Here is a 72089-nt window from a genome sequence, read left to right as displayed (position 1 = left end):
CTCAGACTGAAAACCTTCTGAAGTAGGATTCAGTCTGGATGCTCTAATGCCCTGTCCACACATTAGATTACGAAAAATGTAATTAGGGTGCATACTTGTCCTGCTCAAGAGGGTATTCCTAAAGCAGGTTTTGCGAAAGATACCAGTGTTAATGATGGAATCCTGTAACTTCTCAATAAATAATTCCAGGAACTCAATACGGGTCCTGGAAAAATTCATAGTGAATTTCAAACACTCACTCAGGCCATTCATAAGATCAAAGAGATGATTTAATTCAACTGTAGTTCCATTCCAAAGAAGGAACACATCATCAACAAAACGTCGATAGAACACCACGTTGCTCCGAAATTCCTTCAACTTAAACAAAGCAACATTATCCCATTGTTCGAGAAACATATTGGAGTAGCTATTCGCACAAGAAGTGACCATAGCTATGCCATGTTTCTGAACATAAATCTCTCCATGAAAAGTAAAGAGATTGTTCTCTAGAATAATTTCCAAAAAATAACAAATGAGTTCAATCTGATTGACCTGGTACCCACTATTGACCTCAAGGTATTCATGAACATATCTCAAGCCCAAATCATTTGGAATCCTCGTAAAGAGAGATTGAATATCCATGGTGGCAAAAACTAAATTCTCAATCTCATGTAAACCTTGTATGCACTCATAGAAGTCTAGGAGAAATTGCTTTGAATCCCTAAGCACAACCTTATTCATGTTAATAATCGGTCTGAGATGTTTCTCTACATAGATTGATAGAGGTTCTGTAATCCACCCACCACCTGACACAATAGGTCTCATGGGTGGGTTATACATGTGTTTATGGACCTTAGGGAGTCCTTGTACTATGGGTAACAGAGGATCAGATATCCTCAGATAATTAAAGGTATCCTCTGATATTAGATTCCCAATAAATATATCCAAAACGGAGTTCAGGATATTTAAAATAATCTTGTGAACATCTTCTGTTGTAATTTTACTATAATAATTGACATCACTCAACATCCCTTCCATGGCTTCAAAATAATGTGTACTGTCCATCACAACCACTAAACCTCCTTTATCAGCAGGTCTCACAATAATCTGCACATTGTTCTGTAAACTTCTCAATGCGTTCCTCTCATTAAAAGTAAGGTTGTACTTCATCCCACCTCTGGGAGTACCTACACGATCATCATAATACTTATAAATATCATCCTCCATCAATTTCATGTATGCCTCAACCAAAGGATGATTCATGGGGGCAAAAGTACTGAGTTTTTTGAAACAAGGACAACTAATATTAGTACCTTGAACACTTTCATCTGTTATAGTGTTACCATAATGATACCGCAGCATAATGTTCCTGCAAAAGACCTTTAAATCCAAAATAGTATCAGTTAATTTACTATTTCATGATGGAATAAAAGTCAAACCCTTGCATAAAACACTGATCTCATAAGGGTTTAAGACATATGATGATATATTCAAAATTAACGACTCGGTACCTTCCCCCACATTTTCTTCAGGGTTTGATTTTGACTGTACTCCCCTGAGAATTTCCTCTTCTGACGTCCCCTGCTCAAGGATCTTGTCTGTCTCCCAGTCCTGTCTACCCTGACGGGTAGAGGAAAAGGGAGGTCACCCAAGGGACCAGTAAAATTACATGTATTTATACTAGGGTTATTCACAGTGCGCTTATCCTTTGGTCGGACGACCAAATCTCTATTATTGGTATTCAAAGTATTATTTATAACTACATTCGGATAAAGGTTCTGTCTCATGGGATTAGACAAAGCAGTCAAATTATTATTAACAAACAATGCATCATAGGTTCATAGGTTCATAGGTTCATACTAGGCTATCTGCCCTAGGGCATTTATAAGCCTAGCCAGAGTGTGTTTGGCTTTCGCCACCCATTTTAAATTAATTTTGCTATGCCCGTTTTCGAGGTTAGTATACTGTGCCTCTGTCTAACAGTGACACAAAAGTGATACCCGGGGTAAACCTACGATCTCCCATCCACTCATCAAGATTCCTCTTGAAGAGAGTCAATGAGGGACTCTGCCTAACCTGGACTGGGATTTTATTCCAGAGTGAAGGGAGCCTCTGGGTTATGAATCTGTCCCTCCAACATGTCCTATTTATTTCAGTGCTGAGGTTCAAGTCTCTCGAGCACGTAGCTCGATGGGATTTGGATTTTCTGAGGTGCAGCATGTCCATTAATTCAGGGTTGGACATGGCTTTATACGTCAGGCACAGATCGCCTCTGAGCAGGTGGTATACCACTGAGTAGAGCTGGAGTTTCTTTAACCAGGCAGCATATGGCATCTGTTTGAGCCCTTTGATCCTCTTGGTGAGGTACTTTTGGGGTCTTTCCAGTTGCTGCAGGTGTCTGGTAAGGTACATCCCAAAAGGGGTATTGTACTCAATTATGGGCCTGATGAGGGATGAGTAAAGAGGCACGATGACCTCCCCTGATCTAGATGTGAATCCCTTCATGATTAGGTGGGCTATATAAAATGCTTTTCTAACCACTTTGGCCACGTGGTTGTCAAATGAGAGATTGCTATCAACTTCGGTCCCCAGGTCCCTAATTACTTCTTCTGTACTTAATGGATTACCACCTATGTGGTGATTTGTGGGCACTTTGTTTTTGCGAAAGGGGATGACTATACACTTTTTGGCATTTAGCTTGAGGCCATGGCTCTGGCACCAGTGGTCTGTTTCTATGAGGCCCTTTTGGAGGATTCTTGTGTCAGCTGGAAAGTCGATTATGGTGCCCAGTTTGCAGTCATCTGCGAACTTGGTCAGCCACAGTCCTTCCATGTTGGCCTGTACCTCAGAGAAATATATACCGAACAAGAGAGGTCCCAGAACTGAGCCTTGTGGGACGCCACTTGTAACTGGTTTGGAGACTGACATAGCTCCAGAAAATCTAACCACGTGGGTTCTGTCCTTGAGCCAGTTTGCAACCCATCTAGTGACATAGGGGTTTATATTTAAGCTGGTGAGCTTATCTATAATGCCCGAGTGGGGTATTGTATCGAAGGCTTTTGCGAGGTCCATGTAGGCTGTGTGGACCATCTTCCCCTCGTCAATGGCCTTGGTGACTGTTTCAAAGAAATTGACCAGGTTTAAAAGGCAGGATCTGCCCTTAACATAAAAGCCGAACTGCATAGGATCCAGTGTCTGTAAATCCCCAATATCTTTATTTATGAGGTCCATGATGATCCTTTCCATAGCTTTGCAAACCAAGCTAGTCAGGCTTATGGGGCGATAGTTTCCAGGATCTGTTGAAGCACCACCTTTGTGGAGAGGGACCACTGTTGCTGTACGCCACTCTTTGGGTACATATCCTGTAGTAAGGCTGAGATTGAACAGTAGTTTTATGTTTGGGTTTAGCTCTTCTTGGAGTTCATGTAGGATGCAGCCCGGGACACCGTCTGGTCCCATTGATGCTGTGTTTTTTGCTTTGGAGAGGGCGGCTCTTACCTGAGCATCTGAGATGTCGCGGGCACCACTCTGCTGGGATAGATATTTGCACTTTTGGTGGGGAGGGGAGTTTGCGCTGAACCTGTCAGCTAGGATGTTGGCAATGTCTGTGGGTTCGGTGTATTTTTTGTCATTTTGGAGTAATTCTGAGCATATCTGGGAATTCCCACCCAGGTTCCTAACATAACTAAAGAAAGCCTTGTGATTATCCTTAGTGTCCTGTGCAATTTTTCTCTCGAAGCTGGCCTTAGACGATTTTATGAATGCCCGTAGTTTTTTGCTAATACTGATGAGAGATGCCTTCCCTTTTTGGGATTTTGCTCTGTCATGTAGTAGCTTCCTCTTTCTATTGTATAGTTTGTTTATGGCTGGGGTCCAACAGACAGGATGTCTGCCTTTGGAGGATTGGGTCTTGGTTTTATTTGGGATTGCATGATCCATGCATTCCTGAAGGTGTTCATAGAATGCGTTTATAAAGGATTCTGCGGTCTGGGCCATATTTTCCACAGGCCCGGGGGCTTTAAAGGATTCCACCTCAGTTTTGAGGAGTGTGAAATTTGCTTTAGAGAAGTTTTTCACTGTGGTTTTCTGGCAAGGGGTGGGGTCAGGATGTGAATATCCAGTGAGATTAGTTTATGGTCTGATCTTACCAGTGAGGGATACACTTCTGGTCTGGAGCATAGAGTCCCCATGTTGGTGATGATCAGGTCCAGTATGTTTTCCCCTCTTGTGGGAGTGGTAACAAGTTGTTCCATAGCATTTGAGTTAATAAATTCTAGGAACCTTTGGGATAGGGTGTTGAAGCTAGAGTAATGCTCCCAGTCTATGTTTGGGTAGTTGAAGTCGCCCAATATAATGGTGTTTGGAGAGACCTTCATATTTTCCAGTGTTCTCAGGAAGGCCGAGTGGGGTTCCTGTGTTTGGGAGGGTGGTCTGTAACAGGCTATAAACTGGAAGGCAGTTTTACCCACTGTTAGTTGCACATGGATAGTCTCTGATGCTTCATGCTGTGCCACCAACCTGGAAGTGTGGGTATCTTTGATGAATATTGATACTCCCCCTCCTTTTGTGGTTCGGTTCCAAGTTTTGGGGCCGAAAAGCATGGTATGAGGTATAACCTGGTAATGCTGGGGTGCTCTCGGGAGCCTTGAACCAGGTTTCTGTTACTGCACAGGTATCGATGTTCTCCATGCTAAGGAGAGTTTTGAGTGCGTGCATCTTGAGGTTTAGACTTCTGGCATTGAGTAGCATTACTCTTAGTTTCTTATCCCTTGTGATACCTATGGAGGTGGGTTTGTCTTTTGAGCTTTGCCTAAAAAAGGCACTATGAGGGTAGCAAGAGCCTTTGCCAATATCTGAAAGCCCAGGGGTGACAGGTGCAAGCCGTCCCTAGCGAAGCATCGTGGCTTGTCGCGCATGTCATCCCAGGCTGACAGGCATTGGCTCCCCTTTGAATGACACCAATACTTAAGCCAATTTTTGAAATTGATCATCTTGTCTTCATATTGTGGCATCATTCTTGGTGAGGGTAAGATGCTACTCAAGGTCAGGGTCATACCGGCCTGGGCTACATGCTCAGAGAGCTCCTCTATGTCTCTTTTCATGTAGTCCAGGGATGTACGTCTCAGGTCATTCACACCAGCATGGACAATGAATGAGTCATATTTGTACTTGCCTTGGAGTGACCTGAGTGCTTGTGTTATGTGGCGGATCCTAGCACCCGACATGCAGCTCACCATGACCTTCTCCTTGTTCAGCCTGGTGAGCAGGACGTCAGTGTGCCTGACAATAGAGTCGCCTATTACAAGTGTATTAGGTGTGTTGTTTAGCCTTAAGGGTTGTGACTGTTCGGCACACTGGCTTTGTGAGCTATGTGTTGCACATGTTTTGTTTTGGGGTAGCGGTTGCTTGGGTGTCTGCTTTGGAGGTCTCTGCTGCTTAGGCAGATTTTTATTTAGAGCCTCCGAGTATGTTTTTGTGTGTTTATCTGTTTGGTTTTCTGTCATGGTAGGTCTATGTGAGACTGGAATTGTAGTGAGTGTGGTTTCCTTCTCCTCCTGACTGGTTACGCCAGTACTGAGTTGAGAGAGCTTAGCCTCCAGTTTGGCTTTATGGTTGCATCTCTCACATGTGTTGGAATTTGTTGGGAGGAGGAGAGGGTTGTCTGTGTACATGAGGCAGTTGTAACATTGCCTCAAGATTCCCAGATTCACCAGCTGGACTGGAGAGGAGATTGACAACTGACCTTTGGACATGCTAGAATAGTATTGGGAATTCCTTTATAATTGAAAAAAAGGGCCAATGGGGAACAAGGTACTCAAGGGGAGTTTGTGCGCAAGTTCCAGGTAACTTAAATGCAATGTGTTACAGGTAACTTAAATGCAAAATGACAAACAGTAACTTTCTTTCAAGTGAAACAAGGAAATAAGTACAGTAAGCAATGCAGATATCACTAGGGATCCACAGAAGCGCTGAAAAGCCGCGTTTTAGGTGGAATTAGCATTTCAGGGAAATAACAAGCAAACAAACAACAAGCATACAAACAAAGCTAGATTCAGCAGGCCTGGATCTAGTCTATGCTACAACAAACAAGGTGTACCAATTTCAGTAAGAAACAGTTCAAATATGCAGGCAATATAAGCCTTTGACCAGAAATTCCCAGCTCAGAAGGGCAGAGTTCAGCCTCTCCTCCCACAAGAGTGCAGACCATGAACCTTCTTAATGTAAAATAACTGGCCTGAAGCCCAAGTGCTTAAACCAGAACTAATACACTTTTAGAATAACAGACACTGAGCCCTCAATCAGCAGTTCACAACTTAGAAGGATGTAAGCTACCTGTTCTGCCACCACAGTGCAGGCCACAAACCTTCCTAATGTAAAACAACTGGTCTGAAGCCCAAGTGCTTAATCCAAAAGACTTAGAATGATAGCTACACTTTAATCAAGTTACTACCAAGCAGTAATAAATACAATTGGATACTTTAAAGAATGCCTGGATTAGTGCTCAAGTTATACAAACAAAGCTAGATTCAGCAGGCCTGGATCTAGTCTATGCTACAGCAAACAAGGTGTACCAATTTCAGTAAGAAGCAGTTCAAATATGCAGGCACTATAAGCATTTAACCAGAAATTCCCAGCTCAGAAGGGCAGAGTCCAGCCTCTCCTCCCACAAGAGTGCAGATCACGAGCCCTCTTAATGTAAAATAACTGGCCTGAAGCCCAAGTGCTTAAACCAGAATTAATACACTATTAGAATAACAGACACTGAGCCCTCAATCAGCAGTTCACAACTTAGAAGGATGTAAGCTACCTGTTCTGCCACTACAGTGCAGACCACAAACCTTCTTAATGTAAATCAACTGGTCTGAAGCCCAAGTGCTTAAACTAAAAGGCTTAGAATGAGTTACACCAAGCAGTAATAAATACAATTGAGTACTTTGAAGATGACGCAAAAGCAAAATAAAGTAGGAAGAAACACAAATACAGTAAAAGCAGATAACATTTTTTTTTTTGAGTGAGCAAATGAGATGGGCCCAGGAGTTACAGGACAGAAACAAGTGCAAATGCAGGCCTTCAAATTAGAAAGTTAAGAGAGATGGAAGACCGCACAAACGTCCAATAACTACAAATTCTTGGCCAGAACCACTCCCTATGTGGTAGACAGGTTACCTAATGCTTACCACTCCCACTGATAAGCTAGAATGCTTCCCTCCAACACAGAAAGGCTTGGGGGGCTCAGAAGCTTACAAACAGTCCTGGATACAGCAAATCTGTATCTGGAGCACTAATTACAGGAAAGGTAGGAAACAGGCTTATAATTTTTTTTTTCAGAAAAGTAGCAAAAACAGTAGTAAAAAACAAATCATTCATTACATCATTGGCTTGCTCATCTGAGCAGGGTCCAGATACAATATTAACAACATCACCTTCAACTGAAACTATAGCGTCCATGTCACTGGAATCTGCCATAGATCCATTGTTACCCCTGTCAATAGAAGGCATATTGTTAACATTTTTGGCAGTTTTTTTAGCAGTCAACAAATTCTCACTGACAATCGGTATATCTTCACCAGCTGTATGAACTCTACAGTTCGCACTATTATCAGACAACTGTCCTGCTCGTGGCCGTAAGAAGACATGACCCATTCTAAAATCATTGCAGTCCCTCAATATTTTAGTCTTTTTCTGCTGTAATAGTTTCCGTTCAAAAACCACTACACCATCAAGCACACTTTCAAGTAACGGATTCAAAGTCTCTCTGGAATATTTCTTGAACAAAATATCTTGTTTCTGTCTGAGGTCTTCTCTTAATTTATCCTCCTCAAGACTAAAAAAGTCATTCAGTAATGAATGTCATTTATTTAGCTGAGTGTGTCCAATGTAAGTCTTTTTACGTTGGTAAGAAAAATAGGTCACTACAAGAGAGGATGAGGGAACACGTATACAGAATTCCAATACGATCTGAACATAATGCTTTATCGAAACATGTTGCAGAGTTTGGTGAGACGCACAGCTTTGTTTTTAGGGTTATTGAGATTATAACACCCACAATTAGAGCAGGCGATATCCGTAATCATACGGAATATAGGGAGACAAATTGGATGATCATTTTGAGAGCTGATAGGGGCAGTGGCCTCCAATGAACAGGCTTCTCTGAAGCCCTTGTTGAAAAAAACATAGGATCCATAAATAGTATCGAGTTGGTATATTCACATTTTTAAAAACATAACATTATATTTTTTATGACAATCTTATTTATTATTGTTTTATATTTTATATTTGTCATATGTCTTTCAGAGTTGTGTGTTTTTAAGGATTTTCCTTGAGTTAATTGATGTTGTAACATGATTGTAGGACTTGGATTTAAATCCTTATATATAAGACATATTGCATGTGGTTGTGTTCATGGCCTGTGGAAGCTCTTATGTGAAAGCCCTTACCACGATTTTGTTTGTCCATAATAAAACGTTTTTTATGATACAGGACTCAGTAACTTTTGTTGCCTTGGTCGCTCCTTTGTTATTTTTATACCTGATATATTTTATTTTGTTTGTGAGCAATGGAGTGTTTGCCTGGTGGATTATTCTATATTTCTTGATTTTATTCTGTTTTTGTGTTTTAATCTGAGGGGACATGGCTACAGATTCTTCAGTGACTGTGGAATTGGACTACAACCCGGCTAGAAGTAGCAGGTCTGAGACTGTTCTTTCTGAACATTTCACTAAATATTTGGAGAAGGATAGAAGTTTGCTATGGCAATTGGATATGAATGACGCCAACGATGACGTTACCAATGTGACCCAGGAGTTTGAACAACTACAGCAGAACATGGAGGAGATAGAATGGGACTTTTTGAAATTGAAGAGGCTACAACTACAACGGCAACACTTTGAATATTGCTTGGAGAAGAAAATTGTTCCTCGAGGTCTCCGAGTGTTGAATATGCCTACTCAAGGTTCACATTATCCCTAGCTTCTGACCAGATGGCAACAATTAAATCTTGAGGTAAGCGCTAAATACATGCAGTTACTGAATGACTTTTTTAGTCCTGAGGAGGATAAATTAAGAGAAGACCTCAGACAGAAACAAGATATTTTGTTCAAGAAATATTCCAGAGAGACTTTGAATCCGTTACTTGAAAGTGTGCTTGATGGTGTAGCGGTTTTTGAATGGAAACTACTACAGCAGAAAAAGACTAAAATATTGAGGGACTGCAATGATTTTAGAATGGGTCATGTCTTCTTATGGCCTCAAGCAGGACAGTTGTCTGATAATAGTGCGAACTGTAGAGTTCATACAGCTGGTGAAGATATACCGATTGTCAGTGAGAATTTGTTGACTGCTAAAAAAACTGCCAAAAATGTTAACAATATGCCTTCTATTGACAGGGGTATCAATGGCTCTATGGCAGATTCCAGTGACATGGACACTATAGTTTCAGTTGAAGGTGATGTTGTTAATATTGTATCTGGACCCTGATCGGATGAGCAAGCCAATGATGTAATGAATGATGCATTGTTTGTTAATAATAATTTGACTACTTTGTCTAATCCCACGAGACAGAACCTTTATCCGAATGTAGTTATAAATAATACTCTGAATACCAATAATAGAGATTTGGTCGTCTGACCAAAGGATAAGCGCACTATGAATAACCCTAGTATAAATACATGTAATTTTAGTTGTCCCTTGGGGGACCTCCCTTTTTCTCTACCCGTCAGGGTAGACAGGACTGGGAGATGGACAAGATCCATGAGCAGGGGACATCAGAAGAGGAAGTTCTCAGGGGAGTACAGTCAAAATCAAACACTGAAGAAAATGTGGGGGAAAGTACCGAGTCGTTAATTTTGAATATATCATCATATGTCTTAAACCCTTATGAGATCAGTGTTTTATGCAAGGGTTTGACTTTTATTCCATCATGTAATAGTAAATTAACTGATACTATTTTGGATTTAAAGGTCTTTTGCAGGAATATTATGCTGCGGTATCATTATGGTAACACTATAACAGATGAAAGTGTTCAAGGATCTAATATTAGTTGTCCTTTTTTCAAAAAACTCAGTACGTTTGCCCCCATGAATCATCCTTTGGTTGAGGCATACATGAAATTGATGGAGGATGATATTTATAAGTATTATGATGATCGTGTAGGTACTCCCAGAGGTGGGATGAAGTACAACCTTACTTTTAATGAGAGTAATGCATTGAGAAGTTTACAGAACAATGTGCAGATTATTGTGAGACCTGCTGATAAAGGAGGTCTAGTGGTTGTGATGGACAGTACACATTATTTTGAAGCCATGGAAGGGATGTTGAGTGATGTCAATTATTATAGTAAAATTACAACAGAAGATGTTCACAAGATTATTTTAAATATCCAGAACTCCGTTTTGGATATATTTATTGGGAATCTAATATCGGAGGATACCTTTAATTATCTGAGGATATCTGATCCTCTGTTACCCATAGTACAAGGACTCCCTAAGGTCCATAAACACATGTATAACCCACCCATGAGACCTATTGTGTCAGGTGGTGGGTGGATTACAGAACCTCTATCAATCTATGTAGAGAAACATCTCAGCCCAATTATTAACATGAATAAGGTTGTGCTTAGGGATTCAAAGCAATTTCTCCTAGACTTCTATGAGTGCATACAAGGTTTACATGAGATTGAGAATTTAGTTTTTGTCACCATGGATATTCAATCTCTCTTTACGAGGATTCCAAATGATTTGGGCTTGAGATATGTTCATGAATATCTTGAGGTCAATAGTGGGTACCAGGTCAATCAGATTGAACTCATTTGTTATTTTTTGGAAATTATTCTAGAGAACAATCTCTTTACTTTTCATGGAGAGATTTATGTTCAGAAACATGGCATAGCTATGGGCACTTCTTGTGCGAATAGCTACGCCAACATGTTTCTAGCACACTGGGAAAATATTGTTTTGTTTAAGTTGAAGGAATTTCGGACCAACGTGGTGTTCTATCGACGTTTTGTTGATGAATTGTTCCTTCTTTGGAATGAAACTACAGTTGAATTAAATCATCTCTTTGACTTATGAATGGCCTGAGTGAGTGTTTGAAATTCACTATGAATTTTTCCAGGACCCGTATTGAGTTCCTGGAATTATTTATTGAGAAGTTACAGGATTCCATCATTAACACTGGTATCTTTCGCAAAACCTGCTTTAGGAATACCCTCTTGAGCAGGACAAGTATGCACCCTAATTACATTTTTCGTAATCTAATGCGTGGAGAGGGCATTAGAGCATCCAGACTGAATCCTACTTCAGAAGGTTTTCAGTCTGAGATTAGATCCCTGGAGCAGAGATTGTTAGTGAGTGGATACAGTAAGTGGGAGATCTCCAAGAGTTGGTCTGATCTAGAGTTCCTTAGGGAGGTCATAGCAGCCCCATATTATGGTCCTGCCACTGAGGGGACGGTGAATATACCTAAAAATTTGTTTGGTGAGAGGGGACTTGTGAAGATTCCCCTATTTTTTACACAAGATCATAGACTATTAACTGAGCTCTTTAGGCAGCATTGGTCCATTTTGCAGGTAGATTCAGCGATTGGTGATATAGTTGGTGATAAACCTTTGTTCCTTTATAGGAATAGGAAGAACTTGAAGAGATTATTATGTCATAGTAGAGATTTTAAGACCAATTTTATGAGAGTAGGAGTCACTCGGCCATGTGGCAGTTGCAATTTTTGTGGCTTGATTAATATTGCTGAGTCCTTCTGTCATCCCGATTTTTGTAGAGAATTCACCTTTCATGTGGATGCCAATTTCAGGACCATGAATGTCGTTTATTTAGCTGAGTGTGTCCAATGTAAGTCTTTTTATGTTGGTAAGACAAATAGGTCACTACGAGAGAGGATGAGGAAACACGTATACAGCATTCGAATACGATCTGAACATAATGATTTATCGAAACATGTTGCAGAGTTTGGTGAGACACACAGCTTTGTTTTTAGGGTTATTGAGATTATAACACCCACAATTAGAGCAGGCGATATCCGTAATCATACGGAATATAGGGAGACAAATTGGATGATCATTTTGAGAGCTGATAGGGGCAGTGGCCTCAATGAATGGGCTTCTTTGAAGCCCTTGTTGAAAAAACGTAGGATCCATAAATAGTATCGAGTTGGTATATTCACATTTTTAAAAACATAACATTATATTTTTATAACAATCTTATTTATTTATTATGGTTTTATATTTTATATTTGTCATATGTCTTTCAGAGTAGTGTGTTTTTAAGGATTTTCCTTGAGTTAATTGATGTTGTAACACGATTGGAGGACTTGGATTTAAATCCTTATATATAAGACATATTGCACATGGTTGTGTTCATGGTCTGAGGAAGCTCTTATGCGAAAGTGCTTACCACGATTTCATTTGTCCATAATAAAAGTTTTTTTATGATACAGGATCCAGATTTCAGTAGATGTTTTACCCACAAACAGAGAAGTTACGTGCACAATTAAATAATTATTATACATATTATGCATAGGTTGCAAAGATACAGTAAATTAATAGATAAGTGCAAGTAATACAGCATAAGTAAAATGTATTTTTTTTTTTTTTTTTTTTTTTATTTATTTTTTTTTTTGTTTTTACAGATATGCACTGTAATGTATATGTGTAGGAGCAGTAAAACATAAGGGTTAAAATCAAGGAAAGGTAAGAATTTAGGGAGAGAAAAAAGAAAAGGAAACTTGGAGGATAAGTAGATGGAAGTCAGTGGAGGGGAAGAGAGGAAATATAGTAGAGTTGTGGGTTAGGTGGGGGCAAGACATGGACAGGTCTTGGTGTTAAGAAGGTGGATATATGTGTGTGTGTGTGTGTGTGTGTGTGTATATATATATATATATATATATATATATATATATATATATATATACATGAATGTGTGTGTAGTATGTGTGCGTGTGTTTGTATGTGTGTATTATACATTTTTGCTGTGATTATTATTTTTACTCCTGCCTTATATCTGTACTTCAGTATGATACACTCATTTATGAGCATTGCTTTTCCACATCACAAATTTGTGGAGAATGACTTTCATTGTTACATCAATAACTAAAGATTTTACCCTTTGAAGGACTTGTCTTTATTTTGACACTGTGTGCACCACCATCCTGTGCCTCATCCTGACAATTCTAGTGTACCTTTATCTGCCTTCTCATACGTAAGACAATCCAGAATGTATTTATGAAATATTGCATTTGATTCTCAAAGCCAGTTTCACTGCAGATGTCTCTCACAAATTTATCTCTAAATGCTTCTTCCAAACTCATACCAAATTTATAGTTCATAGCATACTGTTCATTTCAGTGACATACTCTGGCATTGATTCATAAGGCCTTTGGAGCTACTGATTAAAATAATATAAGTTTCGGATAAAAATGACTCTAACATTTTCATGATTCTGGTTATAGGTTTAGCAATAGCCTTTGCTGCTGATACAGCCTTTAGATTAATGCTGTTAGCGGTTAGCAATGTTACCATATGATTCCATACTCAGTTCGATGTATATACACAGCTCATGACTACAGTATTGGTTTACATTTCTTGTAGCTTACCAAACAAAGCGTCAACATTCTCCTTGGCACTTTCCTGCTTTTTATTCTATATACATTAAAAAACTCATTTGGTGGCCAAGAACAGAGCTAGAAACCATTTTATTTCCAGGCAGAATATGGACTGAACACTACACATGTACAGCCAGTTTACACTGGATGTGCACACTTGTTTTCATGGAGTTACATGTACTCTTCTGTACATTACACATTTAAAGTCTGTTCTAATTATAAAGGTCCATAAAGAAATGTGTTACATCTTCAGAAATTGGATCGATCAGGAAAAGAGCAAAATAAAAAAATACATTTTTCTTTCCACCATTTTAATGTTGCATCGTGCATTTTTCATGGAAAGAAAATAGTAATTGCATGTATTAGGATCTCGTGCATTTTAATGCTACCTTCTTCTGGCTCATTTTGTTTTTATGCATGTATCACTAACAAACAGCAGAGAGCAACTTTTGATGGGGAAACAAGACTGAGAAAAAGTCCAATAATGCTGAAAAACATACAGTAAAAACTAAAAATTAGATTAGTAATTAGGCTGAGAATCTGAAATCCTCCACCAGCAGAGTACTATGAAAATGACAAAAATCTCCAGAAAAAAATGGCTTCCAGTGAATTATGACCTTACAAATCCATCCCATCAAATCAGCTCAAATGTACATAATTTGTAAAAGTTTTTTTTTTTTTGGGGGGGGGTGGCAGGACCACCACACTCTTCATGCAGTATACTTTACCTTTCTACCCAGCTTATCTGATATACCTTAAGGTAAGAAAATAAAGAAGTATTTTCAAGATTCAAGCCTGTTTGTCAGAATGTGCTGGTAGGATTGCCATTCACCAAAATGCAACATGATTTATTAAACTGATGTCAAATAACAGTTACACTGCAGTGCATTACAGACAACTCAGATGCTCTGCAAATATGCATATGAGATGCCCACATGTAAGTGAAGTTGTACTTAATCATGAACACGTAATCCTGCACCACTAAGAGGTTTCCAATTGGCAGTGTAACACAGGTAAATTCATATACTAACCTGTCAAGCAATGATATGCAAGTACAATACATGTTTGCCAATGGCTGCACTGCCTTAGGAGGACAGCTTGTTTGCAGATTAAAGTCACATGATTGATTGCCATGCAAGGAAGTGTCTAGGAGAATTTTGATGGGTTGTTTGCTAAGCAACATGGAATGCAAGCCAATAGCGAAGTCACACTATGCTAACTTTGAACTTTAGCCAATGAGCTTTGAATGACATTCAGAGCTGAGCTAGTCTCTAGCCTGGGTATGTAATTGCAGCCCAGAACAGAAAGGAAACATGATATTCACCAGATTAAAGCAAACATTAGTATAATTACACCAGTAGCAGTTGCATATGCACACATATTTACTGGTGCATAGCTCACTATTACGAAGGATGTGCATATAACACAAATCCCACCCAGATAATGAGTAGCATTGCTGCATGTTGTGATTAATTTAATGTGTTCATTTGTGTAACGTCTATACTCTGTCCATTATGCACAGTGATCAAGCACCTAAAGTTTATATTTAAACATGCTGATGACTGCATTCCATCAATCATATGAATGTTTGTCTAACATCTCATATAAACATGCAGACACATTCACATATTTGTTGAGATAGGATGATTATACCTTTTTCTGACCTGCAAATCTAAAACACTTCTTATTACTGAAAATTCTGCTGGAAAACAATAGCAGTGTAATGATAGGGTGACCCCTAGTATAGTGTCACTGGATCAATGGAGCAATGCCTAAATGGGTCAATTTAACTGATGGTGACAGATGTTTAACACAATCATCTGACAAAATGAAACTGAGTAACAAATTATACAAGTAGATGCAGGTTTTACATAGAAAACCTGTATGCTGTTAATGTGATATTCATAAAATGCTGCAAGCAAAAGGGCTGAATGCACAATACAGCACACAGACCTTCAAACATTAGGACAAGGGTGTGTACAATTGGGACAAAAATGTGTTTTCAAACCATGACCTCCCAATAAAGTGCTTGTATAGGAGAAACCATGTGTAAATGCCTGTGTTCTTTTGGATTCATCTTCCTGATCGTTTTAAATGTATAGTTCTCTACCAGAGTATTTTAAACTATATTTTAAAGTGTATTTATTGATTAATAAATCAGTTTATTGTTTGACAAAGCAAAATGGTTTCAATGTATTTTAAAGTTGTATTCTTCTTTTAAGCACCTTTATTAAATTTTCACATTTTGAAGTATGACATAGCTACACATTGGTTCAAAGAAAAGAAAACAAAGCATAGTAACATTTTTTTCAAAAATTTCCATGCATTACAAATATGCTTGATTTTTAACAATTACCATTCATTTTAATATTCCATCATTTTTTTGCATTCTCTAAAACTTCACACCTCCTCCTGAATGTTACTATACATGTTTTGTTCCCACATAGTTCCATTTATTTCTCTTATTTGCTCCTTCCATTTCTAAAGATCCTAAGCCCAATTCTTTTATCTCCTTTATAATATTCAGTACTTCAGGTAACGTTGGCTTACATTTTGATTTTGATTTTCTATTAATTATTTTTATGGCAGCCAATTACAATACATTTAGCAGGGCCTTACTATGTCTGGGTAATATAGATCTTTTGTCCCAGCTCAGAAGAATAATTTCCTTAGTTATAGCCATTTGCTCTCCTAACATTTCTGATGAAATACTCTGGGAATTTTTTAAAATCTGTAGACTCATTATAGTCCAAATAATATGTTCCTAATTGCCTCTCTGCGTCCCATCATTCCGCTGGCATTTGCTTTAGGTATATAGATGTCTTTGCAAACACTTCCAAGCCAAAATCCTAAACCTTCTGAACTTTTTTTGTCTACTTGGCACTAGACAGATGTCATTACAATGTTCCTTTAAAAGTGCATTTTCACTGTCATTTCTCAGTCTTTTATAACCTTCTCTGATTGAGTCTTATAGTTGTCATGCATTATTTTATATGTTGTGCTAATTATCCCTGTTTTAAGACCAGCTTATGTTCTAGATTCAAATAAAAATTCTTCCAGTGTAGGTCTTTTACTAAGTACTCCCCAAACCCATTGCCTCTACCTCTACTCCAATACCAATCCTTGGTTGGGAAGGTAGTCGCAAACATGCAGTTCAAACTTCTGCTTGCATTATCCCACTCTGTTACCTTTATCTCTTTAGTTGTTTGCTCTCAATACATTGATTCCTTCATAAATCTTCTCCACTAAATTCCAGCCAACTCATATCTATTTTATATATCTCTACTTGTAGTTTAAATTTGAAATCTTGACCATTTTGCAGCAAGAAGTAATACAACATTTATCAATCAATAATTAAAATGTCTTATTTCAAAACAATTGAAACACAGACATACCACTTGGACTGTTGTGTTTGTAATCCGCCAGTGTTTACATTCATCATTTACATCTGATTGTTATAAAAATAATGGCTACAGGAATGTATTTCAGCTTTGTTTTCCAAAAACAGACAGTAGCCAGTTTAGCTACAGTGAGTACAACAACTTTACACAAATGCATGCCAGTCATGCAAACCCAGACTGATTGCTTCAAATGAACAGATGAAAAGAACATAACATAAGTCCGTTAACTGCCAGCTCATCAACCCCATCTAGCAGTTGGCCTGGGGACACACAAAGCCTTAGTCTTTCAGCTCCTGGTTTCTCATTATAGCACTTCTTCTATTGTTATACACAAATACTGACTTTGGAGAACTTAGAAAAATATGAAATAAATATTTGAGCTCCTGACTGCAGCTATCAGTGCTCCTTTCTTTCTCTGTACGTTTTACAAGGACTAATGATATGACTTCTGAATCTAGCATCATACATGCGATGCAACAGGTATTTTATGAAGTGAAAGTCCAGTGAAAAAATGTGAAATCAATTCATTTTGCACTGACTTTAATTTTTATGACCTTTTTCCCTTTACTCTGTGGTTGTGTTGTCTGAGACTTAAGCCAACGTATCAGAATTCTTGGCTGTTGGAAGATGGTGGGGCAAGGTGGGGCAGTGAACAAATCAATGGCAATTAATGAGATTCACTGTGCTAACACTCTCATCAAAGGAACCAAGGAAGATGAAAATATATTGGGGCTGCTGCTCAGGTTATTAATAAATCCAACAGTGCTGTACACTTGCAACCAAAGCAGAAGACATATTTCACTTCGTCGCTGCAGGCTTTGAGCCCAGAGCAACTGCCTGAACTTTCCCTATAATAATCCACCACTTGTGAATCCTTACCCATTTTGCTTGTATGCTTTATTAATAAACCAGTGGTCTTATGATGATGGATGTCTTGAATAATAACTGTAACTGCAAGGCTGGAAGTTCATATTTAGAAGGCTTGTTTTTTTTTTCCCTCAGGTACTGTGATGTGAATGGCATAGATCTCCTGCATAGGGATGTTTGCCCTCACTGAAAACTTTGTTGAAGTTTGTTCAAACTAATGGTTTCAACTTATATCCCCTCTGTGGTCTTCATGGGACTGTTGCTTGAGTAATCAAACTTCATCCTACTACAAGTGCTGATACATGCTATGTTATAGGAAGGTAGAAATAGACTTCAGTTATATTTTAGCTCAGTCCCACTGGAAAATAGAATATAGAATAACATTTGTTTAATTTTCTGGCATCATTTAAATAAATTATGTTTAGGTGTGAAAAATTATTTTTTATTCATTTATCCAAATTGTTTGAATTTCTGGAGGCAGCAGGTAGTCACAGATGGGGAAACAGTTTCCAAGATGTCTTATCTCTCAGTATCTGCTCTAACAAGCATCACTGATAGAGATGGTGTTTACAGCTATCATCATATAGTATGGGAAATATAAACACAATTTGGGATACATCTTAACTTTCATCCTTCTTTTTCTTCAGTTTAGGCTACAGATACTCTTTTAATAGTGGCAGAAGTGAAAAGGGATCCATATACTTCAGACAATTTCTGATAGTACAAAGAGGGACAGGCAGTCTGTGTAGATGTGATATACATTTACCCCTCTCCATAATAACAAGCATAAACCTCAGTACATTTTTGTAAATAGCTGCATAGTGTTTAAGCAATTATTTTTGCAACCAATTTTAGTTAATATGCATGTAGTAAAATGCTTTGCTAAAATTTATTTCAAAAGAATGATCAATACCTCACTTCAGTGTTTCTTAAACATAGTAGCATGACTGAACAATATATCTGATTCTATTATTCCTTTTACACGTGCATTCTGTGCAAAATATTGATATTCTGACCATACATTACTTGTTATATGATGTAAATCATCTTTGGATACTAGTTAATAAACAGACTGCATAGTGAGACTATCTGATAGATATGTTTGACTGGAGCTTTGTTTTTGTAAAATGTACTTCTGGATGGTAGTCTATAGATTTCTACAACCAGAATAACTAGCATGGTTGTACAAGTAAATAACCCAAGGCTTTAATTAGCAAAAGAGCTCAAGCAAAAGTCCACTTTCACTGATAACAAATCAGCTTATTCAAGTCAATCTGAAAAAAAAAAACAAAGTTAGCCTTGTGGTTTAAATGGTATGTTGAGCAGTTAATGAGAATAAAGTAATAAGTCATACAACTATAAGCAAGCAAAAACAATTGTATACATACATTAAGCCATGTGTATTTCAAAGTATGTATGCAATCTGAAAAAAAAAACTTTAAATATGACTAACTAAATTGTTTGTTCTCAAAAAATATGAGATCAACTTAAAACCCTTCAAATATTACCACTTATTCAACTTCAAAATACTTTTTTACACTTGTTACTGCAATATAACTCCAGAAGAATTGATGTATTCTGTGAAACAGTTAAGAGAAAAAGAAAATGAAAATTATAACCTATGGCAGCTTTGTATGAAATGTTATAAAAATTTATTGTAAAACCTGAAGAATAAAATTACATGGAAGAAAGCATCATAGAAGCAGCTAATAGTGAAATCAATTACTGTACCTTAGAACTTAATAAATGTAACCAATCAGTGACATTAGCTAAAGCAATTAATGAACAATGGGAAACATAATTATAAATGGGTAGTCAAACTGTATTAACATACCACAAATAACAGATAAATATAACAAATCTAAACTTGCCACAAGAGTGAATAGTATATAATCATTAGAATGCCTTATTCACCCAGCCTCAAACAATACACCAGTCTTAAAGATCCACAAAAGCTCCCTATAAGTTAATCTTTCCTGGGAAAAAATGTTTATTAACTTGCTTATAAAAGCATGAATCTATTGCATAGAATGTAAAAATGGCTGTGTACAAAATACATTTGTGAAAAGTTTGTACTTTTTTCACCTAATGTCACTAAGATATTCTGCAATGCATACTCTCAATTGTCCAAAGAAGTGACCAATGTAAAAAGCACCATACACACAGTGTTATACAGAGCAGTCAGACATATGACCCAATCTGTAATGCATGTGATAAGTATGTAAAAACACTTATTAGTGCTTGTTTAAATAATACATGTACATATATCACATTGCCCACAAGAAAAATACCCTGTGTTATGTTTTATGTGGGAACAAATGTTCTAAGATCCCTGGCAGACATGTTTCCCTAGTGTCTGACCATGTGTTTTACTCTTATGATAGATAAAATTAAGAGCCTCTGGCAAAACTGACTCAAGATGACAGCCATTTTGCAATATGTATGCCAAAAACACCAAACTACTGACCATATATATTGAGTATTGAGATTATATATGTGGTTAAAAATCTAAGTGTATTTAAAATATTAGAATGTCTAATGTCTGTGTATTCTGTAACATATTAGGTCTAGACATAGAAATATCTTCATTCTTTGCTTTATCCAAAAGTGATGTTCTATATCTGTTCTGGCAAACTCTGTGATATAAGTTACTAGATTGCATTTGTTAGTCATCATCTGCATTTGATAGTCATCATCTGAAGAACATATTCTGCACACGCATATAACCTGCAACTTAGGGATATTAGCTTTAATATCTGTAAGATGACAACTGGATACAAATAATAATGAGTTTATGGAGAATGGTTTTCAATATACTGATGGCTATATTGTTACAGCAATGAGGTGTCTAACATTGACATCCAAGAAGTCAGTGGTGAATAATTTGGCCCAAAAAAGTAAAATGTGTTTCAAAGCTGGTATGGGTAAGGTACTCCAGAAATCTAGAAAGTTCATCCCTAGGACATAACTATATCATTCAAAATTCATTGAGCTATTGACACCACATTTTCATATAGACAAGAACAATATTGTTGCTGGATTTGTTGATAAAAAAGATCCTCAAAGTATATCATGAGCAGATCAGCATATGTGGAGACAAAGGATGTCCTCACAGCTGTCTCTTACTATAAATGTCAGCCTGAAAAAAAAATGCAAGGACCGGTTTTGTTGGTTGTGCAATAAAATCATTCAACATTAAAGTGTAGATATCAACCAGATTTAATGGATAATTTATTGCCTGTTGTCCAGGCTATATGAAATATTTTATATAAATATTGAACATCCAAAAAATACTGGATATCTGAAAGCAAATCTTCAGTTCTAACACTTTTTGTCCTTGATTCATGAAATAACATGACTCTGGATTAGTTTTAAAGAAATAATTTAAATGGGTTGAGTCAGTGAGCCATTACCTCAGACAGATTATAGCAATATTCCAAAATTCAACCAAACTAAAAAGCTCTGAACTAAAAACACAGCAATGTCAAGGCAAGGATCCAGACACAAAGGTTAGCATTTTCAATCTACTTTAATCAGAACAGAATTTCATTAGAAAACATAAACTGTAGATCCACCACAAGAATTTAAAAACACTGCACATAAATCATGTGATCCATGCAGCCAATGAAAGAAAAATCTATGATATCACAAACATAAAAATATTCCCTTTAAAATTTAAAGTGATAGGACTAAAAAGCAACTGTAATTTATTAGAAGCATATATAATATAAGTTAACATCCAAATAATGTTAAATCCTTAATGCTTGTAAAAAAGCATTTAACATTGATTGCTTCATTAAGACCTGGAGCTCTGTCTGTCCTCAGTCTGAGTGCCAACTGCTTTCCTTACATTCTAGCAGAACTTTATAGTCTCCAGTAAAGCAGTCAGCATTTACTGAGTCAGTTACACAAAAGAAAAACTTCTTAAAGTTTTTAAAACAAACTAAATAGGAAGAAACGTTCAGCCACAGTGTAGGTTCTATTTGAAATAAAACTTGCAGACTACTTTCCTAAGGTGCGCACACTACTGGTCCCATTACTTCTCTCCCATTCACAGATATGCATACATGCAAACCAAGTATTATTTGGCCAGCGTCTATAAAGTTAAATCACCTTTCTTTCAGGCACAATCGCTTTCCAATTGTACTTATTAAATTATACTGAGATGGACTTAAAGTACTTACCTTTCCCTGTGGCAATTACTGATTGTTTTTGTCTGTATTCTCTGGCTGGTTGGGGTCGGGGCTCAACCTGCTCCATTCACCCTTGCTGCACTCAGGCTCAGTCTGCTCCTCTACCCTACCCCCATTCCCACCCACCCCATCAATCACATTTATACTTTCCTTATGCCACTCCCTTTCCTGTATAATCCCCAATGGAAACCCCCACACTATAACCAGTATCCTTCCATCATGCCACACAGATTAATCACATATACGTCCCATTTTAATATGCCCTCCCTGCTAATTTCTTCCTTTCCATTAGCTACCTCTTTCTGCTCCTTAAGAGTACCACTATAATTTCTTAACATGTTCTATACCTTAAAACCCTGTATTTCCATAATTACCCTTACCACTACATTTTTCTTTCTATCCCACTCCACCTCCATCTTTGCTATATTCCATTCCCCAACAACAGTATCTCCCCCTTGCACCCCATTCTAATACCAACACTTTTTTCTGACATCTCACCATCTTTATTCAACTACTACACTTGTCACCTAACAAAGTTAAGATCTGTTGTTATCATAAGCAAATTAAAATTAATTTACAATTCTCTCCTTAAGCCTCTTACCTTAACCCAACATCTGTCCATCCTTACATATCATTACCAGGCCATCTCTCTCTATGTGGTGGCATTTTCCCCAGCCCAGGACCAAGTAACTGTTTAACCTGCAACCTTTCTTCTAGTAGCAAAAACCTTTGCTTAACTACAATTAATGTACATAGTATCTGTACCAAAACTACAGAATTCCATGCCTGGCTCTCTCATTACTCCCCAGATATTGTAGAACTCACAGAGACCTAGCTAAAGCCATACATATCTAACATTGATATAATACCTCCAGGATATAATATCCTTAGAAATGACTGGCTCCACAAAAAAGGTGGAGTCGTTCTACTAATCTACCATGACACTTTAACTATTGCTTCATAATTCAAACCTATACTAACATTTGGAAACATGGAATTATTACTAGCAAACCTTTATATCAACACCAGAAAACAATTATGTATTGCTGTACTTTATATTCCCCAGGTTAAAATATACCTACATTGGAAAATTTACTATCCTGGACAACCCTCAATATATCAAACAAAACCATCATTCTTGGTGACACTAATATAAGTTGGCAAACTCTCATCTCTGACTCTCCACTAAATAGTATAAATTTATATAAGTTTACTCAACTCATCTCAGACCCCACACATAGGGTAAAAAAACAAACGGAGTCAACCCTAAGCTGAATACTCATACCCTCAAAAATACACCAATGCAGGAACTCTTCCCAGTACCTTTAGTGACTATCTACCTGCCTATACCCATAGAAGCCACACACAAACAGACAAACTGCATTCACTAAGAACAACTAGAAACCTTACACATTCCAATCAACAAATATTTCTAGATACTCTAAAAACCCACAACTGGTACCCTAGCAAAATTCTCCCACGAGATGAAAAGTTAACTATTTCAACAAAGTCTTTCTTGATACTCTATACAGTCTTGCCCCCCCCCCCACTGCTAGCCTAACAAAACAAACTAAACTGTTACTTATTTCTAGGGATGAAGGTTGGAATGACTGATTTAGAAATAGAACCCCACAAAATGAGCTCAAATATAAACAACTGTGCAACAATGCCAAAAAGCAAGTCATCAATGATAAAGCTACTTCTCCACTAAACTTTCAAGCCAACAAAACAACCCCAAAATCTTCTGTAACTCAGCTTCCACTCTTAATCCTGGTTCTCAGCACAACCCTACCCCATCTCCTGACAAAGACCCTCAAGAAATTAACCAAGCTTTCAACTCTCACTTTATTGAAACCATCCAAAAACTTGTTAATGACTTTGCTTTCTAAACTAATACATGGACAAATTGCAATGAAAGTTACAATGAATTCTGTAACCTTCTCTGAAATCTTGACTAACCCACATGACAATTGCAACCCAAACAATATCCCATCCACCCCTCCATTTACCTTACAACCTGCACCCACCTCCTTAGTTCACAAACTGCTTTTAAAACTAAAGCCATGCTCCCCCTCTTCCGACAGCCTCCCAGCTGAATACCTAAAACTTGCAGCTAATTCTATAGCCCTTCCGGTTAGCATTCTCGTTAATCAATCCATCTCAGAATCATATGTCCCACAAATCTGGAAAACTCAATTATTACTCCCCTACATAAAGGTGGTAATACAAGTGATCTATCTAACTATCTGCCCATATCTATACTTTCACCTCTATCTAAAATCCTAGAAAAGTGTATTCATTTTCAACTGCTAAAACATCTCACAGATAATAACCTACTCGCACCCACCCAACACAGTTTTTGGCCAGCACACAGCACAACTACAGCCTTACTGTCATTTACCAACACTTTAAACAAAGCTCTTGATGCTGGCCTACTAACTTCAATTATACTACTTGACCTATCAAAAGCGTTTGATACAGTGTCCCACTCTAAATTACTTCTACAACTTGAGACCATAAACTGCTCACATACTCTAACCTAGTTCTATAACTATCTTTAGAACAGAAAACAATCTGCCAGATGGCAAAGCAAGCAATACAAATACCTAAGCAACAACACAGAAGACCCCCAAGGGTCTGATTTTGGTTCCTTGCTTTTTAATATGTTTATTAACAATCTCCACAAAGCATCTCTGCAAAGTACACTCATTCACTACATTGACAATTCAACAATATTAACTTCCTCTAACAATGTCTCAAATCTCATAAAACTAACACAAAATGCATTTACTTCCATTGACTCTTGGCTTAATGAAGCTCAACTGCTACTTAATCCCAAAAAAATCAAAACCTTTACTTTTCTCATTCAAATCCTTAACTGTAGATTTTAAAATATTCTCTCAAAACAATACAGAAATTCAAACTGTAAAACATCTACACTACTTGGCATTACAATTGATGATAAACCCCATTTGACAATCATACACTCAGCACAATCAAAAAGACCCATTTTGAGCTTGAAAAGCTGTATCGGCTTAAACTCTAGTTGGACAAATCCAGCAAGTTAAAGTTAGCAAACAGCCTACTTCTCCCTTCCCTCCTCTGTGGTAGCCTTATCTTCACTAACCTACACACATCTCTCCTGAACAAACTACAGTCGTGCTAGCTATAAAATAGCTAAGTTTGTCTCCAGTATGCCAACTTTCACACATCACTGCCTGGCCATTAAGGGTCTATATTAAAATACTGAAACCTCACATATGCGAACACCTAAACACCAACACATAAATAGCAAACCGCGAAAACACCAAACATCCTGAAGCGCAGAATTTGAAATATTGAATTGCCATAGCTGACCAACCCCACCACCCGCTACGTACTACCTACCCAAACAAAATAAATAATCCACACTTCCCTATATCTACAATTCACCCATATATCCCATATCCTAATCAAACATTCACTACACACAAATGTATCTAACTATAAACAAAGAACACCCAACTACAGGAAATTATAATTTACGTATACATTCAGCTACACAACTATATTACAATACATGCACTTAACATAACCCTACTTCCAACCCTAAAGTAGAGGTTGCATGTATTACTATGTATGCACTTACCTTAACCCACACCCTAACCCTAAGGTCTGTAACTATTGCGCATTTATGTTAGGGAGCTATACCGGATAAGGGCCAACTATGACAATTCTATATTTCAAATTTCGTGCTTCAATATGTTTGATGTTTTCGCGGTTCGCTATTTATGTGTCAGCATTTAGGTATTTGCATAAGTGACATTTCGCTATTTTAATATAGACCCACCATTAAAGCTATAAACTGGTTTGAATTCTCTCATTACCTATATTACTCCCAACTTACTCTTACTCACAAACTGCTATACAACCCAAAGTACTGCCCTTCTCTTCAAACTATAATACAAACACACACCCCAACTCAGAATATTAGATCTTCTAACAAACAACTCCTAACTGTAACTAAACCCAACAAAAGACCTGGACAATGTCTCTATTCCCATGCCATTGCTAAACTTGAGAATGCACTCCCTCACTCTATTACCCAACTAGACTTTATAAAAACTTTCAAATCTGTGCTGAAAGAGCATTATCTCAATAACCATGTCTGTTCCTGTAATCACATGATTAAACTACCTTAAATATATTTTTGGATACAGCGCCCAACTAATACTTTACAACCTTTGATATATCAACCGATTGTTCTCTATTTTGTCTTCTCTTATTTTTTTCTTATATTTTACTTCTGTGACTGTATAAACAGAATTACTTAAACATTATCACACTGTTTTGAAACTGTTTTGCATATCTCTGCTGCAATCTGTAAGTCTTTTGTATCTCTGTTTCAGTTGCAATATGTAAAACCATATCGTGACTATTACACTTAAGCTGATGTTGTATACGTATTTCTGTAATTGTTTGGAGCTTTTCTCCCTGGGCCTCCACTGAAAATGGATCCTTCAGCCCAGTGGACTTTCCTGGTCAACAAAAGTCAATAAATAAATAAATAAATAATAAATATCAAAATCCATACAAAAAGCAGTATGTTTGGCTAGTGCATTTTTATGGTAATTTTTCCTAATAGCCAAAACATGCTCATAAGTCTGTCTGTTCAAACATCTGATAGTCTTGCCAATATAAAATGAATTACAAGAACCACAGACAGCTACATAAACTACATTTTTTTAAATGCAGCTGAATCTTCCCTTCACCCAAATCACTATGTTACAGTGCTGAAAAAATACTGATAAATTGTTAATGGACCTACATTGCTTACAAAAACACAACTTTAGGTTCCAAAGGTGACCTTTCTTGTAGGTACAACATCAGGACAAAATTATTACATTTAAACATAGATTTAAAATTAAGAGATTTCTTAAAGGTGAACCTGGGCTTGTCACCCAAGACCTTATACAAGTCTATGTTTCCTAAAAAGGACCTTCCAGTTTTCTTATATTATATTCTTGATCAACCACATCTCATTGCAAATTGGAATAGGAAAGCAAAACAAAAACTTTATTTAGAGATGTCAGAAACATCAGGGGCCTGACTAGTAGAAACCTTTAAAGGGGTTGGGAGGGTGGCCTAATGGTTAAGGTGTTTGCCTTACAAACACAAGGTGCAGGGTTTGAGTCTCACAAGAGATAATTGGCTAGGCTTAAAATAGCTCACAAGGGCAGTTAGCCTAGTACTGTTCTATGAACCTATAAACCTACCTACCCCAAATGTTTCTTGTCCAAAATAGGACGGGCTTTGAATGTCTATAGCAACAAAACCTCACATTTTATGGTACTTAACTAGTCTGAATTATATCCCATCAATGAAAAAAGCCTTTAGCTTAGTTAACTCTTGCAGAAATGTTACCTCATCTGTAGTGAGTCTACTGAATCTAATCATCTGTCCTTTATTTATCCCTCTTTTCATGTGTGAGGGGTGTGAACTGTCCTTGTGTTGGTACTGGTTAACAATGGACTCTTTGCAAAAGACCTTACTCACAAAAGAACGAGATGTGGTGTCATAAGAAATACTTAGGTCAAGGAAGTCAAAGGTATGACCAAAACCACTGAGGGTGAACTGCAAAAAAATCAGTGCTCTTGTTTATGTATTCCACAAAACACCTGAATTCATCCAAAGTCCCACTCCACAGAAAAAAGAAATCATCTATGTACCAACTGTGGAACAAGATTTTTCTCTGCTAAAGGATGCTTCATCAGAAATTTCTCTCCCCATGTAGCCATGACCACGTTTGCAAAAACAGGGCAAACCTTGTCCCCATGGCTACTCCCAAGGTCTGTTTGTAGACTTTATCAAGAAAACTAAAGTAATTATTGTCAAGAACCAAGTCCATAAGGGAAAAAAAAACATTTTCATTTTGTCAACCTCAAAAGTGGTATGAGCAGTCAAGTATTCCCTTAAAAAACTCTGCTCCAGCCTACTGCAAAATATAAATGTACAGGGAGACCACATCAAGCAAGACAAAATGAAAATTTAAGTCACTAATGAAAACATCATTCAGAGTGCCAGAAGGTGCCAGAAGTCCTTTAAAATAATATTGTGAACTCTCTACTATTGGGTTTAGGATGTGATCTAAGAAAGTAGAAACTGGCTCAGTCTATGAATGTGCCGCTTATACAATTGTTTGAAAGGAGGTCTGTTCCTATCCTTATGGACCTTTGGTATCCCAATAAAATGTGCCATTTTTGGAAAATACACCTGAAGATAGGTGTACGTGTTCATGTCCATTTAACCACAATTGTATAAATCAAACAACATATGATCAACAATGGAAAAACTCCTCTTAATGGAATCCCTGGAAACTTCTCTTCTCTGTAACTTGATTCATCAATAAGCATGTTCTGTATGTCATAGTTAAAATCATTATTATTCATAAGGACCAACATTTCACCCTTGTCCACCTTCCTAATCCTTAAATTTCTATTACCAGAAAGGTCTTTTAAACTAGTCCTTTCGGTGGCAAGCAAATTGTAGTATCTGGATCTTAAAGCAAAATTGTCCTCAGCTAATCCTCATAGATGTTGCTAAATACTTAAAGACTGACATTAAGTGTAGGATTAAATGGGCTTCATTTCTTTAAATGATCAAGTGGTAGATATGACAGTGAAACATCATCCATAATGTATTGCAGATTTTAAAAAAGCTTGAAATCAACAAGCAACTTGGTGATATTAACTGAGTTGCTTAGAATGATTAACTCTTTTTGCAGAACAGAAATGTGCATTGGGTCCAAAGGAATTCCACTAAGATTTAACACTTCAATTTTGTATTCTCTGTTTTTCCCCTTGTTCTTACCCCTCCCTTTGCCTTTCATTTGTTTCTTGGCTAACCACTTGGGTGTCCTTATTTTCCCTGAAAGGTGCACTTAAAAAGGACTTGGGGAACCAATAAGTAATGTGGAGAAATTATCCTGAAGTACATTACCACTTATACTAGCGGCAACATAAAGTGGCAATGATTTTGGTACCCCCACTCTGTTCTATAGACATAACAGGAGATTTTAAGGGATAATCTGTCCCTCCAGAATAAGCTTCAAAATCTCTTCTAAGCTTACCCTGTTTCCTCTGTACTATAGATGCTCTTAAACAACCAGCTTTGGCTGCAATACTAGAATATAATGTACTGAGAGAAAGAAAACTATTTGAACTTTGAATTTTAGCATCAAGTCATTCCATTTGAGTTCTATAACTTCCAATTTCATCTTTATAATGCTTAACCAAAGTTCTCATCAGTGCTATCTCAGACAACCAATCATGCCAGGATGCTATTTAGAGAACTATGTATTTTGCGGAAAATGTAACATAATTGTGGTTTCAGATTTTGAATAAATACTCGTCTACCCAGTAAAACAAAAATATATGGTTCACAAATTGAAATGTGAGTGTGAATTATAGTTTAGTTTGAATTAACAGTTCAAATCCAGATAATGGCATAAGAGCTTCTGGATATATTTACTATTATTCCAAACAATCACAGACCTGCATTTGTCAGACTGACAATTATTTGCACATTAATTCTAACCCATCCATAGTAGACATGTGTGACTTAGCAATCTTGTATGTATATAGTCTAAACAAATAATCAAAATTATTTATTTATTTATTTATTTATTTCAGTTTGATTACCAGGGAAGTCCACTGGCCTTGGGGGCCCATTTTCAGTGGAGGCCTGGGGAGAAAAGCTCCACATAAACAACAATTTTTTAATTAAGAAAGAGTTAAGACACAGAAGAACATTACAAGTTAACAGGTGGCTAGAAAGTAGTCTACAAAAACAATATCAGATTGCTAAATTAGCAAAATTGGCAAAAATTATTGAAAATTTCAATTTTACAAAATTGGCTTATTAAATAAAGAGACAGAGAAAAGGCAAAACGAAGGAAGGACATTCAGAACTTTAATGTTAGAAGCTTATACAATTAGTATTTTAGAAGAGGTGAAAGAGACTAGGGGTATGCCTGGGTAGCTTAAGCATAAAGAGTAAAGATGCTTTAGTTGGTAATAGTTTGGTATTTTAGGAAAGGTTAGAGAAGGATCAGAGAGATTATAGAGGTTAGCCTGGAGAGAAGGGGATGGATAGTTGGACTGGAGTAGGTTGGAGAGTACAGTTGCAAATCCTATTTAGATAAAGGTAAGAATGAAGTTGGGTTTTGAAGTTGTCTAAGTTGTTACAGGTTCTTAGGGAGGAGGGTAGGGCATTCCATTTCTTAGCAAGGGTAAAGGATAAGAGAAGTTGACCTGCGGGGCACTTAGGTTTTTGTACTGAGATCAGGTTTTGATGAGAAGATCTAAGGGATCTGAGGGGGTATAGGGTTGTAGAATATTGGAAAGTGCAGGACAGTTAGTAGGATGGCATAGTAATTTGTGAGCTGTGGTGAGTTGTAGAAACTTAAGATGATTTGGGAGTTCAAGCCAGTTTATAGAGTGGAGGGAGGTGCAGTGATGAGAGGAGGATTTGGATTTGGTGGCAAATTTAGAGATTTTATTGTCGCATTGTTCCAATTTGGAGATAAGGGTAGAAGATAGGTTAGTGAGCAGTGGAGCGCCATAAAGTAGAGATGGAAGGAGATAAGTAGAGGCAAGGGTTTGCCTAGTGGAAGTGGACAGAAAGTGGATGTTTCTATATAATAGACCAAGTTTTATATGTGTTTTTTTGATGTTTAGCTGAATATGAGTATTAAATTTGAACTGGTCATCAATTGTAACACCCAGAAGTTTAGTGGACTTTACTATTTCAATCACAGAGTTATTGAGGCTGGTTATTTGGAAAGAGTTTTTATCAAGAGATTAGGATTTGGAGGGGGAGAAGAGCAGGATTTTTGTTTTGTTTGCATTAAGGGAGAGGTGATTTTGGAACATCCAGTTTTCAGTAGTAGAAAATGCTGTTTGGGTTAGTGCTTGGAGCTCTGTTTGGTTAGGGGCATTGCAGATCAGAGTGGAATCATCGGCGTATTGCACAATTGTTGTGTTGGGGATGGCTTTATGAAAGTTGTTAATAAAGATATTGAATAGTAAAGGGCCAAGAATGGAGCCTTGAGGTACACCGGTGGCAGTAGGAAGGAAGGAAGATGTTGCTTGGCCCCATTTCACAGCTTGGGACCTATTTGAAAGGTAGCTAGAGAATCCTTTTGATTCTGATGAGGTTCCCTCATCACACTGGTTTTAAATGCCCTAACAGTGGTGTAATATTATAGTGCAAAGGTGGATTTATGGAACTAGAATGTCAAATGCTTCCTGACTTTGTCTAGATTTATCTTTGAACTATAGTCTTAAGTTTAATAATCTACTAAACATTTTAGTCCTTGCACAATCTGGAATTCAGTAATGATTCATGAGAGGGTAAAAGTTAAGCCTTAATATAACAATTCTCTTTGTGTGTCAGTTATAGGTACATAAGAAATATTAAAAAATAGTATTTATATACAGTTTGTGCCTTTAAATTCAAAAGAGAATTGAAGGTTTTTCTTAGATTTGTGGTGTTTGTATCTATCCCTGTGGCATCTGATGTAAAGGATACATATGGAAAGGAGGGCTGAATGTTATTAGATCATTTGTTAGAAAGAAATTCATCATGTGAATCAAAACTGGTCCCGTATTAGATGGTTTCATCCATGAAGCTAGTGTCCACAAGAGAAGATTCAAAAGATCTTAAAATAGATCTTGAAAAATTACCTCTTTTATGTTTCAATCTAGTTTAAATTTTTTGATTTTTGTGGGAAGTATCATCTTCAAAGTGGTCTGGACATTTATATTTAGACAAATCAAGTTCCTTATTGTGAACATAGTTATTAAAATTCATTTCTGACTTTTTTTATTTTATTTTGTAATTACATGTCCAAATTTTCCATTGCTGGGTAAGTTTATTTTCATAAAAAATCCATATTGAGAAAGCCTCCGAATCCATGCATATGCTCTGCATCTTATCATTGGTGTTGTCGATTAACTGCTCATAATTAAATAGAATCAATAGAAATTCACCCTCCGAATCCAAAAAGGCTGCCTTTTCCTTCCAGAAATCTAAAATCTTGACAAAATTGATAATCAGCAATCAAACCCCATACATGACATCAAAATAAAGCCTTCCGCAACAGTGAATACTAGCAGGCATTAAAAATACACTGGGAAACTTGTTATGTTACCAAAGCAAAAACAGACTCATCTCCAACAAGCCCTCATCACATGTGCTCATGCCATGAGAAGAAGCCACTCTGAAGAAAGATATGGGCAATAAAGTCATGCAACCACTCAGCGCTCTAAGTTACCCCTGAAAAGGAACATTGGTGTCTAGTGGGGTTACATGGCTAACAAAAATAATAGCAAAACAGTGGCCAGACAAAAGGTACATCAGTGAGGTTTAGCCAACTAAAAATTACATGTGCATAATCTAAAAGACTTCCAAATATCTTTATCTTAAGGGTATGTGCATTATATCTGACAGTCTGTATATATAACACAATTTACAAATAACTGCATTTTGGCAAATGACTAGAGATAATTCATTAATGATTTATATTTTTTTATTTTTTCCTGCTAAAACAATACATCAATTTGCAATATTATAAACACTTAAGCAACATTTCATACAAAAACGCCCAAGCACAACTTTTAGAGCAGTTGATTACAATTGTTACAGGATCTATTATTATCTACAGAAAATGTCTCACCACAGTTTAAGCATTCTCTTATTAATCCTATTACCAACATTTTAACAAGGTCAAAAGAAGACTAAAGATCCATTTTAGTTCTATGTCTTTTTGTAAAAATCTTTAAAAAGATTTTTTACAAACAGTTGTTTAAATATACTAATAATTGGAGTATTTTGATTGATCCTCAGAATATTTTTTAGGGTGTCACAATATACTCACTGACATATTTAAAAGAGCTAACAAGATTATGTTTGCCATACAAGAAAGCATTACTCACAGTTGGCAGCTTTACACACCTAATGTAAATATTCAAAGTGTGCACCACTTAATCTTTGTAATACAGCCTAAGAGCATAGGGATTCAGTTCTAACACCCAGCTTTGGTATTAGTTTAAGGGTGCGCACACTTATGCAACCAGCTTATTGTACATTTTTTTATTTTTTATATTTTTCCCCCTAGCAAATGTATTTGTTTTTCAATTGAATTGTACAAGTTATAGGTCACATTAAAGGTGGGAAAAGTTTTAAAATGGTTTATTGTGGTCTCACTTTTTTATATTACAAAACCTGGCATTTTAACAGGGGTATGTACACTTTTTATATCCACTGTAAATTACAGCTTTTAAAGCTTTTTCTGCTCACACTGCTGTTATTTGATGGCTGTTGTTTTTGCTCTAACACAAGAAAGAAGCATAACAGTGCTAAAAGGTGCTTAACAAAGTTTTGTTAAAACATTTTTTCCTACTACAGAAAGACTTTGGAGTATAATCATGGTGCTCATTGTATGACTGTTGGAGCTGTTGTGGTCAAGTCTGGTGATGCAGAACACATGGCAGCCACCACAGAATAGTGTTGGAAGTGTTTGGCAACTTTAAAATCAGTAATACACTCATTGTTGCCATCCACACAAATACGTGCAGTAGTTTTAAGGAAGTGTCTAACAGCTTTAAAAGTTGTCGGATGATTAGAAGTATTGTTCACCTGCATTTTTATGGACTGTGTGGTAGTGTTAAATCTATTACAGATTTTCTAGGTATCTAAGTGCCTTATTGGTTTCAAAGCTGTAAAACACTCCATAGTTCTATACAACAAAAGCTTCATGCACTACAAAGAATTGTGATTGGATTTCTCTAGCCATAACCAATTAGCTATTTCTTCACAAAATGGATGTAACCATTCATCTGTCAGACTTCACTTAATTTTCCTATTCAGATGAATTTTCTTGACATACATTTCTTGAATATAAGTTGGTTATTAATGCAGAACTGATTGGAATCATCTATAGTCTATCCATATCGGTTAATAAAAACCCATATTGTAAGAGCAGATTTGAAGTTGTGCTAAGCTTTTACCATGGTAATTTGAATAATATTACACTGCACCGATGCTAATAACATTTTTTGATAACAAAAATAAGTAGTGTTTTTACTAATTACTACAATTTCAGCAAGTGGCAGGAAATCCTCTTTTCATTGATACCTTGTTAATTTTGTCAAACTACAAACACTGATAATTCACGTAAAATAATTGCAAAGAGTGAAACTCACTATTGCTCCTTAAAATTACTTTTTACAATAGGAGAACCATCAAAACATGTCTATACTCCTGCTCTCTCTCTCTCTCTCTCTATATATATATATATATATGTATATGTTTTTATATCTATCTATATATATATATATATATATATATATATATATATATATATATATATATATAAATACACACACACACACACACACACACACAAACACACACACACACACACACACATATACACACACTAATTCTGAATTTGCTATACCTAAGAGAAGATGGATTTCTGAGATAAACTTGTGTCTTTCGCCCCAGTCACACATACTTTCACAATTTTAGTGGGTGTACTTACTCACCCCAAACTTGGAACAATAACGACTCCTTCATGTATTATCATACTGGGTTTGTTAAGATCTGATCTTGCTTTACAAGACTCTGGTCACAAACTGCAATACAAAGTACTTTGTTCAGACTATATTAATTAATACCAGTGACTATCTTCTCATCCCTAACCCAGATTACTATGTTTCTTTTAAGACTTTCTTGCAGAGAGTTAATCAAGCAGGTATAGACAAAGATTACATAGATAAACATATTTATATACATAATATATATATATATATATATATATATATATATATATATATATATATATATATATATATATAAATAGATGTAGGAGGCATGGTCCCTCATTGGTTAAGGGTTCTATCTCACAGCTCTAGGGTCTGCAGTTCAGTACAGCATCTGGCCAGCATGTGGAGTTTGCATGTTTTTCTTTACACAGCAAAGCATGTCTGTTGACTGACTAGAGTAAAATGTCATTAAACACATAAATGAGTAAATAAATATGCCTTAAACTGGATTTTTTTTGTAGGGTATCTACTACCGTAACTGCATTATTAACAGGCTGAGATGTATGTTTTGTGTGTGGCAAACATTACTATCTTAAATCCATTTCTGCTTTTCTATTTCTGGTTGAATTATATTCCTTCTTGCTTAATCATAAATGGTCACTCAAATTTAGTTATTTAAAGATTATGATATGCCATAATTTAATACATTGTCCAGGCGTTGGTGATGCAAGACCATTCTGTTGCCAGTTAAATTAGTAGCATTTTTGCATTAATATTTTAAAGTGATATGAATGTTCATATCCTTTGTATAGTGCACAATAGCTTAACAGTTCTTGGTCTCAACATAGGTTCCTAGGTTCATAGGTAGGTACTAGGCTATCTGCCTGAGGGCATTTATAAGCCTAGCCAGAGTGTCTGCTTTTGCAACCCCATTGATTAATTAACCGAGCCTCTGTCAAGAAGAGCCAATGAAGTGATCCCAGGGGTGTATTTTCTGTTACCCATCCACTCATCAAGGTTTCTCTTGAAGAGTGTTAGTGAGGGGTTCTGCCTCATGTAGTTAGGAATTTTGTTCCAAAGCATGGGGAGTCTCTGTGACAGGAATCTATCCCTGCAGCATGTACTATTTATTGTTGTGGCAAGGTTTAGCTCACTAGAGCGAGTGGCTCACAGTGACTTGGATTTCTTGAGGTGGAGCATGTCCATCAATTCTGAGTTGGACATGGCTTTGTAAGTCAAGCAGAGATCACCTCTGAGTAAGTGATATGCCAATGAGTACAGCCAGAGTTTTTCCAGTCGGGCTGCATAGGACATATGTTTGAGACCAGTAATCCTCTTGGTGAGGTACTTTTGTGGTCTTTCCAGCTGTTGGAAGTGTCTTGTAAGGTACATCCCAAATGGGGAATTGTAGTCTATGATGGGTCTGATGAGTGACGAGTAGAGGGGCACTATAACCTCTTTATTTCTAGATGTGAACCCTTTAGTAATTAGATGGGCTACATAAAAATGATTTCCTAACTACTTTGGCAATATGATTGTCAAAGGAGAGACTGCTATCTATCTGGGTCCCCAGATCTCTTATTACCGCTTCTTTATTAAGGGGGCTGCCACCTATGTGGTAATTCATGGCTGTTTTGTTTTTCCCACACAGGATGACTATGCATTTTTTGGCATTTAGCTATGACTTTGACACCAGGTCCCTTTTGGAGAATGTCCATGTCAACCGGAAAGTCAATTATGGCTCCCAGTTTGCAGTCATTGGCGAACTTGGTTAGCCATAGTCCTCCTGTGTTTGCCTGTACTTCTGAGAAGTATATGCCGAACAGTAGGGGTCCCAGGACCGAGCCTTGTGGGACACCACTTGTGACTGGTTTACAGCTGACCTGGAGCTCACTATTCTTACCGTGTGAGTTCTGTCTGTAAGCCAGTTGGCAACCCATCTTGTGACATTGTGACATAAGGGTTTATGCTCAGGCTAGTGAGTTCTTCTATAATTCCCGAGTGAGGAATGGTGTCAAAAGCCTTGGAAAGGTCAAGGTAGGCTTTGTGAACCACCTTCCCCTCATCTATGGCCTTGGTGACTGTCTCAAAGAAGTTAACCAGGTTTAGTAGGCATGATCTGCCCTTAACAAAGCCCAACTAGGTCAGGTCAAGTGTTTGGAGGTTCCCAATGTCTTTGTTAATGAGTTCCATGATGATGTGCTCCATAGCCTTGCAGACCAGGCTAGTAAGCCTTATGGGCCTATAGTTACCAGGGTCAGCTGTGGCCCCTCCTTTGTGGAGCGGAATAACCATTGATGTGCGCCATTCTATGGGCATGTAGCCTGTGGAGAAGCTGAGGTTGAACAGTGTGTTTAGGTGGGGGGGTTAGTTCCTTCTGTAGTTTGTGCAAGACGCAGCCTGGGACCCCATCTGGCCCCACTGACCCTGTGCTTTTGGCTTCTGAAAGGGCTGTTTTCACCTGTGCATCTGTGATTTCTGGGACACTACACTTTTCCGGTATTGTTGTGGGCTCTTTTGGGGGTGAGGGGGGGGGGTGAAGTTTGCACTGAATCTATCTGCCAGGATGTTGGCAATATCAGTAGGTTCAGTATATTTTGTGCTATTTTACACTAGCTCAGATCATATCTGTGAGTTGCCACTTCGATTCGTGACATAGCTAAAGAAGGCTTTGTGGTTATCTTTCGAAACCTTGGCTATTTTATTTCAAAGTTAGCCTTGGATGATTTTATGAGGGACCTTAGTTTCTTACTGATACTGATCAGGGATGGCTTTCCTTCTTGGGATTTGCTTTTTTTCTGAACTAGAACAGATAATAATTTTTCATAATGCTAACATGCAGAAAATATCAGTCCATTAATGAATGTGTCACTAGATAGAGTCAGATGAACAGATCCGATCTTGCTGACTGGGATTCATAAAAGGTAGTCAGCAGTGCCAAACTGGTGTGATGCCTGAAATCCTAACATGCTGGCTTTTTAAATATTCACAAAAAGTAAATGAAGTTGCAGTTTGTATCTCAATGGAGTCATGTTATTATATCACAGCACAAATACCGCATCCACTAACTATGGAAACAAATCAATACTACTGAAAAATTAGTGCTTTAAAGAACAAATAACTGTTTTTGCAAGGTAGATTCCCTTGCACCCTATATCCCTGAGTCTCTAAGTATACTACATCCAAAGTTACTTAACTTTGGGGAGTAAGAAAGTACTCCCTTACTCCCACAAACTAGGTAAACTTACAGGTAGTATTGGAACAAGTTTGCATTTTAGTGCCCACAGAAGGTCTTGCCAGCATGAGAAGGTACACAATTAATGTGACAACAAACAAAAGACTTTCAGACCCTGTGGACATAAGAGAAAAAAAATGTGTCATGCAAATCAGTTAATGCCACTGTAGCCTTTCTTAAGACACTGTCCACACACTGCAAAGCCACAGTGAAGGTTCCACTGTGGTTGTCTGCACATTGTGAACCACTGAAAGCTGTATGCAAGTGACTGTGATGCTCAAGACACATATCATTTACATGTTTTTATATTACACTGATGTTAATAAAATGTATTGTTAACAAAAATACATATCGCTGCTGCTGATTACCATAAACTCTGCAAAGGCAGAACATCATCCTTTCCTCTATACCTTGTTATTTTTGTCAAACAATTAACAATTGACAGCACTGCAGGTGAAATAATTGCAAAGTGTGAAACTCAGTATTGCAAATTAACTGTTCAGAAGAGGGCAACCAGCTTGCCACACCGCACTGCATCGGGTGCTCCACTTCCCCAGTTACCCTGGGAAGCTCATCTACCCGCAACCTTGCAAGGGTTCCACTGCACAGTGCATCCCAGGTGGTCCTTTACTTATTCCCAAGCAGTCTGAACACTGAGATGAGATCTTTTAAATAAATGGACATATAGTCACTACACTTTCCTGTTTTTCAGACATCATTAAACAACTGACTGTCTAGTACAGAGTGGCCCACTACTATCAGATACATATTCTTATCCAAACTTAGGAAATTAAATTTCATTAAATGGCACATGTATTCTTCACACTGTAAGTAGCTATCAGTTGGATTCTTCATAAGTACATCCACATACCTTGCATTACAGCTTCACTTGTTTGCAATAACTCATACTTGTGGCTATATCCTTAGTATGATGGAATTCACTGGGGGAGGCATTATGCACTGAGTGGTTGGAAAACTACATGTTCTCTTCTAAGTCCATCAAAGAGACTGAAAAACAGCAATGTCCTTCAAGAATTTCAGATGGCTTTCATACCTGCCCCCTCATTTCTCTGTCTCTCAGATGGCATTAAATATATGGATTCTGCATATTCCCAAAGTTTATTCTCTCATCATAGTTCTTATATAGTGGCTTCTGTTCTTATTGACCTCAAATGCAGTGTCAAGTTTAGAAACAAGCCTCAACCATAAATAAACTTAACAAAAGGAAAAAAGTTTATTGCCCAAAACAAAAATCAACATTTCACAGTGCTAAAATCAGCCTTTGCTGACATAGCAATTTTCAGTTAATTATTTGTAGTATTTGAATTGTTCATTGACCCTTTTGTGGATGATTTTAAAACAGTGAAATTTTGATCTTATGTTGGATATATGCAGAAGGTTCTTGCTTTAGGTCGTTGAAAGATAAGGGACATTTGAACCATCTCATGTTAGCAGCATGTGCAAGATGTTTGTGATGGACACTTTAAAGATGGTTGCTTGGACATACGCCACACAGGAACCACATGATGAATATTTAAGTGCAGTGATTTGATTTGATGAATGGGGTTTGACAATGGGTGAAAAAGAAGTGAAGGTTGTGTTGGTGAGGCCAAGCTTGAGTATGCTGATCACTGTAGTAGAGAGGTTATTACTTGATTGAGGGAGATGGCCTTTATAAAGTCAAAGAAGCATTGTCCATATTTGTTGAGGTGTAGGTATCGTAATTAATGAATGAGTACTTAAATACTTCAGAATGACGGTGTTTGTAAAAATAACATACCGTATAGTTACTTGGTAACAACTTAGTATAATATAGCTTACTAAACTGCTGCTGCTTCCAGATGTACTGTGCCGAAGAGTGATTCATAAAAATGTTTCACTCAGGCATGACAGCGGTAGTGGCATCATTATATTATGTTAATAAGGGAATGTGGTGCTGCTGCAGCTCCTATTAAGGAAACTCAGCAGTATCACAGTGTGGAAGCAGGGAAAGCAGGGTTGTCCAGAGCCATGACTAGGGTGGGTGAAGGGGGCAACTGCTCCAGGGGCAAACTGTTAGGTGGGGCAATCAGCAGGTGCTAATGGGTATGGGTGTGTACAATTGGAATTCATTTTTTGTAGCTGAGAAAACATTTCTGAATCAGAAATTAATGGGAGTTTTCTTGGTCTTTAACTTTATGAAAACCTTTTTTTTTGTTCCTCAACTCAAGGTTGGCTGGGATACTAGCTATGGGTCTGGGCTTGCCTGTACCTTAGTGACCTCCATTACCAGTGGACCTTTTCCTACTACAAAAGATATATTTTTTGCAGTAGTTCTGATATATTTCTGAAATATGCAGACAAGAAATCAAATGTGTGACAGGATAAATGACTAGGAAGAATAAATTACAAGAAAAGAGGAAAAATCATAAAAACAATATAAGCAGTGCAGAGTTGTGTCATCTGCACTGCATAACATAATAGCAATCAAAGGGATTGCCAGACAGTCTCACATTTTAAAGACATGTACGTATTCATTGGAATATGATTCCTATACTCATAAGACACACATGCATCATATTTCTGCTGTTTCCCCATAAACCACAAAAAAATTGTTTTGACATGCATAATCCTGTCTTCTAGCATTTGGAATCTAGAAACCATAGTGTTTTGGGATGTGCTCAAACAGAAAACATACTCAGCTGAGTACAATTAGTGTACCAGGCTACATCACTTCTACCAGTATCCCATTTGTAGCTCACCTTTCCCAGATGTCTGATCTGCTTGAACTCTATAACCAAACTAGTGTTAGCACCTATCCCAGTCCTGGTTTAGGCGATTCTATCTTAAAAAAAATCTCCTGATATTTAATATAAAAATATAGCTGTCTTTCCTTAAAATGTACCGTATTAAAAATACTACTTTAAGCAACAAATATTGCACATCACAGTCTTTATTTAGATGACAAAATCAAAATAATCCATCCTTTTCTTTGGTGGATGGAATGGTGTGTCCTGTAAAACCTCATGTTTCAGTGAGAAATGCCCTACTTTGGGCATAAGAAAAGGTGTGAACCCCACATTAACCTCAAAGAATGATGCAGTCATTTTTCTTGCTTCATCTATATTTTTAGCTTGAAAGTTTATCAAGCTAGTCAAATGATTAACTCAGATATGCAAATTAAAAGTTACTCCAGATCTGAGCATTAAACTTCTAGAAGTTTGTTTCTCAACAATGCTAAATTTTACCTTTGACTTGTCACATAACTTGCAAACACATTATATTTTATGATAAAGACTTTAAAAATAATAACAATCAATGAAAAAAATATTCCTGTTATTATTTTTACGCAACAGAATCTGAAGTAATTCCATTCTAACATCTCTTTGGAAACTACATGGCTAGTGAGTTTAATCTAGATTGTAATTGTCTTCTATTAATTAACGCAGATAGATGAGTGTTTTCTCATTGCTCCCCTCCTACAGCTCAGGGTGAAATTGTTTATGCATGAGTAGCACAAAGAAAAAGTAGATGAAACATAATGCTGAATGCGATTCTCCATAAATAAATCATTACCAGTACAGTACTGTGTGCTGATAATGATTCACTTGTTTTGGGAGATTTCTCCTTCAAGTTGGTTAAACTATGGAGTTGGTTAAAATAAAGTCAGGGTGTGGAGGGCCTGTCCCAACACTGGAGGGGTGAAGGATGCCTTGCTCCTTTTCAAAAAACAATTAAAGATGATTTTTGTTGCCTTTCTGTGTTTCAGGAATATTTTTTCATCCCTTCAGCTTGTTGGAGTTCAGGAAGCCAGAGTTTCATAGGAGAACTGTTTCTCACTTATGAGAGTGTGTTCTTGTACTTGATTTATTGCACTTGCTATTCATCATTTAAGTGATCACTTGTAATCACTTTGCAGAAGGGTGATCTAATTAGTGAAAGTTCGTTTTGTGGTAGCATTGCACTTGAGGGTTTGTTCTTCCTGTGCTTTTATATTAAGAGGAGTAGGATCATCCATCTTATGGCAGAAGGTGTTCACCTGGTATAGAAGTACTCTAAAATGGCTCACGTTGTACTCATTTATTGGCCAAGATGACTAAGGAGTTAGATTTCATTTTCTTTTCTACTGCCATAAATTTGACACTTTTGCACAGCTCTGTGCTCATTTCCACAGGGTTCACCAAAGCTTAGCGTCCTAGCGTCTGATCAAGAAGTGTTTCCACTGCATTCTGTGCCATCCAGGCAAAGATAAGTTCTTGTACTTGATTTATTGCATTTTCTATTCATCGTTTAAGTGATTGCTACTGTTTTCCTAGCATTTTTAAAGCACTTTAAGTGTTTTTTGTTGAAAAAATCGACTCTTACCTCTGACTCTTATTACTAATAGTGATTGCATTGAAATTGCTTTGCAGAAGGGTGATCTATCTAGTAAGGCACTAAAAAGCAATCTTCCCAAACCTCAATGGCCTACTAAGACTAATAGTAGCAATGCCTATCCTCAGCAATATCTCAAGCACACACCAAACTCAGCAACAAACACCACATATATGCCTACACACAGGAGGGCTTCTAGAATGAAGCCCATTAGACAAATACATTATCCAGGAGTCTTGTCATGGGACTCCATTGTACAGCACACATAATCTCCCTCACCAGGCTGAACAAGGAGAAGATAATGGTCAGCTGCTTATCTGGAGTCAGGCTTAGCCAAGTTATGCATGCACTCAAGTTACAGCACCACAGGTACCAGTATGATTCTATCAAAGTCCACGCGGGTGTAAATGACTGAAACTTGTCTCACTGGGACAAATGAAGAGAGACATCATTAATCTCTCTGAATATGTGTCGGAGACAGCTATGTGCCTTGCACTGATCAGCATTCTACCTTCACCAAGGATGATGCCACAGTATGAACAAAAGATGACTGACCTCAACAGTTAGCTTAGTTTCTGTTATCAATACAGGGTAATGCAATATTTGTCAACATTGGAAGACATGGTTAATAAACCACATTACTTTGCCAAGGATGGTCTGTACCAGTCTCTTTAGGCTTCCAAACATTGGTTAAAACTTTATCCACCCTCTTAGAGCCTTTTTTGGTAATGCCAAATTGACAAACCTACCAACATAGCAAATTAAACCTAAAAAAAAAACTAAATCTGTTACTGTCAATGTTAGGGGCCTAAACAAGAAACTCTATACCATTCAAGCTATCCTCACTCTGGAGATAATAGACATTTGTGACATTACCGAGACATGCTTTAAAGTCACAGAAAGTACTCTAGAAGTGCAAGGCTTCAGTGCCTTCCACACATTTAGACCATCAGCTGCACTGACAAGAACTAAAGGTGGAGGTATCTTGATCTACATTAACAACAAGTATACTTTGATGTTGGTTAAACAGGATAACGCCCTGATTTTATCTACATGCAAATCATGATAGACAATGCCTCATACCATATCCTAGCAAGCTATAGTTTACCTTCTATACCCCAAGAAATCCATAAATTGTACCTAGACATGCTGGAGGCATTCACTATCCAACCAGATACTTTACTCATAGGAGATTTTAACTACTACTCTATAGACTAGGAAACACACACTGGCTCAGATTCCCAGGCACAACAATTTCTGGACTTTAATAACTCAAATATCTTTGATCAGATTGTGTGCACTCCAACCAGAGGTTCAGACATACTGGACCTAGTACTCTCCAATACCCTATTAAATTACAGTTTGCCAAAATTCAGTGTCCCTCAGAATTCCAAGTTCACAGCAACCTATATGGAATTTTTCACAGAAGCTCTGTACAATCATATAAAAAGGACACATCCAGGATGCTGCACTTATTAGAAGTAATCCCAAAACAGACTCCAAAAACAAATCACACTGACTGAACCCTAATCTTAATAGAGTATACCACAAAAGCAAAAAAATCCCATGGCCAAAATCAGACTCCCATGATAAGAGCTCACTAATTAAACTAAACAGGAAACTAAGAGGAATAATTAAGTCCAGCAAGGCTAATTACAAGGTCAAGATAGACTCACAGGCTGAAGACAACTATAAGGCCTTATACAGCTATGTCCAAAACCTTAACAGCAACACACAGCAGTGTGCTGAACCGGAAGTAAATTATGCCACCTTCATTGGGCAGAGTGACATAGCAAATCTACTGGCTGAGAAATTCAGCTCAGACTTCACCCCCCCCCTTCCTCCCATGCCACACCCATGAAATACCTAGTAGAATACCCCTCCTAACCATTAGCAGCAAGCAGGTCATGGCGATGCTCGCTAAAGCCAAAAGTGCAGCTTCAATGGGCCTCAGTAATAACCTGGGCTGCCTTCTAAATAGCATGAATCATGACCTATCAGGATCACTTTCATGACTGGGGGACTGCGATGGTTATCCCTCCTCACAATGATGGACTATTAACTGATCTCAGAAACTACAGATCCATTAGTCTGACTGCTCTGATATGCAAAGCCATGGAATGAATTATCATGGAAATGGTCAACAAAGAAATATGCAACCTTTGATGCCTGTGTCCTGGCCCAGCAATCAAGGAGCCTCAATCCTCACCACTAACACCAATGAGGGATGTCTCATATAGGAGGAAAGGATAACAAATGCACACAGTAAAGTGCAATTTCCCTTAAGAGCAGACAGAGATCACAGTCAGTCCGGGGCTGGTCGCTCCCTTGCTCTCCAGGTCCCCAATAAGGCTCCCCACTGGCACAGCTATAGGGTCCAAATCTCAGCCTAGTAGGCAAGCAAAAACCTCCAGCACCCTCTCTGTCCAACTAGTGCTTCGTGTCCCTGCTCAAGTAGCTGGCACCCACACACACACACACACACACACACACACACACACACACACACACACACACACACACACACACACTCACACACACTTTGAGATAAGAGTTTATACAACCACACAGACACTCCTGGGGAATGCTGGCACAGATTCTCCAGCTGTGCCCCCCGTTTTTCCAGACTATATGGTAGTACCCTGCCAGTACCCTGCCACCATCCACTAATAATTACCAGCTATTCAAAAGTCCTTAAAAGGGTGTCCAATTATTACTGTGCAATATTATTATCCAATTGGTAGTATGACTAAACAGTCACAGCTTATTAGAGTGACTTGGTTCAGGATCCTTATATACATGCAATGTACTCTTAGAGCTTAACTTATCACTACACAAAACAGACATAGTTGAAAGGTTTTAAAATATTTAATAATAAATAATAAAAACACAAGACAATACTTCTTGCTACACAGTGCTATTCAAGAGTTCAGAGATCACAGAGAAATACTTAAAATAATTCAGTAGTACAGTTCTGACATCACAGAAAAATACTTAGTCTAATCTTTCTAGTTTCTAGCTATTTCTAAGAGAAAACACCAGTCTAAGAAAACTTACATATAGAACAGGCAGAGTGCTGATGAGTTGGATGGTCAAGACAAAAATGCTTAAAGCTCTCTGATTCTCTCTCTTTTTAAAATCACATTCCTGGTTCCCATTACATCATTCTTCACACTTCTCTGGGTTCCCAGACTAACAGAAACTGCATTTACATTCTTAAATTCTCCTTGTGTTATCTTGCAGCTGGTCAGGAAGCAGAGCAATAAAAATACATTTGCATGTTTAAATCTAGCAATTTTAACTCTTGGTTAAAACAATAGAAAGAATATCTTCATCTAGATGGGCTGGAGCTGACTTTAGATCAAAGGGTCACAACATGCTTTTACTTGGTCAGTAGAGATCACTGTTGTGACATTTTTTGCAGTTCCACATCTAACAGCAGTTTTTCCATTTAAGACAACAAGCCTGTGTCTTACATTAATATTTACAAATGATAGAATTATCTATAAAATTATATCTGGCTAGGCTGGCAGCCTTCACACAACCTACAGACACTGGACCCCTTCCAGTTTGGCTTTCTCAAGAGAAGGTCATGCCTACTAAACCTGCTGGACTTCCTTGAGAGAGTCAACAAGACAATGGATAAGGGGAAAAGGGTGCATACTGCATAACCGGACTTGGCTAAGGTGTTCAGTATAATGCTCCACTCAGTTGACAAGCTCACCAAACTGGGCATAAATCCCTACATAACTCCCTGGAATGCCAGCTGGCTCACAGATAGCACCCAGGAAGTTAGGATTCATGAGAACACCTCCACTAAGAGACCAGTCATCAACAGGCCTCTGTGGTGTGCCCGCTCCTGTTTGGCATCTACTTCTCAGAGGTCAAGGCTAATGTTAGGGGTCTTTGGCTGAGAAAGTTCAAAGATGACTGCAAATTGAAGGCTACCATAGATTCTCTCCATGAAAGAAACATCCTAGAAGAGGGTTTTGTCAAAGCCACAGATTAAAACTCATTGCAAAAAGTGCATTACAGTATGTTTTGGGAAAACATCCACCCTACTTAATTCTTAATGGTTGACCTAATAGTTAAAGATCTGGGAACATATGTAGACAGTAATCTGACCAAGGTAGTAAAAAGATTATGTCTTCCAACATATATGTAAGCGCATGGTATTCAAGACCAAGAAAGTAGTAGTGCCACTTTATTTGGCCGTTATTTGACCCATCATTGAGTACAGTGCTCCCTTCAGTATATACCTGACAAGACAAATGCAACAGCTGGAGCACTCACAAAGATTCTTCACCAAAAGAATCCAGAATATAAACACATTGTCCTATGCAGATTGCCTTAAAGCTGTCTCTCTATACACAGTCTTTTACAGGATAGTGAGAGACGATCTATACCCAGCTTACAAGGTGTCCTCAGAGCTGGCTCTTTTACACATCTATAAAACAAATAACACCAGAATTATTAGATCCAAGGATTGAAATTTTGCTTGTGACATGACTTGGCCATGTTGGTGTGACAGATATTTGTCTCACAGTATCCCCACATTCTGGAATAGTATTTAACATTAGTCTCACATCATTAAAGTTAGATGTATGATAGTATGATACAGTGGAACAGTAATGGATTAAGACCATTTTAGGCCCTGGACATTTTTCAAACCATGGGGTGCTCTTCTCACACTTTTTTGGGCCACACATGCATGCACGTATACAGTTGGATTTACCTTCCTTATTATACAACAGTTAGATTTATATTTATTGTTTAATAAAGTAAAATTTGTCTGTGTCCATTTTAAATTTCAGTAGTCTTGAACATTTTACAGCAAGAAATAAGACAAAATTTAATAACTAATAAAATGAAAATTACCCATTTCAGAATATTTCTGCAATAAAATCTACATTGCTGCCAGTATTATGTACCAATGTCCATACTAATCAGTTACAGCTATATGGGTGTGTTCACATCATATGTTTGATTGTAATAAATGCTCAAGGTGAAGTATTCAAACTTGCTTCACACTAAGTGTGAGATCACTGGTCTCCTCCACCTCTGATATGGGGATATGTGACCCCATACCCCTTTTACTTAAACATCTTAGGTATGAGATCACAGCTCCCCTACTATCTACAACATGGGTCAGTGCTTCCCATACCCATATATCTATAAAATGGGTCAGTGCTTCCTGTACCCATACACCTACAGCATGGGTTAATGCTTCTCATACCCAGATATCTACAACATGGGTCACCGATTCTGGCACCCAGATACACACAACATGGGTCAGCACTTCCCTTACCCATATACCTACAACATGTGTCAGTGCTTCCAGTAGCCAGATACCTACAACATGGGTCAGTGCTTCCTGTTCCCAGATACCTACAACATGGGTCAGTGCTTCCCGTATCCAGATACCTAAAACATTGGTCAGTGCTTCCCGTACCCAGATATTTACAACATGGGTCAGTGCTTCCCATACCCAGATACATACAACATGGGTCAGTGCTTCCTGTACCCATATACCTGCAACATGGGTCAGTGCTTCCGGTACTGAGATACCTATAACATGGGTCAGTGCTTCCCATACTCAGATACCTAACCCATGGGTCAGTGCTTCCTATACCCAGATACCTTTAACATGGCTCAGTGCTTCCAGTATCCAGATACCCACAACATGGGTCAGTGCTTCCCATACTGAGATACCTACAACATGGATCAGTGCTTCCCGTATCCAGATACCTACAACATGGGTCAGTGCTTCCCATACCCAGATACCTACAACATGGGTCAGTGTTTCGAGTACCCAGATACCTATAACATGAGTCAGTGCTTCCTGTACCCATATACTTATAGCAATGTCAGTGCTTCCCATACCCAGATACCTGCAACATGGGTCAGTGCTTCCCATACCCAGATACCTACAACATGGGTCAGTGCTTCCTGTACCCAGATACCTACAACATAGGTCAGTGCTTCCTGTACCCAGATACCTACAACATGGGTCAGTGCTTCCCATACCCAGATATCTACAACATGGATCAGTGCTGCCTGTACCCAGATACATACAACATGGGTTAGTGCTTCCTGTACCCATGATACCTATAACATGGGTCAGTGCTTCCCATATCCAGATACCTACAACATGGGTCAGTGCTTCCCATACCCAGATGCCTACAACATGAGCCAGTGCTTCCTGTACCCAGATACCTACAACATAGGTTCATGGGTAGGTACTAGCCTATTAGCCCATGTGCCTAAGTAAGCCTAGCCAACAAGGTTCCCTGGCGTACGCCACCCAAGAAAGTTAATTTCCTGTGCCCATGTCCAGCAGAGTCACAGAAGTGATCCCCAGGGTGTATTTCCTATTTCCCATCCACTCATTAAGATTTTTCTTGAAGAGTGCTAATGAGGAACTTTGCTTGACATAGATGGGTAGCTTGTTCCAGAGTATAGGAAGTCTCTGGGACAAGAATCTATCCCTCCAGCATGTCCTGTTTATTGTGGTGACAAGGTTTAGGTCCCTAGAGTGTGTAGCTTGGAGGGATTGGGATTTCTTTAAGTATAGCATGTCCAAAAGCTCTGGGTGTAACATAGCTTTATCTGGTAAGTAGAGATCTCCTCGGATTAGGTGATGTGCTACAGAGTAAAGCTGGAGTTTTTTTGAGAAAGTCAGTGTAGGGCATCTGTTTGAGGTCAGTAATCCTCTCTGTGAGGTACTTCTGTGGCCTTTCCAGCTGCTGCAGATGTCTTGTGAGATACATTCCAAAAGAGGCGTTGTACTCTGTAATGGGTCTAATGAGTGCCGAGTAGAGGGGAACAATGGCCTCTTTTTTCCTGGATGAAAACCCTGTTGTGATGAGGTATGCCACATAGAAGGATGTCCTGACTACTGTGGTGATGTGATTATCAAAGGAGAGACTACTGTCCACCAGGGTCCCAAGGTCTCTTATCACACATTTGGCATTAAGTAGATTGCAGTTTATGTGGTAGTTCATGGGTACAGAGTTTTTACCAAAGGGGATAACAATGCACTTTTTGGCATTGAGCTTGAGGCCATGCCTCTGACACCAGGCATATGTCTCAGTGAGGCCCTTCTGTAGGATGTCCACATCATTTGCGGACTTCACTATGGCTCCTAGTTTGCAGTCATCTGCAAACTTCATCAGCCAGAGGCCTTCTGTGTTAGCCTGTACTTCAGAGAAGTAGATACCAAACAGGAGATGTCTCAGGACTGAACCCTGTGGTTCTCCACTTGTCACTGGTTTGAAGTCAGATTTGGAATCTGCAACTTTTACAGTGAGGGTTCTGTCAGTGATCCAGTTGGCAACCCATCTTGTGATGTAGGGATTTATACATAGTTTAGTGAGTTTAACTATAGTTTCAGAATGGGGGATGGTGTCAAAAGCATTGGAGAGGTCAAGATAGGCTATGTGAACCACCTTACCCTCATCTACGGCTTTGTTGACTGCCTCAAAGAAGTTGTTCAGGTTCAGAAGGCATGATCTACCTTTCACAAACCTGAATTGGGTGGGGTCCAGAGTTTGGAGGTTACCAATGTCTTTGTTTATGAGTTCCATGATGATACGTTCCATGGCCTTGCAGACCAGGCTCGTCAGATAGGATGATAGCTCCCAGGATCAGTGGTGGCTCCCCCTTTGTGGAGTGGGATAACTGTTGCTGTGCACCATTCAGTGGGCACAAAGCCTGACGTGAGACTATGATTGAACATGGTGCTTAGGTGGGGAGCCAGTTTGTTCTGTACTTCGTGCAAAATGCAGTCTGAGATGTTGTCTGGTCCCATGGATGCTGTATTTTTGGTTTTAGAGAGTGCGGCATTTACCTGCATAGATGTGATTACAAGGACACTGCATTCTTCCTTTATAAATATGGGCCCTTTAGGGGGTGAGAGGGGGGGTAAAGTTAGCACTGACCCTATCTGTCAGGAGGTTGGCAATATCAGTTGGTTCTGTAAATTTTGTGCCATTGTGCTGTAACTCAGAGCAGATCTGGGTGTTGCCATTGAGACTCTTGACATAATATTGTAAATAGCATTCTACTGTTGATGTGTGTATGTAAAGCGTATTTACATTTTCTTAAAAGGTTTGTATGTAAACTGTTTCCACACCTAAAACATATCTGTTTTCCTCAAATGAAACTGTATGATCCCTACATTCAAGCTTAATGAATTTGTTAACCATGCATGATATTGAATGCATTTATGAGTAACTATTCTATATAATATTATCTTTGATATTAATTATCAGTTGTATCTAAATTGTATAATGCATCTTGGAGCTTTTCTCCCCGGGCCTCCACTGAAAATGGGTCAATTCGGCCCAGTAGACTTCCGCGGTAATCAAACTGCAAATAAATAAATAATGCTTTGTGGTTGCCCTTAGAATCAGTGGCGATTTTGTTTTCATAGCTAGCTTTGGAGGATCTTATAGGGGATCTCAGCTTCTTACTGAGGCTGATCAGGGAGCTCCTCCACTCATGGGATTTTACTCTCTTTTGCAACAGTTTCTTCCTTCTGTTGTAGAGTTTGTTTATGGCAGGAAACCACCAGATTGGCTTCCTTTTGTGGAGGATAGCATCTTGGTTTTGTTTGGGATAGCACAATCCATGCACTTGGGTAAGTGCTTATAGAGTGAATTTGTGTAGGATTCAGCAGTCGTAACTGTATTGTCCATCTGCATGGGTGTCATGAAGTTCGCCACTTCTGTCTTAAGAAGCATGAAGTTGGCTTTGGAGACGTTTTTTACCATGGTTTCCTTAATGGTGAGTGAGGGTGGGATGCAGATATCTAGGGTGATTAGCTTATGGTCAGATCTGACCAACGAAGAGTTGACTTCAGGTGTGGAGCATCAGTCAATCATGTTGGTAATGACTAAGTCTAGGATATTGTTGCCCCTGGTGGGGGTGTAGATAAGTTGATCCAGAGCATTGGAATTTATGAATTCCAGAAATTGTTGAGTGAAGGAGTTGGTACAGGAGTAGTTTTCCCAGTTAATGGTGGGGTAGTTGAAATTGCCCATTATTAGGGTGTTTGGTTGAACCCTAACATTTTCCAGTATATCAAGAAAAGAGGAGTGGGAATCCTGGGGCATGGAGTGGGATCTGTAGCAAGCTACAATTTGGATTGCAGTTTTGCTCAGAGTTAGTTGCACTTGGATAACCTCAAATGCATTATGCTGTGCAACTAGCCTGGAGGTGTGGATATCCTTAATGAATATGGACACACCTCTGCCTTTGGTGTTCTGGTCCAGGTTAGATGGCCGAAAAGTGTGGTATGAGTTAAAGCTTGGTAATGCAGGGGTGCTCTCTAGAGCCTTGAACCAGGTCTCAGTCACTGCACAGATATCGATGTTCTCCATTTTAAGGAGTGCCTAGAGTGAATGCATTTTGAGATTTCGACTTCTAGCATTGAGTAGCATTGCCCTCAGTTTTTGCTTGCCTGTTCCTGTTACAGTGGTGAATTTGTCATTTGAACCTTGCCTAAAAACGTCACTATAGGGGTGCAAGAGCCTTGGCCAGTATCTGGAATGCCAGGGGTAACAGGTGCAGGCCATCTCTGGCAAAGCATCTTATTCTGTCGACCATTTCACCCCAGGCAGACAGATACTGGATCCCCTTAGAATGACACTAGAAGCTTAGCCAATTGTTGAAGTCAATTATTTTCCTTGTACTGCGGCATAATTCAGGGTGATTTCAGGATGCTTCTCAGGCCTAGGGTCATACCTGCCTGGGCTACAAGATCAGAGACCTCTTCCATGTCTCTTTTCATGTAGTCCAGGAAGGTACATCTCAGGTCATTCACGCCAACATAGACAATTACAGAGTCATATTTGTACTTGTTGTGGAGAGACCTGAATGCATGGGTTATGTGGTGGATCCTGGCACCTGACAGGTGGCTGACAATAACCTTCTCCTTGTTTAGCCTGATGAGTGGGACATCAGTGTGCCTGACTATAAAGTCTCCTATGACTAGTGTGTTGGGTACATTGGTTTGCCTTATGGGCTGTGGTTTATTGGCACACTGAGTCTGTGGGCTATGTGTCATTTGGGTTGTGTTTAGGGTGGAGCTTGCTTGCGTTTCTGCTTTGGAGGTCTCTGTTGCTTGAGCAGATTATTATTGAGAGCCTCTGTGAATGTTTTTGTGTTTCTATGTGTGGATTTTGGTGGTGTAGGTTTAGTGGGACTATGTGATGAGTGTGGTGTGGTGCAAGTGTTTACCTTCTCCTCTTGACTGTCAAGTTATGTCTTGGTTGGAGAGAGCTTTACCTCCAGTTTGGCTACATAAGTGCATCTCTCACAGATTGTGGTGTTTGGTGGTAGGAAGCAAGGGTTGTCTGTGTAAATGAGGCAATTGCTACATTGTCTCAAGATGTGCAGATTCATCAGATAGACATAAAGAACACTGGGAGCTAACCCTTGGACATGCCTGAATAAAAAGCTACTTTCCTCTAGGCAAATGAGGAAAGTGAGTATAAGAGCTGTTTTTCTCTAAACAAGTGAGGAAAGTAAGTACACAAACTGTTTTCCTCTAGGAGGTAAAGAGGAAGGTTGAGTGCTGTAGTAATTTGTAGCTTATTTAGTGCTAACAACATGTTCTGAACAGGTGCTGAGCATGAATAAGCAAATTCAAGTGCTAAAACTAAGAATCTGTGCCTGGATCTTGCGGTAGATAGGCTAACTAGTGCTTACCACTGCCACTGATAAGCTAGAATGCTTCGCTCCAACACAGAAAGACTTGGGGGCTCAAAAGCTTACAAACAGTCCTGGATACAGCAAATCTGTATCTGGACGAGACTAGTTACAGGAAAGGTGGGAAACAAGTGCAAATGTGAGTTTTTATAGCAGAAAGTTGAAAGAGATGGAAAAACTTTCCAAATGGCCAATAAACTACAATTTTTGGGACAGAAACCACTCTTGTGGTAGATAGGCTACCTAGTGCTTACTACTTCCACTGATAAGCTAGAAGGCTTCCTTCCAACACAGAAAGGCTTGGGGGATGCAGAAGCTTACAAACAGTCCTAGATACAGCAAATATGTATCTGGACTACACTAGTTACAGGAAAGGTGGGAAACAGGCACAAATGCAAGCGTTTAAACCAGAAAGTTGAAAGAGATGGAAAAACTGCCCAAACAGCCAATAAACTACAATTTCTGGGCCAGAAACCACTCTTGTGGTAAATAAGCTACCTAGTGCTTACCACTCCCACTGATAACCTAGAAGGCTTTCCTCCAACACAGAAAGGCTTTGGGGGCTCAGAAGCTTACAAACAGTAGTGGTTACAGCAAATCTGTATCTTGACTAGACTAGTTACAGGAAAGGCAAGAAAAAGCTTAGATTTTTTTTTGGAACGTGGTAAGGGAGAAAGGAGAAACAGAAGATAATTCAAAATTAAGTACCTAAGTGGCTTGCCCTTCACAAATGTTCTCGCTGTATTATGTAGAATGAGCTAGTGACACTAGACTGGAATGGAGCCCGGGATAGAGCTGAACAGATGGCACTGGTAGGCGTGTCTGAAGTTATAATATGATCTCACTGTGCTTGGTTGAGTAAGCAAATGAGATAGACCCAGGAAGAGTGTTCAAATACAAATTTATAGGAGGGGTGGTCAATTCCAAAGCCACCAAGATTAATACCAAAACAAAAACAAGGAGGGCGGGTGGGAAACTTAACTGCAGAGACAGAGAGAGACCACAGTATTCTATGAAACAATTACATAGAAAAATAAATAACTACCAAGAGACACAGACCAAAATATTCAATTAAACAATTAAATACACACACAAAAAAAAGTACAATCTTTAACACTACAAGTTTGTACTTAACTCAGCTAGTAATGCAGTTGATTGTAGGTATGTAGCAGAATCAAAACAACTCAGATATTGAGCAGTAATAAAGTCAAATATATGTGACTAACACTTATAAATACAGAGAAACCCTCTAGGCTAAGAATTTAATACTGAATATAAATTAAGTGAAACACAATAGCCCCCACTAACTGCAGAGACAGAGAGAGAGAGAGCACAATATTCTATGAAACAATTAAATAGAAAAATAAATAAGTACAGAGAGACATAGACCACAATATTCAATGAAACAATTAAATACACAGAAAAATAAAATGCAGTACAATCTTTAACACTGCAAGTTTGTAGTTAGCTCAGCTAGTAATGCAGTTGATTGTAGGTATGTAGCAGAAGCCAAAACACTCAGATATTGCGCAGTAATAAATTCAAACATATGTGACTAGCACTTATAAATACAGAGAATCTCTCTAGGCTAAGAGTTTAACACTGGATATCAATGAAGTGAAACACAATACCCCCACTAACTGCAGAGACAGAGAGAGACCACATTATTTTATGAAACAATTAAATAGAAAAATAAATAACTACAGAGAAACACAGACCACAATATTCAATGAAACAATTAAATACGCAGAAAAATAAATGCAGTACAATCTTTAACACTGCAAGTTTGTACTTAACTCAGCTAGTAATGCAGTTGATTGTAGGTATGTAGCAGAAGCCAAACAACTCAGATACTGAGCAGTAATAAATTCAAATATATGTGACTAACACTTATAAATACAGAGAAACCCTCTAGGCAAAGAGTTTAACACTGAATATCAATGAAGTGAAACACAATAGACTCCACTAACTGCAGAGACAGAGAGAGAGACTGCAGTATTCGGTGAAACAATTAAATAGAAAAATAAATAACTAAGAGAGACACGGACCATAATATTCAATGAAACAATTAAATACACAGAAAAATAAAATGCAGTACAATCTTTAACACTGCAAGCTTGTACTTAACTCTGCTAGTAATGCAGTTGAATGTAGGTATGTAGCAGAAACCAAACAACTCAGATATTGAGCAGAATAGGTCAGTGCTTCCTGTACCCAGATACCTACAACATGGAACAGTGCTTCATGTATCCAGATAACTACAACATGAGTCAGTGTTTCCCATACTCAGATACCTACAACATGGGTGAGTGATTCCCGCACCCAGATACCTACAGAATGGGATAGTGCTTCCCACACCCAGGCATCTAAAACATGGGTCAGTGCTTCCCGCACCGAGATACCCACAACATGGGATAATGCTTCCCACACCCAGACACCTACAACATGAGTCAGTGCTTCCCACACCCAGATAGCTACAACATGGGTCAGTGCTTTCCATACCCAGATACCTACAACATGGGTCAGTGCTTCCAGTACCCAGATACCTATAAGATGGGTCAGTGCTTCCCTTACCCAGATACCTACAAGATTGATCAGTACTTCCCATACCCAGATACCTACAACATTTGTCAGTGCTTCCAGTACTCAGACACCTATAACATGGGTTAGTGCTTCCCAAACCCAGATACCTACAACATGGGTCAGTGCTTCCTGTACCCAGATACCTACAACATGGGTCAGTGCTTCCCGTACCCAGATACCTTCAACATGGGTCAGTGCTTCCCATACCCAGATACCTATAACATGGGCCAGTACTTCCTGTACCCATATACCTACAGAATGATTCAGTGCTTCCCATACCCAGATACCTGTAACATGGGTCAGTGCTTCCTGTATCCATATACCTACAGCATGGGTCAGTGTTTCTCATACCCAGATACCTACAACATGGGTCAGTGCTTCCCGTCCCCAGATACCTACAACATGGGTCATTGCTTCCCATACCCAGATACCTACAACGTGGGTCAGTGCTTCCCATACCCAGATGCCTACAACATGGGTTAGTGCTTCCAGTACCCAGATGCCTATAACATGGGTAAGTGCTTGTCATACCCAGGTACCTACAACATGGGTCAGTTCTTCCCATACCCAGATATCTACAACATGGGTCAGTAGTTCCCGTATCCGGATATCTACAACATGGGTCAGTGTTTCACATACCCAGATACCTACAACATGGGTCAGTGACTCCTGTACCTAGATACCTACAACATGGGTCAGTGCTTTTGATACCCAGATACCTATAACATGAATCAGTGATTCCAGTACCCAGATACCTATAATATGGGTCATTGTTTCCCATACCCAGATACCTACAAGATGGGTCAGAATTTCCCACACCCAGATACCTACAACATGGGTCAGTTTTTCCTGTACCCAGATACCTACAACTGTGATCATTGCTTCCCATACCCAGATATCTACAACATGGGTCAGTGCTTCCCATACCTAGATACCTTCAACATGGCTCAGTGCTTCCCATACCCAGATACCTACAACATAGGTCAGTGCTTCCCGTATCTGGATACCTACAACATGGGTCAGTGCTTCCCGTACTCAGATACCTACAACATGGGTCAGTGCTTCCCGTATATAGATACCTGCAACATGGGTCAATGCTTCCTGTACCCAGATACCTACAACATGAGTCAGTGCTTCCTGTATCTGGATACCTACAACATGGGTCAGTGCTTCCCGTACTCAGATACCTACAACATGGGTCAGTGCTTCCTATACCCAGATACTTGCATATACTGAATATGAGATCTTTGCTGTCCTTTATCAATGCACCCCATACCCCTGGAATAGATGCACTACATGTGAATTCAGTCATACCCAACACCCCAAGATGAGCCAGTGTGTATTTATAGACCTGCTATTTACATATTGTAACTGTGCCCCTGTACCATGTGATATGAGATGGTGTGTCATATACTGCCTTTTACATTACTGTTCCCTTACATCCCCTGACAGCAGGTAGTGTACCCTATGCCCATGTTCAAGTAACTTATATATGCACTACCCCTTGTCAGGAGGTGCAGTGTTCTAGTAATCTCTCTGCTCCCCGGTATCTTCTGACAAATGATAATGGACCCCATACCATTGTACTTGCATATGCTATGAAATCACTGGACCCCTGCACCCTTCAACATGAAAGAGTGTGTCCATATGCCATTGCTACTTAATAGGATTAGTATATACTGACATGGAGCGACACTTTAGATTTCACACTTGTGATTAAATGGAGTGACACTTCAGCTTTCACACTTGTGGTTATCAAACACTTGTGTGCCAGTCTTTGTGTCTCACTGCAGAACAGAGCTATAATTCATATCCAACCTTTTCTAAATACTGTGAAACCAGATGTCATTGGTTGTTCACTACTATGCATGTAGGTTTTCATACAAGCCTCTATGGCTGTCAATATGTGTGACTTCATATTTATTAACATTTGTCAATGTGAAATTTTATTACAGAGACTGCTTCTGAGAAGCAGCAGTTTAATGCTGTTGCTTCATTTTAGCCATTCTCATAGACTGGACACTTAGTCATCAAGTCTTTTTCTGTGTTTGGGTCACTCTCTACATCTTCAGCCATACAGAATTTTATGGAATACATATCAACTGTGTACATAAGGCGTCTCTTGAAAAGCTTAGACAGTTAAGGTCACTGAGTTTATAGAAGGACATGTGCAATACTTTGAGAATTTAACGTGTCCTGTAGGATAGCTAGTGCAAAGGAAAAAAATCTTTCTGACTTGCAGGACCTGCTACTGATGCTTAGTCCCTGACTCACTATTAAGTTTACTGTTCTTTATTAACCTAAATAATGAAATGAAAGACTTTAACGTAATCCAGTATGCTAATGATTAGGTTCTTCTAGGATATGATCACCACTTAGGAAACATTCATGACACACTGTGGTGTGCGAAAACCATTTAATAAAGGAAGTTAACTGTAAACCACAAAAAATCTGAAATAATGGAATTGAGAACCAAACAAAAACTAGGCAGAGCTACTCTTCTTTCAAAGACCTATTGAGTCAGTTACTATCCTAGCCATCTCTTTACTTGACTGGCCGCCGGTAAGACCATTTTTTCTTCCTTTATTCCACTCAACTTACTGCTTTTATCATAAAGTGAGTCTTAACCCAACTGAAAGTTGTATTCAAAGCAAACTATCTAAGTTCAAAGACCAGGGTGGCAATAAACAAAAATATCTTCTTTCACAAACTTCAGCAACTTCTCTCTTTTGTTTTCCAAGGAGTTAACAGAACTATAGAAATGCATTCCAACTGTTGCATATGAAATATATTGGTTCATCATCACCTCTAGCATGTTGGAATATCTTTACACCGCACTGAGTCAAGATGTTGTGAGCAAAAGTGCTGTTCTCCATAGTACTTGGTTATTTGATGTGGTCTGGCAGTGGTTACGTAGGAGTATTTTATTTATAACTTATTGTCACTGTTCCTCATCAGAAAAGCTGCATGTTAGGATGTTTTCTTGGGGAAGCAGCAACTGCATGAGACAGAACAGTCTGTTTCTGAGTGGGGTACTATCATCTCAAAATTCACTGATTTATGTTTCAAGGAGAAAAAAAAAACTATGGGAGGATCCACAGATATTGTGCAAAGAGAAAGTGCAAAGGCTGTCTCAAAAATATACAAACTAGGTACTTTAATGATTCAGAGGTACTGCAGGAAAGGTCACTGAAGAAATATACTTGGACTCAAAAGCTGAAATTGTCTGTAGTAGGTACAGGGTTGGTGCAGGTAGCCTGAACTTGTGGCTGTACATAATACACCATGGCTCATATAGTGCATCATGACAAATAACTTACAGTGCATTACACTATGTGTGTGTAGATCTGTGCTATTATAGCAATAACCCATGCCTGGGTGTGGGTAATGCTGGATTTACCCACGGTTGGTGTGGTTTGGTCATGAGGGCGAAGCCCGAGTGACCAAACAAAGACAACCGTGGGTAAATCCAGCATTACTCACACCCAGAAGTGGGTTATTGCTATTATACAATTACATTATTTAAGAAAAAAAATAATTACTTTTCTTAAATAATGGCATTGTATAATGTCTCCTTGTTGCCTTTCTGCAGCTGTCTGGTATTCTGCGGCAGTTCTGATGTACTGTGCATGCGTATGCTTACGCAGTACATCAGAGCTGTGGGCGGAAGCAACGGAGAAAGCAAGATCTCCGTTGTTTTTTACAAACTGTCTCGCTATGTTAAAGGAGTTTAACATAGCGAGACAGCTTTAAAAAAAATCAACGGAGAATCTCCGTTGCTTTTTTTAAAGCTGTCTTGCTAAGTTAAACCCATTTAACATAGCGAAACAGTTTTGAAAAAAAGCAACGTTGAAAGCAAGATCTCCGTTGCTTTTTACACACTGTCTCACTATGTTAAAGGAGTTTAACATAGCGAGACATCTTTAAAAAAAGCAACAGAGATAGGAAGATCTCTGTTACTTTTTTAAAAGCTGTCTCGCTAGGTTAAACTCGTTTAACCTAGCGAGACAGTGTGTAAAAAGCAACAGAGATCTTGCATTCTCCATTGCTGTTAAAAAAGAGTTATACTAATGGAAAAAGTCCAGGCGACCGGACCTTTTCCCCTTACTATAACTCTGATTTACAATGTGCACACTGACCAATCAGTGTGCACATTTTGGAATATTAATGGGGGTTGTTGTATAATACACCTTCCACCATGACAAATAACTTACACTGCATTACACTATGTGTGTAGATCTGTGCTATTACACCCTTCCACCATGACAAATAACTTACACTGCATTACAGTATGTGTGTAGATCTGTGCTATTACACCCTTCCACCATTACAAATAACTTACACTGCATTACAGCATGTGTGTAGATCTGTGCTATTACACCCTTCCACCATGACAAATAACTTACACTGCATTACAGTATGTGTGTAGATCTGTGCTATTACACCCTTTCACCATGACAAATAACTTACATTGCATTACACTATGTGTGTAGATCTGTGCTATTACACCCTTCCACCATGACAAATAACCTACACTGCATTACACTATGTGTGTAGATTTGTGCTATTGCACCCTTCCACCATGACAAATAACTTACACTGCATTACAGTATGTGTGTAGATCTGTGCTATTACGCCCTTCCACCATGACAAATAACTTACACACTATTGCACTATGTGTGTAGATCTGTGCTATTACACCCTTCCACCACATTCACATTCTCATATGTACACTTGAACAATAGGTATATATAATGCATTATGATTTCAGTGTCCCATTAGGCTATAGTGCATGCATGATATCATATGATGCTGTTTTGCATGAGTACTTGCAGCCAAGTGAGTATAGTTGCTTTACTTACCATCTCCTAGTTTACTTTCAGGCTGTTTAATATTTATGCTCTGATCTGCTGTCCACACCTGAGAATATTGTACATTGTGTCAGGCAAAATGATACCTGTTACAGTAGTATCAGCTTTGTAAGAATTGTGGCCAGCTTTCAGTCACTACGGTCAAGTTCGTGTTCATCTTAAGAGGAGCTGAATTTTAAATGCTGCAAACATGTGATGATTGAGAAATGTCTACTAGACTAAAAAGGTAATTTTATTTAACAGTAGACATAACCCTGGTCAGCAAACAGATGATACAATAAAATGATACCATTATTTAATCGAAGATGCCAAAATTGCCACTTATGCAAGATAAGGAACATCGTTACGACTAAAGAAACACCACCCAAGACAAAATAAAAAGTTCAAAGAGCACATTAAAGCAAAAACCACATCAAAAGCCATAATATTACGAAATCAGACATGAGCAACAAATTCAAATGAAGCAATCACTCTACTTTTATATACTTTGAAAATCATACACTTTTTAATTTAGCATCTATTTCTTTTTGCCAAAAGCTGCTGAAGCATTCATCATGGCTTCTATTTTGCCACTCAAATCAACAGCAACCCTGATACTGCAAGGTAGGTTCAAAGAAAGTTGGAGGTAATGGTTGCAGAAGTTCTTTCTTCACTTCAGGTTTACCTGGAAAGAAGGTTTAACTTGCAACTTTCATTCTCCTGGCTGGATACAATACAATAAAGGTATTTAATATGTTTCATAAACCTATTATGGTAGCATGTGCACAGAGCTTATATGAAGTAAGGGCAAGTAGATTACAGGAATTCAGAGGCAGGACACATTAAATGGGGAGAATGTACCCATAATACATTGTTAATAGTGCAGACATAAGCAAGGGGGAGGGTAAATGGAGAAAAGTACTCAGTTAATGCAGTCAAATGTGATTATGTCACAAAGAAACATTTTAAACATAAATACTTCCATACTGATGTAATTATAATAATTAATCCTGTTCATTATCCTTGACCCATGCACATAAATGGCATGCAAACAATGGCTATGAGAGGGACACAATGTAACATTGCAGCAAAGAGAAGTAAATGTGATATTAATGCTGATAACATGCCGAGTTGAGTTAATCATTTTCAAAGACCGTGGATACATTAGGGACTTTTCGCACAGATTGCAGTTATTGAATACAACATGTATATACAGGAATTGCATGTGTGATAACTGATAGTAGTGCTGTATTCTGCACTTCATCATGTATAAACAAGAAGAAATGAGTCCTACAGTGTCATGCACATTAGAAAGGGACATCTTTTACCATTTGTTGTCATTTGACAACGATAGACAGTGAGTATCTTACCTTGAAACATGTATTAGACATGCATGTGTTTTATATTCATGTACATCCTAAATAGTAATATAATAACATAAGTGACAAATGACAACACAGATTTAATGACATTGCAGCATTTCAAGGTCTTCCTTTGTAAATGGAGTGCATCTACTACATGATTATACTGGGCATGCTCACAAGAAACTACAATGAACAAGGCAATTACAGTATGTAAAGAAAGTGCCCTAACACAAGCCCAGTCATACTTTATGATGATCTTGCATCATGCCATACTGTAAGTAATGTTAAGTAAGTCCTTATGTTCTATAAAACTGTACAGTATTTAGAAAACAATTACAATACTATATAAATGTTTTGAGAAAGATATGATATGCAGTGCATTCTTATTTGGAAATTAAGTAATGCACGTGAACAATGACATACTCAACATTTTCATCTTCCCAGACTCGAACACATACCAGGACTGATATCAGAAAGGTGTGCATTAAACTTTGACACCACAGAAATATGCATACTGTGTGTGCGTATGTGCCAGGAAAAACACTTTTAAAGGGTTTACACTACTGTCCTATTGGAAGGGGGGGGCGGATCCCCTACCTTGGAGGGTGATGCCTTAAAATTGTGTCCTTCTGACTGTGTCTCAAATACTTCCTTTACCTAATCCACTCCTGTCTGAAATAGTCATGTGACAGACAGTTGTTATCACATTCAAACACCTGACTATCACACTACCTACTCTACGGAGCTGTGTACTGACTGCATCTGCCCCATGACATAGCAATGGATCTTGTCACAAATAAATACAATTAATATGTAAAGTAATAAAATACATTTGAGGATAACTTATACAATATAACTTTATCAGAATGATGACAGGAAGGTACCTATGTAATGTCCACACAACTGTGAGCAGTGCAATCTCAATGTTTTTTGGCCAAAGAAGCTGTTTATGTTGTTTTGCACAACAGCATTGTGCAGAATTGAACCACACTCTATCTGTGTAGATATGCTATACAAGTTATTACTGAATGCATGAGCTGCAGGAGCATTCACACAATAACATTCCCAGAACAATGGTTTCACCATAATGAAATCACACAATGGGTTTATCTATCTTTCTCCAAAGTAAAAATTGAGAATAATGTCTTAATGCATTGTTGTATGTGTAATGTCAGTACATTCATATAATGTCGCTCTTTGCTGTAATTAAACAAAGAGCTATGCAAGTCATGTGTATAAATCACAGGCACCATAGTTGAAGGTTTAACACAGCTGTGAGAATCTACCTAAATGAAGTCATTACATTGTATGATTGTGTTGCAAACAATGTATATGACATATAATGGATAAGGGAGAGCTCCCACATTAATTGTACACATTATAACATGTTATAGATGTCACTCATGCATAACAGCACTAAGGACAAACAATGCTTGCAGTCAATGTGGGTTTTGAACACATGACTATGTGACAACAGAAGATACATGATATTGTTAAGAATGAAAGTACCACTGTGAAAGCATTGCTAAAATTGTGAGATATTTGGGTATTTGAAGCCATGACATCATACAAGGGGTTGTCTGTCTGTAATTCCTTTAAAAGACTGTTGCTATATATCTACGTGTCACACAACATTGCCTGCTGCGTGGTATACCCAAACACACATGATGCATAATGTAGTTGTCACTGTGATAGGAAAATGTCGCTCATGCACAATGTGTGGATAATAATGAATTCAGCACATCCCTTACTAAGGCAATAGCATTCTGAACATTGTTTCATTCCAAATCTGACCTCAAAGCAGTGACAAGTGAAGTACCACAGGGTTCGGTCCTGGGACCTCCCCTGTTTGGTATCTAATTCTCTGAAGTACAGGCTAACACAGAAGGCCTCTGGCTAATGAAGTTCGCAGATCACTGCAAACTAGGAGCCATAGTCAAGTCCTCAAATAATGTGGACATCCTACAGAAGGGCCTCACTGAGACAGATGCCTGGTGTCAAAGCCATGGCCTCAAGCCCAATGCCAAAAAGTGCAGTGTCATCCCCTTTGGTAAAAACTCTGTACCCATGAACTACCACATAGGCAGCAATCTACTTAACACCAAATGCGTGATAAGAGACCTTGGGACCCAGGTGGACAGTAGTCTCTCCTTTGATAGTCACATCGCCACAGTATCAGGAAGTCTTCTGCGTAGCACACCTCATCATAAAAGGGTTCTCATCCAGGAAAAAAGAGGTCATTGTTCCCCTTTACACGACACTCATTAGACCCATTATAGAGTACAATGCCCCTTTTGGAATGTACCTCACAAGACATCTGCAGCAGCTGGAAAGGCCACAGAAGTACCTCACAAAGAGGATTACTGGCCTCAAACAAATGCCCTACACTGACCGCCTCAAAGAACTCCAGCTTTACTCTGTAGCATATCGCCTACTCAGAGGTGATCTCTGCCTAACATATAAAGCTATATCAAACCCAGAGCTGTTGGACATGCTACACTTAAAGAAATCCCAATCCTTCCAAGTTACATGCTCCAGGGACCTAAACCTTGTCACCACAATAAACAGGACACACTGGAGGGATAGATTCCTGTCCCAGAGACTTTCTATACTCTGGAACAAGCTACCCATCTATGTCAAGCAACGTTTTTCATTAGCACTCTTTAAGAAATATCTTGATGAGTGGATGGGAAATAGGAAATACACGCTGGGGATCACTTCTGTGTCTCTGCTCGATAGTAGAACAGGAAAATAACTTTCTTGGGTGGTGTAAGACATGGAACCTTGTTGGTTAGGCTTACATAGGCCCTTGGAATGATAGCCTATTACATACCTATGAACCTATGAACCTGTTCCTCATGCTACAGGAAAAGCCTTAGTAGTTCACATGGGAAAGCCAGATGTCATAAAATGGCATTATCATTATCCAATAAAGCATTTCTGTGTGACAAATTAGCATAAATCCTTGTAATATGAATCTCCAGCTATATGTGTACACAGCAGATGGCTGGGTGACAACATTGTTACCTACATGCACATTCACAGTCATACTGACACATGAGAAGGATTAATGGCTGGATTTGAACTCCCTACCTAAGATCACAAGGTACAGGACACTGCCTGAATCGCACATAACACTTAAGATATTGGGTTATAATTGTGAAAGTGCACATCTGAATGGATGACATCGCTGTTGTTTAACATGGTGATGTTCTTCTCAATAGGTAAGAAGGTAGCTGAAGAGCACAGTAACACTGCACAGCTATACATGCGATATGCATTAGAAGGCTTCTCTACACAGCATGACAGACAAACACATACTCACAGTAGTAAATCCTGGCTGGATTTAAGCCTTCATCTATTAGTTATGCAGTCTAAAAATCACAGTATCAACAGGCAGTGTCACAGAATAAGTCATAGTACAACTGTGATGTAGTTATTTTTTGATAGCATGATGTAACCATTGCTTTTCCAAAACTGGGTATTGCCTGGGGGTAATAGAAATTTATAAGGTTGCCTTCTGCCAATGAAAATATATCACCTAAGTGGAACTTATATGTGTGGTGTTATCACAGACTCAGTTGTACATGACAGTGTATACAGTCACACTAGTTAACCAGAGTTGGATTTGAACCCCTTACCTATCTAGTTCCACAATCTGTAGAACACAGAACTAGCCACAAATGCCACACAGCCTGACTTATCAGGATGACCTCATCGGTGTGTTGCAGAGAAGATGTTTGTGGTAAAAGTGAGATAAGGAGAGGTGGGGAATCTTCTCACAGGTTAAATTCTTCCCCTGAGTAGAAGTTGGTATGCTTCAGGAAGCCATATGTACTTCATATTGTAGCCATACACACAAGTTCATAACTGTGAGAAATTAACACAGCATTAGCATCAAGTGTCAAGGAGAAGTCTGGATCTGAAGGGGAGAGAGTACAGTTCTGAAAGGATGACCTCATCAGTGTTTTGCATAGAAGATCCCTGTGATAAAAGTGGGATAAAGTGCAGAGGGAGCTGAGTCCAAAGTTAGTTCTTCTCCTGAGTGTAAGTGGACACAGCACATCTGTTATTGAGGTTAGACTTTACATACCTGTCACTAGAACCCACACATAGAGAAACACACAAAAGTTCATCACTGTGAGAACTGAACCTCCTAACCATCCAGTTGCACAATCTATAGAACACAGAATCAATTGTAATTGCCACAAGATAATTCTGACTCTGAACAGGAGAGTGAGTGCACCTTTGACAGGATGACCTCATCAGTGTGTTGCAGGAAAGGGGCTTGTGTTAAAAGTGGGATAAAGTGCAGAGAGAGCTGTGTCCTAAGCTTAATTATTCTCCTGAGTGGAAGTCGAAGTAGGATATTTGTTGTTGAGGTATTACGTACCCATCATTAGTCACTAGAACCACACACACACACACACACACACACACACACACACACACACACACACACACACACACACACACACACACACACAAACACAGACAAGTTCACCACTGTCAGATTCAAACCACCTAGCTAATTAGTTACACAATCTGAATCACAAGTACCACAAGAGAAGTTTGACTTTAATGATGTGAAGTTACTTGTTTTGGGACAAATGCATGTGTATGGACAATGTAACAGCACTGTGCTTGTCCCATGTAATTAAATTATTCTATGTTCACATCTATATACAGTAATTCATGTTCTTTGCATTATTGTCAGTCACACGTACCTGTTTCACATTATGTGGTATCAATGGCAGTCAGAATTGATAAACAGAGGATTCTCAAACACCCATTCATGAAAGTTCATACCTGAATGATTGCATGTAAACAGTAACCATTTATTATGCCCCCGTCAGTTGTCTTGGCTCATGCCTGCAAAATGTGCATTGACAATACAGACACTACCTAGATACGATGGTCTACTTCTGAATAACAGTAATGAATTTAAATGTGAAAAGGTTACACGCCATTGTAACAAAGTTGCAAGTTTAAATACTAGAGTGCAAACATATATAAATAGACTGAATTGAATGAGTCAACATCACCCTGAAATCCAGATACCTGGGTTTCAAAATTCCATTAACACTTGCAGAATATGTACAAATTACTCACATAATTCTTTGTTGTACACTTTTTTAACTCTCTCTCTCTGAAGCGTACAACTGGAAAGCTATTTGCAGTACTGATGGCACTGAATTAGCACATGCGTAATTATATCTTGAAGTGTTAAACTTAGAGAGGGAATTAGCAGAAGTCTGTGGTGCACCATGCTGACCTTCTCTCAAATAAGCAATATGCACATACAGCCATGTCTGAATCTGATGGGATATAAAAAGCAATGTACACATACGACCATGTTTGAATCTGATGGGATATAACGAGCAGTATACACGGGCAACCATGTCTGAATCTGATTTGATATAATAAGCAGTATACACATACAGCCATGCCTGAATCTGATAGGATATAATAAGCAGTATACATATACGACCATGTCTGAAGCTGATGGGATATAATAAACAGTATACACATACAACCATGTCTGAATTTGATGGGATATAATAAGCAATATACACATACAACCACGTCTGAATGTGATAGGATATAACAAGCAGTATACACATACAACCATGTCTCAATCTGATGGGATACAATAAGCAGTGTACACATACAACCATGTCTGAATCGGATGGGAAATAATAAGCAGTATACATATACAACCATGTCTGAATCTGATGGAATAAAATAAGCAATGTACACATGCAACAATCTCTGAATCTGATGGGATATAATAAGCAGTAAAGATGTACAACCATGTCTGAATCTGATGGGATATAATAAGCAGTGTAAACGTATAACCATGTCTGAATCTGATGGGATATAATACGCAGTAAACACATACAGCCATGTATGAATCTAATGGGATATAATAAGCAATGTACACATACAACCATGTCTAAATCTAATGGGATATAATAAGCAGTAAACATGTACAACCATGACTAAATCTGATGGGAAATAATAAGCAGTATACATATACAACCATGTCTGAATCTGACGGGATATAATAAGCAGTATACACATACAACCATGCCTGAATCTGATGGGATATAAAAAGCAGTGTACACATACATGTCTGAATCTGATGGGATATAATAAGAAGTATACACATACAGCCATATCTGAATCTGATGGGATATGAAAACAGTGTACACATACATGTCTAAAACTGATGGGATATAATATGCAGTATACACATACAACCATGTCTGAATGTGATGGGATATAATAAGCAGTATACACATGCAACCATGCCTGAATCTGATGGGATATAAAAAGCAGTGTACACATACATGTCTGAATCTGATGGGATATAATAAGCAGTATACACATACAACCATGTCTGAAATTGAAGGGATATAATAAGCAGTATACACATACAGCCATTTCTGAATCTGATGGGCTATAATAAGCAGTGTACACATGCAACCATGTCTGAATCTGATGGGATACAGTAAGCAGTATGCACATACAGCCATGTCTGAATCTGATGTGATATAATAAGCAGTAGACGCATACAACCATGTCTGAATCTGAAGGGACATAATAAGCAGTGTACACATATAACCATGTCTGAATCTGACGGGATATAATATGCAGTATACACATACAACCATGTCTGAATATGATGGGATATAATAAGCAGTATGCACATACAGCCATGTCTGAATCTGATGTGATATAATAAGCAGTAGATGCATACAACCATGTCTGAATCTGAAGGGACATAATAAGCAGTGTACACATATAACCATGTCTGAATCTTATGGGATATAATATGCAGTATACACATACAACCATGCCTGAATCTGATGGTATATAATAAGCAGTATACGCATACAACCATGTCTGAATCTGATGGGATATAATAAGCAGTATACACATACAACCATGTCTAAAATTGATAGGACATAATAAGCAGTGCACACATACATGTCTGAATCTGACAGGAAATAATAAGCAGTGTACACATACATGTCTGAAACTGAAGGGATATAATAAGCAGTATACACACGCAACCCTGTTTGAATCAGATGGGAAATAATTAGCAGTATACATATACAACCATGTCTGAATCTGATGGAACATAATAAGCAGTAAACACGTACAACCGTGTAGGAATCTGATGGGAAATAATAAGCAGTATACATATACAACCATGCCTGAATTTGATGGGATATAATAAGCAGTGTACACATACAACCCTCTCTGAATCTGATGGGATATAATAAGTAGTAAACATATACAACCAAGTCTGAATCTAATGGGGTATAATAAGCAGTGTACACATATATCCATGTCTGAATCTGATGGGATATAATATGCAGTAAACACATACAGCCATGTCTGAATCTGATGGGATATAATAAGCAGTGTACACATACATGTCTGAAACTGATGGGATATAATAAGCAGTATACACATACAACCATGTCTGAATCTGATGGAATATAATAAGTAGTGTACACATACATGTCTGAAATTAATGGGATATAATAAGCAGTATACACATACAGCCATGTCTGAATCTGATGGGATACAATAAGCAGTGTACACATACATGTCTGAAACTGATGGGATATAATATGCAGTATACACATAAAACCATGTCTGAATGTGATGGTATATAATAAGCAGTATACACATACAACAATGTCTGAATCTGATGATATATAATAAGAAGTAAACACGTACAACCGTGTCTGAATCTGATGGGAAATAATAAGCAGTATACATACACAACCATGTCTGAATTTGATGGGATAAAATAAGCAATGTACACATGCAACAATCTCTGAATCTGATGGCATATAATAAGCAGTAAACATGTACAACCATGTCTGAATCTGATGGGATAGAAAAAGCAGTGTAAACATATAACCATGTCTGAATCTGATGGGATATAATAAGCAGTATATACATACAACCATGTCTAAATCTAATGGGATATAATAAGCAGTAAACATGTACAACCATGACTAAATCTGATGGGAAATAATAAGCAGTATACATATACAACCATGTCTGAATCTGAAGGGATATAATAAGCAGCATACACATACAACCATGCCTGAATCTGATGGGATATAAAAAGCAGTGTACACATACATGTCTGAAACTGATGGGATATAATAAGCAGTATACACGTACAGCCATGTCTGAATCTGATGGGATATGATAACCAGTGTACACATACATGTCTAAAACTGATGGGATATAATAAGCAGTATACACATACAACCATGTCTGAATCTGAAGGGATATAATAAGCAGTATACACATACAGCCATTTCTGAATCTGATGGGATATAATAAGCAGTGCACACATACAACCATCTCTGAATCTGATGGGATATAATAACCAGTATACACATACAACCATGTCTGAATCTGATGGGATACAGTAAGCAGTATGCACATACAGCCATGCCTGAATCTGATGTGATATAATAAGCAGTAGACGCATACAACCATGTCTGAATCTGAAGGGACATAATAAGCAGTGTACACATATAACCATGTCTGAATCTGATGGGATATAATACGCAGTATACACCTACAACCATGTCTGAATCTGAAGGGATATAATAAGCAGTATGCACATACAGCCATGTCTGAATCTGATGTGATATAATAAGCAGTAGATGCATACAACCATGTCTAAATCTGAAGGGACATAATAAGCAGTGTACACATATAACCATGTCTGAATCTGATGGGATATAATACGCAGTATACACATACAACCATGCCTGAATCTGATGGGATATAATAAGCAGTATACACATACAACCATGTCTGAATCTGATGGGATATAATAAGCAGTATACACATACAACAATGTCTGAAATTGATTGGACATAATAAGCAGTGCACACATACATGTCTGAATCTGACAGGAAATAATAAGCAGTGTACACATACATGTCTGAAACTGAAGGGATATAATAAGCAGTATACACATGCAACCATTTCTGAATCTTATGGGATATAATAAGAAATACACACATGCACGATGTCTGAATCTGATGGAATATAATAAGCAGTGTACACATACAACCATGTTTGAATCAGATGGGAAATAATTAGCAGTATACATATACAACCATGTCTGAATCTGATGGGACATAATAAGCAGTAAACACGTACAACCGTGTAGGAATCTGATGGGAAATAATAAGCAGTATACATATACAACCATGCCTGAATCTGATGGGATATAATAAGTAGTAAACATGTACAACCAAGTCTGAATCTGATGGGATATAATAAGCAGTGCACACATATATCCATGTCTGAATCTGATGGGATATAATATGCAGTAAACACATACAGCCATGTCTGAATCTGATGGGATATAATAAGCAGTGTACACATACATGTCTGAAACTGATAGGATATAATAAGCAGTATATACATACAACCATGTCTGAATCTGATGGAATATAATAAGTAGTGTACACATACATGTCTGAAATTGATGGGATATAATAAGCAGTATACACATACAGCCATGTCTGAATCTGATGGGATATAATAAGCAGTGTACACATACATGTCTGAAACTGATGGGATATAATAAGCAGTATAACATACAACCATGTCTGAATCTGATGGGATATAATAAGCAGTATACACATACATGTCTGAAACTGATGGTATATAATAAGCAGTATACACATACAGCCATGTCTGAATCTGATGGGATATAATAAGCAGTGTACACATACATGTCTGAAACTGATGGGATATAATAAGCAGTGTACACATACAGCCATATCTGAATCTGATGTGATATAATAATCAGTAGACACATACAACCATATTTGAATCTGAAGGGACATAATAAGCAGTGTGCACATATAACCATGTCTGAATCTGATGGGATATAATACGCTGTATACACATACAGCCATGTCTGAATCTGATGGGAAATAATAAGCAGTGTACACATACAACCATGTCTGAATTTGATGGGATATAGTAAGCAGTATACCCATACAACCATGTCTGAATCTGATGGGATATAATAAGCAGTATACACATACAACAATGTCTGAAATTGATAGGACATAATAAGCAGTGCACACATACATGTCTGAATCTGACAGGAAATAATAAGCAGTGTACACATACATGTCTGAAACTGAAGGGATATAATAAGCAGTATACACATGCAACCATTTCTGAATCTTATGGGATATAATAAGAAATACACACATGCACGATGTCTGAATCTGATGGAATATAATAAGCAGTGTACACATACAACCATGTTTGAATCAGATGGGA

Source organism: Protopterus annectens, chromosome 17.part0, assembly GCF_019279795.1.
Source record: "Protopterus annectens isolate FY-2018-M chromosome 17.part0, PAN1.0, whole genome shotgun sequence".
Taxonomy (NCBI): Eukaryota; Metazoa; Chordata; order Ceratodontiformes; family Protopteridae; genus Protopterus; species Protopterus annectens.
Note: the sequence above shows the minus strand (reverse complement) of the source record.